General features: G+C 38.1%; 4 protein-coding genes, 2 long non-coding RNA genes and 5 pseudogenes across 9 annotated transcripts; 5 read left to right on the forward strand and 6 right to left on the reverse strand.

Annotated features, from left to right (window-relative positions):
- Window positions 1-3,849: 3,849 nt before the first annotated feature.
- LOC145220105 (uncharacterized) lies at window positions 3,850-6,382 on the reverse strand. The gene has a single exon (XM_080087397.1). It carries the CDS (start codon window positions 5,146-5,148, stop codon window positions 4,216-4,218), a length of 933 nt encoding a protein of 310 aa, XP_079943523.1. The 5' UTR covers window positions 5,149-6,382; the 3' UTR covers window positions 3,850-4,215.
- Window positions 6,383-7,539: 1,157 nt separating this feature from the next.
- On the forward strand, window positions 7,540-11,474 carry LOC145220112 (uncharacterized; annotated as a pseudogene). Its single transcript, XR_013857994.1, has 2 exons — window positions 7,540-11,136; window positions 11,380-11,474. The product of XR_013857994.1 is annotated as an uncharacterized LOC145220112 (transcript).
- Window positions 11,475-12,031: 557 nt separating this feature from the next.
- On the reverse strand, window positions 12,032-14,591 carry LOC145220123 (uncharacterized; annotated as a pseudogene). Its single transcript, XR_013857995.1, has 4 exons — window positions 13,771-14,591; window positions 13,371-13,701; window positions 13,116-13,250; window positions 12,032-13,048 (listed from the first exon to the last, which is right to left on the reverse strand). The product of XR_013857995.1 is annotated as an uncharacterized LOC145220123 (transcript).
- On the forward strand, window positions 14,392-16,144 carry LOC145220134 (uncharacterized). The gene is made up of 2 exons (XR_013858005.1): window positions 14,392-14,511; window positions 14,704-16,144. It is a non-coding gene; the product is annotated as an uncharacterized LOC145220134 (long non-coding RNA).
- A 1,576-nt stretch (window positions 16,145-17,720) lies between these two features.
- Window positions 17,721-19,505, reverse strand: LOC145219505 (protein FAM200C-like). The gene is made up of 2 exons (XM_080086865.1): window positions 18,326-19,505; window positions 17,721-18,205 (listed from the first exon to the last, which is right to left on the reverse strand). Exons 1-2 carry the CDS (start codon window positions 19,503-19,505, stop codon window positions 17,721-17,723), a joined length of 1,665 nt encoding a protein of 554 aa, XP_079942991.1.
- Window positions 19,506-22,470: 2,965 nt separating this feature from the next.
- On the forward strand, window positions 22,471-24,866 carry LOC145220103 (uncharacterized). The gene is made up of 2 exons (XM_080087395.1): window positions 22,471-24,445; window positions 24,636-24,866. Exon 1 carries the CDS (start codon window positions 22,980-22,982, stop codon window positions 24,126-24,128), a length of 1,149 nt encoding a protein of 382 aa, XP_079943521.1. The 5' UTR covers window positions 22,471-22,979; the 3' UTR covers window positions 24,129-24,445; window positions 24,636-24,866.
- Window positions 24,867-25,905: 1,039 nt separating this feature from the next.
- Window positions 25,906-28,148, reverse strand: LOC145220133 (uncharacterized). The gene is made up of 3 exons (XR_013858004.1): window positions 28,048-28,148; window positions 27,389-27,965; window positions 25,906-26,940 (listed from the first exon to the last, which is right to left on the reverse strand). It is a non-coding gene; the product is annotated as an uncharacterized LOC145220133 (long non-coding RNA).
- Window positions 28,149-31,394: 3,246 nt separating this feature from the next.
- On the reverse strand, window positions 31,395-34,139 carry LOC145219506 (uncharacterized; annotated as a pseudogene).
- Window positions 34,140-34,280: 141 nt separating this feature from the next.
- Window positions 34,281-34,772, reverse strand: LOC145219507 (protein FAM200A-like). Its single transcript, XM_080086867.1, has one exon. The coding sequence runs from the start codon at window positions 34,770-34,772 to the stop codon at window positions 34,281-34,283; it is 492 nt and encodes a 163-aa protein (XP_079942993.1).
- A 28,035-nt stretch (window positions 34,773-62,807) lies between these two features.
- On the forward strand, window positions 62,808-70,511 carry LOC145219508 (uncharacterized; annotated as a pseudogene).
- On the forward strand, window positions 66,426-69,669 carry LOC145218022 (sterile alpha motif domain-containing protein 3-like; annotated as a pseudogene). Its single transcript, XR_013857534.1, has 11 exons — window positions 66,426-66,618; window positions 66,820-67,056; window positions 67,145-67,207; window positions 67,316-67,450; window positions 67,515-67,707; window positions 67,768-67,858; window positions 68,046-68,213; window positions 68,273-68,473; window positions 68,627-68,768; window positions 68,882-68,949; window positions 69,324-69,669. The product of XR_013857534.1 is annotated as a sterile alpha motif domain-containing protein 3-like (transcript).
- Window positions 70,512-72,089: the final 1,578 nt, after the last annotated feature.

The following is a 72,089-nucleotide window of genomic DNA, read 5'->3' on the forward strand; positions in this document are numbered from 1 at the left end:
GTGGTACCATTACCACATTAAATTAAACTAGACATCACCACAAACTTACATTTTCTGCATTCTAAAAAACACAATAATGTTAGTAGTGGTACCATTACAACATTAAATTAGACATCAACATAAACTTACCGTTTCTTTTTCTACATTCTATAAAAACACAATAGTGTCATTAGTTGTACCATTACATTATTACATTAAATTAGACATCAACACAAACTTACATTTTCTGCATTCTAAAAAACACAATAATGTTATTAGTGGTACCATTACAACATTAAATTAGACATCAACACAAACTTACAGTTTCTACATTCTATAAAAACACAATAGTGTCATTAGTTGCAGGGGCGGCTCGTGCGAGGGGGCTGCGGAGCTGCAGCACCCCCAGTATTTTTACTTGACATTCCTATTCCAAGTTGTCATACAAAACAATCTTTACATATAGTATTTATGTTTGATCAGTGTATACTAAGAATAACTTTTATGGCATTAATCGCCATTTTATTAAAATAAAATTAATAAAAAATTTGTATTATTTAAAAAAAAATAAAAAAAAAAATAATAAGTTATCTATGGCGGAGCTGCAGCTCCAGTTTCGTGACGTTTCATGACGTTTTCAGTTGTACGCATGCGCACTTGGAAAAGCTACATGCCGGGCGAAATAGGCGAGAGGGGGCTGTGGCTCGCGCAGCCCCTCCCGTGACGTAGCGCTAGTTGTGTTGTCTGCTTCGCGTCAGTGAGCTCCAAAGCCAAACCCGTGTGTTTTTAAGTTCGACAGTGAGTGCAGTTAAATAATTATTTTGCTACCATTAAACTTATTGTTTGACTGTTAGTCGTGACTTTTTAAGATGACTGTAAGTGGGTTTCAGTTTTTACAGTTATCATTGAATTAAATAAGTGTATCTAACACCTTGAAAAAGAAAAAAGGTCATCTAACACCTTTAAAAGTCACAATTAACCTTTATAATAAATAACTGAATAAAAAAGATTTATGAAAGTATGGGACAAAACATCTGCTACTCCAATGTCATGCAGGAATAGGCAACAACAAGAAATACTCAGTTTTAGTTCCTAATGCTACCAAAGAAAAATTAAATTTGTGACTGTGAAGTTAAATGCCTCACTGAAATTCGGGCAATATCAAATGCAGATCAAACAACTGCAAGCAACAGGAATTTTGAAATGAAGACAAAAAACAAGTGAAGACAATTTAAAGTGCGGATTTCTTAACACACCATGTGGACAGTATTTGCAACCAAGTGCAATCATGTGTATTGATATAATGGACATGTACTGTTTGTCTAAACAGTAGCTGCTAAATTGCTTCACAGGAAGTGTTTGAACATTCTACAGACAAGATAGTAGTGACACCAAGCACATCTTATTGTTGACAAAGAAAAGCTAGTTACTCATATGAAAATGTTTCTGTAGATCTGATGTTCATGATTACTTTGAAAATAATTAATCTAGAGATGATGATTTGACAAGTTAAATTACTAGGATGAAAAATCCTTTTTGCTGTTTCCATGATTCCTTCAAAGGCAAAACAGTTCTTTTTAACACTGAAAAAGATCCCAATTTTTCTAAGGAACACCAATATTCCCAAAAGACTTGCACTTGCAGTGCTAGTACTAAGTACAAAAACAGTTTCTTAGTTATCATTTGGGATTAAGGAAGAAGCTATCAATTATCATGCCCAAACTATAACTTCATGATTCATTTTGGTTGGAAAAAGGAAGCACAAGATTTAATAATTTGGTTTAAATTTAAGTGAGAGTGTTGTAAATTTTAAAGCTTGAAGGCGTTTTGCACTTAAAAAAGGAATTATAAGCTATTTGCCAGCAAGCAGCACTTATAGCAGTTAAGAAACTAAAATACAATTAATAGTCTGTACACAAAAATTCAAGAAAGATGTTTAAATGAACAAGTTCTAAAACCAATGTAATGTGGTTGTTAAATTTGTTAGTTATGATACCAATAAAAAGCTGTATGGCTAGTTTTTTTGTGTGACAATAATCTGTGAAGTGTCATAGAATAGGTTGAAAACGCTGACTGTGACTAAATTTACTTAAATGAAACATGACAATTTTTGTTGTCGAACTGAAATACGTTGACCTTTTTCGACTCATTTATATCTATTTTTTCTATTAATTTTTTTTCTGTATTCCTGTTGTGTTTTACCGTGTTTACAACCGCTTCCTTTCGAAGCTGTGCCACGTGTGTTTTTGTTTTTCACATTATTACTGAACGTTATTGTGTTTGGCCCGTCGCAGTGCAAGTAAACAAAATACACAAATGATGCCGTCTTGCTGTTTACACTCGTGTACATTATTGCGTAACAAAAATTACGTCACTATGGAGTTGCTAATTAAGATTTGTATTACTTGTTTTTCTACAGATTCTACACAAAACAAATGGCTGGAAAACTAGAAATGTAGCTTTTCAATATATTGCCAACTTATAACTTATATGTTAAGTAAAGGCTAAAATTTGTGGGGGCAGCACCCCCACAAATTTTAGGCACGAGCCGCCACTGATTAGTTGTCTAACATCACCACAAACTTACATTTTCTGCATTCTAAAAAACACAATAATGTTATTAGTGGTACCATTACAACATTAAATTAGACATCAACACAAACTTACAGTTTCTTTTTCTACATTCTATAAAAACACAATAGTGTCATTAGTTGTACCATTACATTATTACATTAAATTAGACATCAACACAAACTTACAGTTTCTTTTTCTACATTCTATAAAAACACAATAGTGTCATTAGTGGTACAATTACAACATGAAATTAAATTAGACATCACAAAAAACTTAACATTTTTATTTTCTGCATTCTATTAAAACACAATAGTGTCATTAGTGATACCATTACAACATTAAATAAAATTATACATCACCACAAACATTTTCATTAATTTGTTCGAAGTTCTGCAAAAAAACGATAGTGTTACATTAGCTGCAAGTTACTGTACAGTTTAATGTAAGCCCGGTAAGTTTAATGAAGTGTCATTCAAGCGTGACGAAGGAAAATGTAATAAAAGAACGCACACTAGTTTCCTCGTTTTAGGGTTCTTTGCCATAACTGACAGGTGCAAAACCGTCCAGCAAGTTTTGTGCAAACATAAGTACCATATGTTCTGTTGCCTATATTATACTGTGACACCACAGAAATCTTTCGTTTGTGGTGCGCAGCAACATACAAAAACGTTTTAGGTTTTTGGGGCTAGTGGGGTAGCACTGGGGCTATCGAGTTGAACGAACCAAAGGGCACATCTACATGACCATATCTACCACCTGTAAAAGTTTAATCCAAATCCATCAAAGATTTCATGCCAAAAGTGCATGGACAAACTTCACCGGATAAAAAAGAAATAAATAAAAACAGTTAAATCAAGATGTGACCCCTTCAGGGAAGGGGACCGATAAAAAGTCGCGAATGCACAGGATAAAGATTTTGACTGGTCGTAACAACTACTTTTAACTTCGCACAAGGTTGTAAATACGTGTAAAGTTTTAAATCCGATGAGAGCGGTAGTTTTTTTTTTCTCCCATATTTAAAAATATAATTGGTGGGGCCTTAATACCTTCAGGTACCTTCTTGCACAAAAAATACTTTGATCCTGGAAAAAAATAATAAAATTGCAAATTTTGTTTTTCCGTCGGTAACGAACTGAAAGCACAGCGTCCAGCTTGGAACTAGGTAGGCTTTTAGGCTATCTTTTAGCTATCTAAAAGATATTTTTTCGCAAATTAAGCAAGTTTCAAGCGACTTCCCCCTATTATCTCAAACGTCGACTGGGGTTTGAAATACAATTTCTAAATCAATGTCATTAGTTTCGTGATCAGTTAGCTTGTTTATTTTCCTCAGTGGATTCGTCAACAGTCCTCATCAATTTGGTAAAGAAAGGCGAAATCGTAATAAAGGACTCACTACAAAAATCAATGCGTTTTACAGAATTCAATTTGTGGGTGTGTCAAAAGCGCACTTGAATTTTAATGTGGAGCCGTCGATTGCGTTTGGTTATTTACCCAACACTGCACACTTTTTAACTTTCCTTGTAAGTTTTTCTTTATTTCCTTGTAACTTCGTTACTTTTCCTTTTTTATTTAGTATGAATCAACATGTGTTTTTTCAGTTGTTCGCCACGTTAACTGTCTTTTCACAAGTGTCACATCCATGAGTTTTCTCATTTGTGTGCGTCAACATATGTGTCTTTTCACACTTCCATTAAGACCAAATCTTTTGCCACAAGCATTACATTGATGTGGTTTCTCTTTAATGTGAGTCAACATGTGTCTTTTTAATACTGCCATTCGGCTAAATTTTTGTTCGCAAACATTGCATGGATAAAGTTTCTCAACAGTGTGAGTTATCATGTCTGATTTCAAATGTACGCCTTGGCGAAATCTTTTGTTACAAACATTACATTGATGAGGTTTCTCGTTAGTGTGAATCCTCATGTGCATTTTTACGCCTACTCTTTGTCTAAAACTTTTGTTACAAATGTTGCATCGATGAAGTTTATCACCAGTGTGAATCAATATGTGTGCATTCAAATTTCCAACGTTACCAAATCGTTTTTCACAAACTTCACATCGATGTGGTTTCTCTCCAGTGTGAACCAGCATGTGTGTTTTCAAATATCCAGCCCGACAAAACCTTTTTTCACACACATCACATCGATGTGGTTTATCACCAGAGTGAATCAGCATGTGCCTTTTCAAATGTCCAACATTATTGAACCTCTTTTCACAAACATTACATCGATGTGGTTTCTCGCCAGTGTGAATCAGCATGTGTGTTTTTAAATATCCAGCCTGACGAAACCCTTTTTTACAAACATTACATCGATGCGGTTTCTCGCCAGTGTGAATCAACATGTGCCTTTTCAAATGTCCAACATTATTGAACCTCTTTTCACAAACATTACATCGATGTGGTTTCTCGCCAGTGTGAATCAGCATGTGTCTTTTCAAATGTCCAAGTTGAATAAACCTCTTTTCACACACAACGCAGTGATGTGGTTTTTCTCCAGTGTGATTCATCATGTGTAGTTTCAAATATCCAACTCGACTATACCCTTTGTCGCAAACAGCGCATCGGTGTGGTTTCTTTCCAGTGTGATTCATCATGTGACGTTTAAAAGGTAAATTTACGACTGAAGTATTTTCCACATCAGCCGCATTGATAAGGTTGTTCCTTTTAAAAGGTAAGATAAACAAATACTCCGAATCGTCTTTCTTTGCATCCAACTAATCAACTATTAAATAAAATTGTCAATTCAATCAGAATGTCGTTGGTGAGAAAAATGCCGAGAAAACTTAAATAACATTTTATAAAAGCGACAACACAAATCTGAGCTGACAACGGAAGAAACAAGCGTCCAGTTTAAAACACAACTACACGCAAAAAAATTTCTTGATACATATTTGCAATTTAAGTTCCATTATGAATCAATTAAACTAGCAAGTAAAGCGTTGAGCACGTTTCTAATCTCGTCAATTTCAGTCGACATTCTTATAAAATATGCACTTGAGTAAGCTTGTTGCTCTCATAAAGGGATTCATAAACGCAAATGACTTTGTCTTGTCGATTAGCGTGTAGCTGATTCGTATGTGCAAAACATAACCTTTACAGTAAATTCGAAATCTGTAATCCAATTCCTGTCCGGACAGTCTTCTCATTGTTTTTTTGTCGTGCGGACAGTGGGAATTGTTAGGATTCTTATTAAAGGAGCGATAGTTCTGCACAGACCATCAAACATTCTTTGCTAACTTTTCCTCTCATAAAAGCTTATGTTTTTAGATACTTTTGGGATATCACAAAGCTAGTGTTGGTTGCAGCATCCTAATACTTTTGTATCTGAGCTAGCAAACTTCTGATATCTGCACCTTTTCTTTATTAAACCAAATTTATATTTCGTCTTATAATGTCAACTACTCCTTTATTGTGCAGATAACCAAATACTCCGCCGCTTTACCTCCAACTTCAGTAAAAATTGTGCATTACTTAATCTTTCAGCGAAAATTTTGCATTCAGCATCTACCTTTCGTTTTTTTCGCCATCAGCAAACATTGCTCAGGACCAAAAGTCTGATATGCTGTAAAACTTACTTCAGCCACGAAAGTTGTGGCATTAAACATACAATTACTTTTTCCTTTTGAAACGGTCGCGTTACTGGTGAATAGCCAGCTACTACTCGTTGAACACTGTTATGTGTTTAACAAACTTCCACATGCCGCTTGGATAAGTTTGACAGACGCACTATGTCCACAAAGCATGACCCTAGTCGTTTCCGTCATGCGAGTACTGACGAAGCAGCCGGTTTTCCTTTTTTCCTAAGCTCATGACAAATGTTCGCACACAACTAATCCATGGCGATAAGATAAAAAAAAACTAACCTGCTGTGATAAGTTTTTTTAGGTGATCTAGTTTGTTAAACACTCCCTTGTCTACTTCACACAGTGAAACCTGACACGAGCTGTATGACTGCCCTTTTTTCTTTCGGTTACAGGTCAGTGCACTCGTGTTTACTAATGCGTTATCAAGGTAAATTTACGACTGAAGTATCCGGTTTTACTTTTTTCCTAAGCTCATGACAAATGTTCGCACATAACTAATCCATGGCGATAAGATAAAAAAAACTAACCTGCTGTGATAACGTTTTTTTTAGGTGATCTAGTTTGGTAAACACTCCCTTGTCTACTTCACACAGTGAAACCTGACACGAGCTGTAGGACTGCCCTTTTTTCTTTCGGTTACAGGTCAGTGCACTCGTGTTTACTAATGCGTTATCGAATGGCTACACAAGGTTTTCTGGGTTTTCAGACGTCGATATTATAGGCCGAGCACAGTGAATTATATTCAAAACGTATTTCATGTTTTGTTTGGGCGCTAGATTAGGGTTACCATATTGACAACCCTGACAACTTTATTTCAGTTGCGTTAACCTTTTTTGCGATCCGAACACTTCTATTACGGAATAAATTTAGAATATTCGAAAGTCATACGGACGGGCGACACTAGAAAATGTTAGATACGTTATTCCGATCCTTGTCAATTAACTTTCTGCGTAGACTTCTGTTTAGTTGACTATATTAGAATAAGCTCAATACACTCCCTACCCATGAAACTGTAAGCACGTATTTCTGGAGGCGCCAATATTTGCCACTCTAAGAGCCATTTGGACCAATTTCACATAGTAAAAAACACTGGGAGCCACAACGACCTTTTTTTAATTTCAAACAAAATGCCATTGTAAGAACGTTTTAATGTCTCACGCCATGTCTGTTGTTAGTTAGTTCCTTGGCAAACCATTTTCGTCAGCACTGAAAGCAAAGTAAACTTTCCACGTAGCAATGAATGTGTATCGGACCTTGGACTTTTCATGCAAAACACATCAGAGTTTGAACTTTTTAATTTAAAACATTTTAATTAGTGAAATTGTCATGTCATATTGTCCCGGTCAAACTCGGTCAAACCTCACATTTTTTCTACACAAAAGCTTGACCGGCTTTTAAACCTGTTTTCTAATCACCACGTTGGTCATATACTGGCTTAAGGCTATTGTTGTATCGCTTTTAACGTGTTAACAGTAACCCACGTATTACTTGGCCTCCAGCCATGTTATACATAACGTTTTTAAAATCAACCAAAAGAATAATTACGGTTTAGAACTTAGTTAACCTTCTCGGGCGTACGTTTTTACAACTTCGCTTGCATAACAACATTTGACCTGATCGCTATATAAACCGCGTCAATTTAGATTTAAGATCAGTGCATAAGTGACTATAGAAGTGACTAGGTTTTGCATTCGAGTCGATATCTGACTGTTGATTCGGGGCGCGTTATGATATTTGTGTTGCGTGTTTAGCCGCAATTGGCGCTTTCGTGGCATGCTTTATTGAAATATAATGTGGGAACGTTAATTTAGTTTTGCGTCTTTTTAGGTTTAGTTAAGCAGCATTAGTTTGTTTATACAAGGAGTCAGATATACGGCAGTGTTGTTTATTGTCTACCCACTGGGTCAGTACAAATTTGGTGAGCCCGACGTGATGAAATTGATTGTCGCGCATTTAACCTTCTGATAAAATCGCTGTTAAGAACGCCTAAATTAATGATGCTGAAAATTGCTAGTTTCGTTCCCGTTTCTGTAAGCGCCGCGACGCATTGTTATGATACGCCTGTCCAGTCTGCATGGACGTCACCAACGGTATTGTATTACTGAGACTGAGCTCCGCTCAAATTATTCTGTCAAGTTTTCAGATAGAAACCAGGCAGCATCGCCGTTTTTGCCACGTAGCCAGGCACCCAGGCACCGTGTGATGCACAGTATTTTACACCTCGCTATCAAATTAATTCTGCGCAATTTGAAGTTGGTGAACTTAATTTACCTCCAATGTGGACGGATACGGTAAAATTTTGGTTTACAACGGTGGAAAACATTTTCCAAAGCCACCAGGTAACGTCCGACGCTGAGAAATTCTGTTTAATTGTCTCTGTGTTGAACCAGGAACAAGCGCAAAAGGTCAGCCACGTCATTTTAGGTGCTGTTGGTGGTTGTCTTTCGTATGACGATCTAAAACAGGCTCTGATAAAGGCTTTTTGCGTTAACCCTGTTGCTAAGGTAAATGAGTCGCTTCCCGATGTTTCGTTGAAAAGTAAGCGCCCTAGTGTCTCTGTTGATAGTTTGGTTCCCCAGGACGATAACCAAGATCTAGAACCGGTCGCCAAAAAGTCGTTGAACCAGTCGTTTTTGGCGCCTGATTACGGTTTGTCCATTGATGCATTGGCTGAAAACGCGTATGAAATCGCATCGTTTAGCGAACCAACGAACTTTCAGTCTATAAAAGTGACCGAAAAGGACACAATTGTCGCCGGCAATAAAAGTGTCATTGTCGACGCGTGCCGATTTCAACAACTCGTCAGACGAACTGCCGGATTGTTTAGATCCGTGGGCGATCTAAGAATCGGATAGCAGGTGAGTATAATTATTGATTGACTATTGTTTACGGACGAATTTGATTCCCTCACTACGATATTGCCTACTTCCCTTATTTTTAATCTCTACCTTGCGATTGCTAATCTTAAAATGCAGCAACTGTACATGTCATGACTATAATTTTTACTGGGAAATGTCACCTTTATGTTTGATACGGTCTAATAATAATCTACTTGTGTACTTAATTAGAAATCCTCGTCTCTCTCGTACGTGGTTGCGGTAATTGGGGCCGCATGCGCCTAAGGCAGCAATTATTTCATTTTTACTACTTCTCACTACATGTCTGACCCAATAGGTTGTAAGTCCTTGCACCTTAGGAATTGACTGCTTCTCGCCATAGACAAACAAGCGAAAGTTGGTCATTAGGGCATAGAAAGTTTACAGACCGTTATCATTCATAGATAAGCATGTTCTTGTTTGGTTTATTACTAATACTCTTACATGGCAGTTTGTTTGCTCTAAATAGTTAGCGTCGCAATGTTGCAGATTTAATGTTTTGTTTTTTTGAGTGTAGTTTTACAGAAAGATCAATGCTACATGAGGTTCAGACGACTTCTACCGATACTGACGACGACTTGTCAAGCAGTAAGTACATTATCGTCTTTATATGCCAAATCACATTGGCCTCGCTCATGCCAATATAACCAAAAGCGTCTGATAGAAACCTCGTAGATTGTCCGTTCTAACAACTACATTGATATTAAAAGAAAACGATCATAACATTCGTTCTAAGTACCTAATAGGTTGACCCTGTATAAAAATAATTTTAGATTTGACATGACTATAAGTGAAACCAAAACGATAAATATGAAATTGTGTTTAATCAATTAAACGTGCCAAGGAAAAATGCAGGAGAATGATACAGTAATAAAGCGGAAAGATGTAAAAGCAAATGCAAATGGCCTTGACACTATAGCGCCGCCGCGCGCACGCGTTCATTAAACGCCAAGCCACTGGTTCATATTGAACTTTATACTTCAATGAGCTTCGCTCAAAGCAGCACTGCTGCTCAGTCGCTAGGCCAAATACCGCCTATAAAGCAATTGCAACTCAAACGAGATTGATTGCCTAAAAACCTTTACCTTGCCTCGACGGCAGGGCGAAAATATAATAATCCATTACAGATTGGCCTGTCGGGTCGAAATGGCGAGAGTAATGCTACAAAAAGCGACTTACCAACTCACAACCGCAGATTGCTGAAGCACTGCAAAACCCTTACAAGTGGGAGGCTGCAAAGCCAAATTTCACATGTAAAATCAAGTCGCCAGCATAGCTACGCGTCAAACCGTAAAAAAACTTAGCAAAACTCTGAAAAGTACGGCAGCTCGTTTAATTTCTTACAATAATTCGAAACAGAAACACTTGTCAAATGTCAAAACTATTTTTATTTGTATATCACAAACCTACATAGTACTTAGAATTTGCGCCATATTAATCGTATTGTATATATACTTAATTATCATTGTATCCCTTGGAAAAAATGCCCTTATATAATCATTGGTGTGAAAATTTGCCGCGCGAAATGTTAAGTTTAGATTACAGACGTTCGAAAAACAACGTACGAATTTAACTGTTCGAATCCCACCGAGCCAACTGTTCGAAACTCAACAATCAACATTCTGTCACAACTACATTCGTGCATGATCTCGCTCGGAAATATAAGCAACTTCGTCGACGGGAGTTCATCAATAACTATGAACAAGTTATCACCACACAGCGTGATATCCATCAAGCAAGAATATCAAATGGACAAAACATTTCGGCACAATCAACATTTGACTTTGGAGCACGAAGCGTCAAATCGGGAACAATAAACGGACAACAAACTAATTTGGTAAACATCATCCAGGAGAATCTCTTCCGGAAAACATTTCACGGGACGGAGAGTGATGTATCGGACCGCATATTTCCAAAATGTTTCCGAATTCGAACAACAGGGTTTTTTAAGCCAATCACAAGAGCGGAAATCCGCGGGTTGTCGTTACGTCACGTCTAGGTTGCTAAGTGGTTACTTTAACGTCAGTATTTTCAAAAATACAAAGTTTTATGTCAGTTTAGATTTTAAAATACGTTTTGCTGGTCAGAAGAAGATAAAGACTGATGCATTTGGGAACTGAAGGTAATGTTCATTAGGTTATGAATAGCAGTAAATAAAGCAGTCATTTATGATTGATAAATTATACACTTATAATTTTTGTTAAGTCTGATATAGCTTTTGTTCGATATTTTTTCTTTCATTCGTGTAGCATGTCTTTGGTGCAGTATATGCTTTGTGACAGTAAATTGTCTACTACTTTTTTATTAAGTCTGCAATAGCTTTTTTGCCGATTTTTTTTCTCTCAAATGATATGTTTTTGTTTAGGATAACAACATATCCCATTCAATCCACCAACACCAAAATTGTGCTATGTATATGATGAGCACTATACAGCCAGTTTGGATGACATAATCAAAGCGTATTATGCATCATTGTTCTAGGTTTACATTAGTTGTTCATTTGCAACTCTTTATATGGAACAAAACAGTTGTACCTCAATTAAAACATTACATTACTCATTTCAACTGTCCTGCTAAAATTTTGTTTATTATACATGCAGCAACCACAATTAAAAATAATCAGTCAACACAGTTCTATCAAGTAGATCCAAAGGTAATTATCCATTGGTATAACATTCCACGATAGTCGATATGTTACCAGTACAAAAACTTTAGTAGTAGCTAGTTGTCAAGCAAATGCCTTTTAACTCGGAGTGCTTGATGTCTCCAATCTGCCCTGCCTTTTCCTGTAGTACATCCTTTCTCAAGGTTTTATTTGTTTTGGCAGCGCAGAGGCTCTTCCTTGAGATACAGGCATGAGTTCTGGTGGCTTAAGGCACACTAAGCTATTTGTTATCAATGAAACATAGAAAAACTAATTCAAATTGTTAAACAACAAAATTGATTATGTACCCATTTGGGTTCTGGAATAGTTAAAAGCTCAACCTACAGTCCAATAAATTGATGAAAATCCAATTGCCCCAATCTACAAATCAAATTAGATGGTAAAGATAAGTAATTTGATATCTACCAGCTGTAAAAAATTTATCCATTATCATTTACCATATTATACAAAAAAATAAGGAAAAGCTGCAGGGAAAAAAGTAAAACACAAAAGGAAATAAAATAAATTTAATGTTAGTACCAAAAAGCAATAATTTCAATGTCAGTGGCCTGTGGCATTTGGAAGGTTACTGTTAATGTTTGTGGTGAGTTGTCTTTAGCCTTTTTGTTTTTCGACTGAGCTTAGATGGAGGTCAACCTTTTTCAAGTGGGGCTGAAGTCCGACTAATTCCTAATCGGCGGCGCGCAATGGCAGTGGGTCTTATTTGTGCAACAGAACGAGCAGAAGAGATAGAGTTCTTAAACCTTTCTAATACTTCATTAGTTTCCTTTGAATGAAAGTCACTGGAGAGCTTGGTCGTTAAAAGCTCAGAACACTCTTTAACTAAAGAAATGTTCTCCGCAGTGTAGTCTGGACATTCAGTCACTGGTTCATGTGAGGGTCCAGCAATGCTATCAGATAATGGAGTGGGTGGATTGGTTTCCATGGCATTTGAACAGCCACCATGATCTTGTGTAGATGTGGTGGCCAGTTCACCAAAGAATTTCACAGATGGTGCCCGCTCCTGACCCAAAGCAACGCTTGCATACATATGCTTCTGAGGTGCTGATCCCTGATACAGCTGGTCAGAATGGAGATGACCATGGAGAATTACACTTTTTTGGTGTTTGCACATATCTCCGCTGACACCGACAGGACAGGTGCACATGCCACATCAACCACATAAGATAAATTATCATCTCGTTCACTACGGACAGTGAACAGCGTTGGCGTATCTGTTGGACTGATCTTATCCATGTCCAATGGTGGTGTTTCTAATGTGATCTTTTTCTTACGATTAAGAATCACATTTAGAATGCGGTTGACAAAGTAAGTGCTATACACTTCTGTGATGAAATGCAACTACTGACAGGCATTGTAAGCTTTGCACCTGTGAACAAACACAAATTTTTACTTTTTACAAAATATTGTACATTTAAAATGTTCATTTTACCAACCTGTTAAAAACGATGTCTTTAATTATGCGGATGGTTGACTCGCAACAGTTGTTGGTGTTTTGCCCGAGAGTCAATATGCCATTGCGATAAGCAAGACACCATTTCTCCTTTTTAGCCATCCAGTGATCAACATACCTTAATGGCAAATGTGTCGAAACATTTTACATTCCTCACATACACAAAAATGCTATAATGCTTTATAATATAAATGTAGTTAAGCTTCTTTATCATTTGGAAAATGCACTTTTTACATACCTCAAAAACAAATGACACTGTCGACTCTCACATAAATTGACAAGATCTGAATATGCTATTACACAATTTTCCTTTGTTTGGCTGTACAAAATCTTTTGGAATGCCCTCATAAGAATTGGTCTTAAATCTTTGTGAATGGCATTCTTGACAGCAAACAACCATCTCCACACAGCCTGCAAAACATGAAATATACATAAAAGTAGGCTTGAATCTGGCCATACTTCATGAAGAGCATTGGTCTCAGCTGCACAGTCATCGGTCATGAAGACTTTCGGTGAACAGGTGTAGTGAAAGCCAAAATCTCCCAGCATGGTCTTGACCAGTTGAAAGCCTAAAATACATACAATTAAAGTTTACATATACCCAGGCATTGCCCAAAAAGGTATAATAAAAGTTGTACCTCTTGTAAAGCACCGTTGATCTTGCCCACTAGATATTATGGCCCCGAGTGGCAGAGCCCCAATTGGACTACCACACAACAGGACTGTTAGTGAGGCATTAGTCTGATCCAGATTGGATGTAGAATCCACAAACACAATCTCAGAAGATTGTAACATCATTTTATGGATTCTTTCCATGATCGGACTTACAATGGCACAAACATAAGATCCTTCAAATTGCTCAAGGCAGATCTTAGCTTCAGACTCTTCAGCATACTTCTGTATAGCACAAAACAAATTTAAACCACTATATGCCCCAAAGTTACATTTACGCCACTCATCCCAGAGATAGTACACAGAGCGTGGTTTTGGATTAAGGCAGTTGTTAGCGACTGCACTGACAATCCCTGCTGAAAATACAAAAAGAAAATCTGTTTTGTAGATTCACTTGATCTTGAGCTGACCGAGGTTTGTGGTTACCTGTCACACTTACTATACATGGATGGGTTGAAATTAATTTATCTGATCGAATTGTTGCCTTGGTGTTAAGTTTGATCTTAACATCCATAGACACAGGGCACAAAGTGTTGGATTTGCTTGCACCGGTTTCATGTTGGCGGAACTGATTAAGATGGCATTTAAAGGTTTTCCTAACAACATATCTTTTAGGGTTGGGAAATGTTTTGTACACATTCCAGCTAGTGTTAGAAACTACACAAAAAGACTCAAGCCACTCGTCCCATTCTTGTGCTGATTGTAAGGTAAGTCTAAAAATCATTTCTTCATTTTCTCTTGTTACTATTTTTCCACCAAGTTCCACAATTTGCTGCAGGGAATCCATTTTAACGATATATGTTTATTTTAAGAAAGAGTTATTAACTAAACCTTTAAAAAAGATTATTGTTTAGTAATGTAGTTATAAAACCACGCACAACCTTCACTTTCAAATACAGTACCTCATGGAAGATCGACTGGTTAAAAAGTCACATGACCCGGGAAAACTCGCCTTTGTGATTGGCTTAAAAAGCCCCGTTGTTCGAACTCGGAAACATTTTGGAAATATGTTATCGGACCTTGGACTTTTCATGCAAAACATATCGGACTTTGGACTTTTAGTGAATTATAGCATTCCAAAGGTATTTCATGTTTTGTTTGGGCGCTAGATTAGGGTTACCATATTGACAACCCTGACAACTGACAACTTTTTTTGCGATCCGAACACTTCTATTACGGAATAAATTTAGAATATTCGAAAGTCATACGGACGGGCGACACTAGAAAATGTTAGATGCGATATTCCGATCCTTGTCAATTAACTTTCTGCGTAGACTTCTGTTTAGTTGACTATATTAGAATAAGCTCAATACAGTCCCTACCCATGAAACTGTAAGCACGTATTTCTGGACTCGCCAATATTTGCCACTCTAAGAGCCATTTGGACCAATTTCACATAGTAAAAAACATCACTGGGAGCCACAAAGACCTTTTTTTAATTTAAAACAAAATGCCACTGTAAAAACGTTTTAATGTCTCACGCCATGTCTGTTGTTAGTTAGTTCCTTGGCAAACCATTTTCGTCAGCACTGAAAGCAAAGTAAACTTTCCACGTAGCAATGAATGTGTATCGGACCTTGGACTTTTCATGCAAAACATATCGGACTTTGGACTTTTTAATTCAAAACATTTTAATTCGTGAAATTGTCGTGTCAGTCGAACTCGGTCAAACCTCACCTTTTTTCTACTCAAAAGCTTGACCGGCTTTTAAACCTGTTTTCTAATCACCACGCTGGTCATATACTGGCTTAAGGCTATTGTTGTATCGATTTTAACGTGTTAACAGTAACCCACGTATTACTTGGCCTCCAGCCATGTTATATGTTAGAATAAATTGTATGTTCCCTTTAAGTCACCTTACCTTTAATTGCATGCATCAGTAATTTTATTTTATGCATCAGTGATTTAATTTTATGCTTGATTGATTTTGACATGTGGCAGTTTGCCAAGATGTTTAAGTTTAGAGCTTGACCTTGTTAGTGTTTAGTAGTTGAGCTGTTAGTCTGGTGTCAACTTGTTATTGAATTGTTTGCTATGTGTTGTACTTTGTTATTAACTATGTTCTTTATTCTATTTGAATAAGTGTTGAACTTGAATTGTGATTAAATATAAGGGTTTCTGTTGATCCAAAGAAAAGGCTGTTTAACATGACGTTTTTAAAATCAACCAAAAGAATAATTACGGTTTAGAACTACCTTCTCGGGCGTACGTTTTTACAACTTCGCTTGCATAACAACATTTGACCTGATCGCTATATAAACCGCGTCAATTTAGATTTAAGATCAGTGCATAAGTGACTAGGTTTTGCATTCGAGTCGATATCTGACTGTTGATTCGGGGCGCGTTATGATATTTGTTCTGCGTGTTTAGCCGCAATTGGCGCTTTCGTGGCATGCTTTATTGAAATATAATGTGGGAACGTTAATTTAGTTTTGCGTCTTTTTAGGTTTAGTTAAGCAGCATTAGTTTGTTTATACAAGGAGTCAGATATACGGCAGTGTTGTTTATTGTCTACCCACTGGGTCAGTACAAATGCTATGTTTTCGTCAGACGCGGATTTTTATTCGGTATTTCACGTGTATTGTTAGACAACCAATAACAAACAGGTATTCTTACGCGCGCACTTGTCAGTTTGAACCATTGCGAAATACGTAATGTTTGCTGAGTCAAGAAGTTTTGTTGTCGGACAATAGTTGCGAAATTCAGTCAGACATTCGAGAAAAAGACACCATGTGACAAAAAGCAGAAATTTGTAAAGTTTTGTTTAAAATTGCAAAAAGAAATTAGGTTTAAGCTACAAGTTTTTTAAACGCTTATAAAAACTGCACTGTATCAAATCTACAGTTCGTATTTTCTGTCCTTTTACCAGCTTGCAAATTTGTGCCCGTTTTTCGTTGTAGTCTATATTAGTGGTTTGTGAAACACGTACTCTTCGTAATTGGAGTCATGTGCAAATAAGATAACCTGATTAAGTCATGCATGTCGTTGGTTAATTTTCAAATCTGTTTTTTGTTTCAGAGTTGTAAGCCGGGCTGAAATTTTAGGCCCAATTCAAGCCCGAACTCGGCCGTGATAAACCTATGTTTAGTCTTATAAATATCAGCTAGCAGATGAGTATGTACAAAATGTACTCAAAAAGAGCGGCAGACGATCAGCGTCAGTGTAATGTTTTATTTTTGAAAAACAGAAATATTAATTTCGCCTATTTGGGCATCGTCAGTTTCCGTCTAAAGCGATGAAAAACAATGGGGAAGGCCTGCACAAACACCAAAGCTAACGGACTGCTAAAAAAGGGGTGGCAATAAAGGCACCGGTAGCAAGCGAAAAAACTAACACACGTTAGAAGGCAATGACGTCATTAAGTGATAAGGGGTCGTGCGTACAAGGTGTCAGAAAGCTGATTACTTTACCCGTGGCAAAATCATTGGTTGTATGTTTATGGACGCCTTTAGGTCGGTCAACCATTTGTCCTCACAAATATCTAACCGGCTCATAGGCGGCTCTTCAACAAATATTACCGAAAAACAACTTGATATGTCCTGTTTGTTTTTTTGTAGACAGGGATGGGAGATTAGGTAATGTTTTGCCAACGCAATCTTGTCGCTCTTGCTGTCTGTTACGTCCCCTGTTTGCCACGTTGATCTGTGTGCATTCCATCTTGTGCTAAAACGGTTTTTCGTTTGCCCGACGTATTGTTCTTTGCATGTGGTGCAGGTGGCCACGTATATGCCATAATTTTTGCATGTCAGTTGTTGCCTTAGAGCAGTGTTTCTTAACCTTTTTAGCGCTCGTACCCCTTGAAATTTTATGAAATTTTCTCGTACCCCCTGTCTACAAAGGCCGACAGAATTGAATAAAATTGTAATAATAGGAATAACTTAGTGTATTTACAGCACATACACAATCAGTCTATTTACTAATGGCTTTTTTGTTGCTGTTTTTTGTCAATGATCATGGTGTAACGAGGTTTTTTCTTTGAAATGGACACACGCATATCATCTCTTGGGTCCAAGCGATTCCTCGGCTTAGTTTTGATGTTTACAAGAGTTGAGAACCCAGCTTCACATAGGTAGGTTGTCGCAAAAGGCACAAGGATTTCTAGAGCTTTTTTTGCTAACTGAGGAAATGTTATGAGTTGTGCACACCAGAAGGCATCCAACTGCATTGAATCAAACTCCATTTTGATTTTACTACTAGCTTTCATCTCTATAAGATCGTCTTTCCTTTGGTCATTATCATCCATAGAATGCAGGTTGAAAATAAATGGGTCTTGTATCCATCCCTGAGAAACAGAAACCTCTCCATGATGAAAGTATCCCTGGAAAGACTGACTGAGGCCTTGCAAGTGTTCTTTTATTTCAGTCGCAAAATGTTCCGGAAATGAATTTGTTGAATTGAAAACTTTATCAAGATTTGGAAAATTTGCATAGTTTCCACAGGTAATGCGTTGTTTCCAGATTGAAAGTTTGTTAGTAAAGACAGATACCTTTTCTCAGGCAGTGACTATGTTTACCCCTGTACCCTGGATGGAGGTGTTCAAGTCGTTTAAGTGGCTGAATATATCTGCCAAGTAGGCCAGGGACAAAATGAAATTCTTATTTTCAAAGTGCTCTACTATGCCACAACCCTTCTGTCCAAGAAACAGCTCAATTTCTTTGTGCAGTTCGAAAACACGTGTAAGCACTCGGCCACGGGAAAGCCACCTCACCTCGGTGTGGTAAAGAAGTACGTTGTGTTTAGCTCCAAGTTCGTTACAAAAAACTTTAAACAGACGATAATTCGAGGCATTCCCTCTGATGTAATTGACTGCACTCACAGCAATTGATAACACATTTTTAAGTGGTTCTGGTAATGACTTGGCGGCAAGTGCATGCCGATGTAGGAAGCAGTGTGTGACTGTGACGTGAGATACCTCTTTTTTCACAAGGGCAGCGAAGCCTGATTTGTTTCCAAGCATGGCAGGTGCACCATCGGTGCAAAGTGAACCGCACAGGTCAAGAGTCATTTCATGATTGAAAAAGAACTCCTTGACGATATTAAATACGTCAATTGCCTTTGTGGTTGTTGTCAATGGTTCACAAAATAAGAATTCTTCCACTACTTCTTTATCTTTCACATACCGCACAAACACTAATAACTGACTACAGCAACTGACGTCTGTTGACTCATCCAACTGTAGACTCACTTTGATAGGACTGGATTTGATATCGGCAATCACCTGCTGCAAAATATCTTCGCTCATATCACGAATCCTGAAACCGATGATGTCATTTGACAATGGTACTAAACTTAGTTTTTTTTCTGCTTCAGTCCCCAGTACTGTTTTTGCCATTTCCATTGCGCATGGTTTCACTAACTCTTCTGCTTCTGTATGTGGCTTATTATTTTTGGCACACAGAAATGCAACTTGATAAGATGCTAGCAACAATGGTTTTTCAATCGGTAAAAATCCATGCTTTGGTAAGGTACCACTCTGATGAAAACGTGCCCTTATGGTCTTCACAGTATTTAAATCATTTCCTGACTTTTCACCCCCATGCTGATTATTGAAATGCTCATTAAGCCTTGAAGGTTTGAGATTTGCATTTGCGAATACTTTGCTGCATAATATGCACTGCGGTCTCTCAGTTCCATCTTTTTCCGTCGTGCAAGTGAACCCATATTTCACATAGTCTTCATTCCATTTACGTTTTTTAGACATTTTTAGACGTAACTTGCTACACACTCTTTACAATATGATTAAATAGGGCATTTTTTCACACTGCATCTCGTACCCCCTGCTTTGGTGCTTCGTACCCCCAAGGGGTACATGTACCCCTGGTTAAGAACCCCTGCCTTAGAGCTTAGAGGAATAGAGTGGTTGGAAGGGGTGGTGACACAGGAAACGGAGGGAACCATAGCTTTGAACCCCTTTCTACAACCACACAATGCGCATTTGCCGCATAGCCATGAATATCCACCAGCCTGTTGACTCGACATATCCAGTACGTGCTTTTTTGATAGTATTGCGCCCAGTGTTTTGGGACGTTTGAACGTAATGCAAGCCCCGGGTTTCAGCGCTTTTTTATTGCCTGTCAGGTGAAGGATGCTCGGAAAATTTGTAGCCCTTTCTTTTGTGTGGCTTCTGCGGCGTAGTTTTAGGTCCAAACCGTTGTTTCCAGGTGGAAGCTAGTGTGATTATGTCCGAAGTCATTTTCTTAGGAAAGCAAGAAAGTATACATTTTTGCTGCAACCTCTTAAGGCTGTGGATGAAGTCGGCATCATTTTCATTCAGGCGGCGCATGCGTACTGCTTCCGAAAAAACAATTGATTTGAATACGCAAGGAGGATGGTGCGAAAATCCATTTAAAAACGACGGGATACAGCCGTAGGTTTAACGTAATCTTTAGTTGTAAAACCTGTTGCGGTGGTGTCGGACGTTACAAGGAGAACGTCGAGGAACTCCAATTCTTTTCCAGGTGCAGCTGTGCATATCTTTCGAAAGGTGAGGGACAGGCCGAAACTGGCAAAAGTTTTTCTTAATTCGTCCTGTACATTTTTTGCATCATCTGCACTTTTTGAAATCCATATAATGTCGTCAATATATCTTTTAAATACCATCGTGTAATTTTGTATGGTTGAGGCGCATTTATAAATAATGTGGTGTAGAGCTTGTTTGCCACCGAAACCGAGTGATTGTCGCCGGTGATGATGCCGGTCTTTTGTGAATACAAGCTGTTCTCGAATTGGGTGACAACATTTTCCAAACAGTGCATAGTGAGCTTGACTAGCAGGCGTCGGCCTGTGACGCTGTGCTTAGTGTGGTTTTTTAAGGCATGGACCAGTGCTATTTCTGTCAACTTTCGGTCCAGGATTGGATAAAGGGTCTCTACGTCGGCAGCCTCAATAACTAAACTATCCGTGTGGCCGTGTGCTTGGTAATCCATTTTCCACTTTTCAATTTCCAAAAGGTATTCTTTGCTGTCCTTGCAGTATTCGTTCACAGTACTTTTGCAGAAGGCTTGGCTGACCGGTTTGAGAAGGTACTCCAGTAGTGCTGTAATGCGTGACAGAGATGTATTTCCTGCCGCATGTACTAATCTCACCGGGATATCTGAGCACTTGGCAAGCTGCATAGGCCGGTTTGATGTTGCTAAAAAACTTGGCTGAAGGTCCTGAAACATGGTGATAGGTAGAACCCGTCGCTTTTATACCTACGGTGTGGAACAGCATGTCCATGTCTATGACATCGGTCATGTGTAGTTTTTTTACCAATGCTTCGCACTCGAGGTAAATATGCCTTCGGTAGCTGTCGAAGTCCTCAGGGCTTACTGGCAATTTGGAAAACTTCATTAGGCTTTTTCTCATAATAGTGCAGAAGTCGGAGTAGTCTACTACGACGATTTTCCCATCTTTGTCGGTCTCACAAATGACTATGACGTTTTTCGCGACAAGTCGTTTAAGCTTGTGCAGGCTTGAGCGATATTCTAGGTTTAAGTTTTTTCTAGTCCCATGTAAACGGTGTACAGAAGAACCAAGAGTGCGCATTTTCACCCTCACACTTTCTGTATAGGCAAGAGTTTTTTCGTCAAGAAGGCTGGGGTCAGGCCTTGAAAATTTCGGAATTTTTAGTTTGGGTGGCAGCATTGGATGCTCATCTTGTGATAAATCATCTCCAAAAACATTGTCCCATTCTATTCTCCGAATGTGGGATTGTGCATTTAACCATTCCAAATGTTTTTCTTTTTTTGTCCAGTCAGGTGTGGGGGAAAAGTTTAAGCCTTTCAAGAGGAGCAATTTGTCCGTATGTGATAAAATCTCACTAGATTTATTCAGAATACAATCTTCGGCTTGTTGGTTCATAACAGTGGCATTAGCTTTACATTTACGTCGGATGCAGCGGTTTCTGTCGCTTCTGTTCTTCAAACGACGTTTGGTGGAATGTGCGTCCCCTGAAGCGCGGACTTAAAACGCTTGCGGGATTCAGCTTGTTTGAACCATAACCAATTGAATTTGCGCTCATATCTGATTTTGTAGCTGCGATAGCAAGCGCCAAGGTAGGGAGGCAAAACTTGAGGAAGTGTTAGAGTTTTGCACGGAGCTAGTTGTTTAGTAATTTTCCGTCTCTGTTGAATGAGCAGAAGATCGAAATCTACACCCCTTCGTAGGTTTGAGGGGAGTAGGACGTTGTGTTTTAAGCATTTTCGCAAGAAAACAGCTTTGGTGATGATGGTTATCCTTTTCTTTGGTCTTGATAGATCCACCTTGCACAGATCAGGGATTCTAGATTCCATGTCAGATGTAAGTGTAATGTCATAGCAACTACAAGAATCAGCCTGTGTGACAGGGCGGTGACCGACGGATCTGTCTACACTTATCAGATATATACAAAATGTACTCAAAAAGAGCAGCAGACGATCAGCGTCAGTGTAATGTTTTATTTTTGAAAAACAGAAATATTAATTTCGCCTATTTGGGCATCGTCAGTTTCCGTCTAAAAAGAAAAGAACGATAAAAGCACATAAAAGCTAAAACGGTAAAATACAGCCGCAAAATCAGATTAAAGCGATGAAAAACAATGGAGAAGGTCTGCAACAAACACCAAAGCTAACTGACTGCTAAAAAAGGGGTGGCAATAAAGGCGCCGGTAGCAAGCGAAAAAACTAACACACGTTAGAAGGCAATGACGTCTTTAAGTGATAAGGGGCCGTGCGTACAAGGTGTCAGAAAGCTGATTACTTTACCCGTGGCAAAATCATTGGTTGTATGTTTATGGACGCCTTTAGGTCGCTCACAAATATCTAACCGGCGCATAGGCGGCTCTTCAACAAATATTACCGAAAAACACCTTGATATGTCCGGTAATGTTTTGCCAACGCCATCTTGTCGCTCTTGCTGTCTGTTACGTCCCCTGTTCGCCACGTTGATCTGTGTGCATTCCATCTTGTGCTAAAACGGTTTTTCGTTTGCCCGACGTATTATTCTTTGCATGTGGTGCAGGTGGCCACGTATATGCCATAATTTTTGCATGTCAGTTGTTGCCTTAGAGGAATAGAGTGGTTGGAGGGGGTGGTGACACAGGAAACGGAGGGAACCATAGCTTTGAACCCCTTTCTACAACCACACAATGCGCATTTGCCGCATGGTCGTGAATATCCACCAGCCTGTTGACTCGACATATCCAGTACGATAGACGATGGACATCGCGTCATCCAGGATTTTGAACGACCATAGCCTTAAAGACAGAACACCATGGGTCCCGTTGGATATTGTGGACGGTTTGCGGATTTGCTTGGAGCAATCCTTTTTAACATTCAGGGGAAGCTTTTACCAACAGGTTCAAGGCACAGCGATGGGTTCCCCGGTCTCCGTGGTTGTCGCAAACATGACAATGGAAGCGCTTGATGAAAAAGCCTTATCAACATTTGCCAACCCACCAAGATTCTGGCGGCGATATGTTGACGACATTTTTTGTGTCATTGCTAAGAACAAGGTTGAGGCATTTTTACAGCATCTCAACGAGGCGCAACCAGGCATTCAGTTTACCATGGAACTCCAATCGGTAAACTGTCTTCCATTTTTAGACGTTCAAGTCACAAGAACCGATGACGGCGTCTTGTCCTCGAGAGTGTACCACAAGCCAACGAGTACCGGCAGGTATCTCAATTTTCGATCTCATCACCCCACATACCAGAAAAGAGGGGTGGTTCGTTCCCTAAAAGATAAGGCACGACGCTTGTGCACTCATAGCGACGACTGCGAGGCGGAACTGGCTAAGGTTCGCAAAGCCTTGAAATACAACGGCTACCCCAACTGGATTCTCCGTGATGGACGGGCAACGTGTCCCAAACAGGTGACCCATCCAAAAACAGAGGGTTTTGTGACACTTCCGTACATACCGAAATTGACGGATATTCTGCGGCGTATGTTGCGTGACTTCGGCGTAGCGGTTGGCGTTCAACCTGCCAATACTCTCCGCAAGCTACTGAGTCACCCGAAAGATCAAATCGACACCCTTGAACAACGTCGTGTTGTATATTCTATTCCCTGCGCCGAGTGTCCGTTAATATATATCGGGGAGACTGGAAGGTCACTCAACACCCGCCGAAAAGAACATCAGCGGGATGTTGCCAACAGCGACGCAAAGAAGTCGGCCCTGTCCAATCACGCGGTATCACAAGGCCACCGTATTGATTTCAATGTGGCTTCTGTTGTGGCCCGGGAGCCTGACTACAGGAAAAGACTATTTCTTGAGTCATGGAATATTCACCAACGGGTCAACACAATGAACATCAAAACAGACGTGATGCTTCCAGCGTGCTACAGGCACCTGCTTAAAGATTAGAGGGTCAATCATTTGTTATCGCGCGGTGTTTTCGTTGCGTTGTTACGTGCTTGCGTTCTATTCTTTTTTCCTTTGTTTATCGTGCACTGTACTAGTCGCATTCAGTAGTGTTATTTACCCTGATGAAGACGACCTGTATAGGACGTCGAAACGTCGGATTAAAAATCCCGAAGATTTGCCAGAAGAGCTCTTTAAACTTGATACTATGCCTGGCAGCAATAGCTTATATATTTGCAAAGTTAAGTTGTTGAGGTAAAAGTCTATTTTTCGGATACACTTCACGAATATACTTTATTGCCTTATTTGTGTATGAAAAGGTAAGCACTTGTTGCCCTATTAATTTCGTTGTCTCTTAATTTGTACCATAAAATTTTCTATGTTTGCATGTTAGCCAATAGCCATCTTTTTTTGAAGCGAAAGGTGTTTAAACCGTAAACAGTTTCAACAAAATACTGCGCATTTTCATGTTTTGTAAAATCGATTATATCTATTTTATTTTTTGTTTAGCTATCTTCATCGGGCGCACGTCAAACTCAGTTCATCGGGGGAAGTAAAGATGTGAACGATTGACATTTTTCTAAAACCTTAATTAAACTGCAACCGCTGTCTTTTGACAAATTGACGACTGCAGCGCGAATATTGTGCGTCGACGTTGAGCAACAGTTTTTCGTACGTTTGATGTTGATGATTTTCCCTTTTCCGTTCGTACTTGTGGCAATAAAATTAAAATAACAGCAATATGTGAGTCATAGTCCGGACTCATCCGGAAAGCCGATAGAAAAGCTAGCAAGGTGGGTGTTCGGGGCATGTTAGGCAAAGTGTGGCGTAACGACGCAACAAGCCAGGGACTGTCAGCCATGGACCAGGCAAGGGGACCGTTGTATGGCCGTTGGCACGGAACGTACATGGACCAAACGTAATCCTGACGGACGCCCCGTGCATGGGGGTGTTTCAATGTCAACCCTTAGCCATACATTTATATAAGGTTGAGACACGGTTGTCATGTCCGACCCAGACTTGGTTGCACCAGTAAGCCATACTACGAATTTGGACACGGCCCGATCATAAATTTTTGCTTGGGAATGCTTACAAGCGAATGGCAACTCGCCGCTATGGAACAACATATGGTTGTGAAAATCTGAGATAGTTTGAGGAAACCGATACGCTCTTTGTCGCAAAATGATACGCAAGCTAGATAATGACTGGCAATTAAAAGCTTCTCCATTGTTATTTTCAAGTCATACACAAAAGAAGGCAGTGGATGAAAACAAGCAACTGTGTTACATGGCAAACAGGACAATTGTTACCACAACTTTATTTGAAATTTGTTGCGGCTTAATATTAGCGCTGTAAAAGCAATTTTTTACGTTACACTTCACTTTCCAAAAGGTTTATGAATATTTTTAAATGTGGCGTGTAGATGACGGTAATTTTGGTAACAATTAAATAAATAAAATGAGGTCCTTGTGTTTGTCAATAAGCCTTGAAATATTTGGTAGTAGGTGCATTCTTCACATGACAATAATTTTGCGACAGACTTGTTCATCTCTCAAGACACTCCGGTTAAAAAACACGCCGAGCTACGTTGCATGAAAAATATGAAATGTGTATTGTTTGGCGTCCCAATTGCTTCGTAACAAAATCATTCCACACTACGGCAGGGCGTCAGTTACCTGCCAACTGTTTTTGTTTTGGAAAAATTACCACAAGAGCGTAGTGAAATACATTTATAGGTTTGAAAAATTCCGGCGAAATGTTCATAGTTTGCAGATAAGAAACAAATTTGTATTTAGCGATGTTAAACAAGGAAAATCATAATGCACGACGACTATCGTATTACAATACGGAGCCGTGTGTGGGTCATAGAAGAAAAACTTAACCAACGTTAAACTTAAGTATGCCACAAGCTGACAAGGTAGAAACTAGAAACCACTACGTACAAATTTTTGAAACTGGAAATTCTTTACTTGTTTCCTAATCTTCATAATATAGAAATCGACTATTGCTGCCAGGCATTGCCCTTCCAGCAGTTTTATTGTAAACAATCTACGGTTCGACGCCCCATACAGAACGCCTCCATCAGGATAATGACATATCTTGCAGGACAAAATTCCAATAAAGCGATGAAATGCAAAACACACAAAAAAACAGCGATAAGAAGATCGCGCGGTTGCAAACTCGCACCAACGCAGTGATAAAACAAGCTAGGTGGTGTCATAGCGGTCGATAGTTTCTGTTCGTTCATTGAGTTGGCGTGTTAATGGATGTTCCAAGACTCTAGGACAACTCGCTTGTGGTAATCCGTTTCCTTCACCAACACCTGGACAGCGGTTGCATTAATGCTGTGGTGTTAAGTAGTTGCATAGTTTGCCAACGCGGATTGACGGAGACACTTGACTGCCTTACGCGAATTTTGACAGCGGATGATATTCAACTGCAAAGCATAATTTCCAACAGCAACAATACCTTCTCCATTGCATCTTTTTCAGGTAAGTATTCTGTCTTCTTTAGAAATCAACATTTAGCTTCAAATTGCTCTTGTCCTGACTTCAGCAAACATTTCCTACCATGCAAAAACCAGCACTGTCCTGGCGTAAACTGGAACAGCTTGCCTGATTGGCGCACCAATAATGTTTACATGATCCTGAAATAGTTAAATCACTTAACAGTAGTCCAGCTCACATCAGTTGAATGTACTGCTTTTTCTGTGAAAGCGAATTCTGTTTACATGACCTTGGATCCTGATATAGTTGAATCACTTAAGAGTAGCAACAAGGATGTCCAGCACACATCAGTTAAAAACCTGCATTGTCTGTGAAAGTGAAAATACAGAGTCAGACATTACAAAACCAAAAACACCTACCAAGCAAGACATCAAGGAAATAACTGAGATGTTGGAAGAGATCAGAATTTTAATTTATGACGTGCCAACACAGAATGTTCTCTCAGAAACAAAATGTAACTTGCAAAACGTGATTGCACATTTAAAATCAAGCTGAATAGGATTAGGAAACAGAAAACGAAAAAAATCACTTTTACCAAGTGTTTGATACAATTTCCGGAAGAATTCCCCCCCCCCCCCCAAAAAAAAACAAGTTTGCTGCAAGATGTGACAAGTTTGCAAACATGATGAAAACCCCTTACACAAGTTTCTGGCATATCGCTAAACGTTGGCTCTACATTTTCACATCACACATCTGACAGCACCACCAAACCTCCGCGAAATCGGTTTAGGAATAGGACCACACCACATCTCTTACCTTTAAATTCAAGCAATTGAAGTCAACATATCGTACGAAAATAACCTTGGAGTCAATGGACTACCAGTTTCAAAGTGGATGGTTGTATGACGAAATCATCAATGTTTTTTATGGATGCTATGCAACACCTGTATGCATCATCCACCATAGCCTTATAATACGATGTAGCTGCAGCGCGTTGTACCACTATCCACCAATTGTGCCCGACACTTTTTTGCGCTTCATAACGTTTTAACGTTGCTCAGCTATTTCCGGCTTGGTGATTGTTTTGGTGCAATGATGTCGTCACTGCGTTGTCTTTCACCAAGCGAAACAAACTCAACTCAACCAATCACCTTGACAACCCAAATTTTTCATTTCATTCCTTGGAATCCAACTCTACGTCATTAGGTTTTTCTAATTGTAGATATTGTCAATCAGATTCTAATTTATTTAGATCCAAATGAAAGCTATTCAATGACTGCAGATTTAAATGTTTTTTTCTGTCACAGCACACAGCACTAAAACACGCCTTCCAGCCAGATTACACTAGCTGTGGTGTGGATGTTTGCATGTATGCAAAGTGGATCCAGTTCATCTACAGAATACAGAAAATGACTTTTTTAAACCATTTCAGGAAATTTCAAATTTGAACTACAGTAACAAAAGTAACAACTGACCAGATTTCATGCTGTCGCTGTCATCTGCAGTTCCATACTTCTTGCATACACTTCACTCAGTTGCATATAGAATTTGTTTTTCTTTCACATTTACTTTGTGTACATTGTCTGTGGGTATGTGAACAAAATAAATATTCACTGTGTGTTATATCAGGCCTGTCAAACTCGCGGCCCGTGGGCCGCATGCGGCCCACGAAGCCCTCCAATGCGGCCCACGAACAGTCAACAACAATTGCAGTATTTTGTCAGATTTTTATCTAATTACACTAAATTTTTCTTACTTTTCAAGTCAAAAACTATTATTTAAACAGACATTTACCGAAATTTAACTTATACATACAAAGTCATATGTTATGAATAGAAACGATAGTAATTAAACCGTTCCTTAAAGTTTCAGTCAAGGGTGTGTAACCCGCGGCCGTACGGCCACATTTAAATATATGTACTGGCAGGCGTGATGTAATTAAAACTCCTTTGCCAAAACTTTTGATTTTCAAACTGCCCTAAACAGATTTTGTGTTACTGAAAAGAGTATTACCTGCCTAGTAGCCATCTGCGACAGACTTTTTGTAGGCGTATTGTGTGCAAACAATGCGACAGGTGCGAAAAGCGTCACAATATAGATTATGACGTAATAATAGGGTTAAAACTGCTGGTCTGCACGTTGTGGAGCTTATTCTGTACATTAAGTTGGAAATTAATCTGGGCTTTTGGGGCGTCAATAGGTGGTATATATATGATATAAACCTTTTTCTTGTAATTTTTAAACAAAAACCAGCAGATAATTGGCGGCCGTTGGTGAAATAAGGATCTGAGATGCGGTCGTCGTAGCGAAAAGGTTGTTTAAGTGTATACAACTAGATTAAAAATCACATGCGGCCCACGGCATAATTTTCAAACTGCAATGTGGCCCGCGAACCCCACGAGTTTGACACCCCTGTGTTATATAATGTATGTTGTGGTTTAAGACAGGACTTACAAAGTTTCCACTTTATCAAACTAAAAACTTTGACTAACAAAGTTTCCACTTGCTCAAACTTGGCACCAACCATAAAATTTCTAAAACCACAACAATAGCAAAAACTTTTTATGGTAAGTTTATTTCTGTTGATGAAAGGGACCAACTTGTTAATGGAACTTTTATTAAAAAAGGCATCTCAATTGTACAGAGTTGTTGTTTTTTATTTGCTGTTTTCTTGTTTCATGTTTATGTTATTTATACTTGTTCAAAAATACAAAAAAAGTTAATGCGATGTGTCATTTTATACCATATAATTAGCTACACCATACAAGACCTACTTCGGGGTGCGGCCCTCCAAGGGTATTTGTGCGGCCCGCGAAGTAACTTTTAATGTGTTTTACTCAAGCGAAATACCTTGTCGAACCAGTGAGTTTACACAATATAGTCATTCTCTAGTAGTGGTACATACGTTTGAATGGCATGATCGAAATACCACATCTTTGAAATCAGCAATTGCATTTGTTGTGTCACTGTATGGCATTTTTCCACACAAAGCAATAAAAGCACAGTTGACTCTTTCACTTTGTTGCACTGTATATTAGTTTGCTATTTACTACAACATTGTTTTTTAACAAAGCTAATGGCATCAGTGAAAATTTCCTGTGGTAATAAGTTTGTTGACATTACACTGTAACAAATGTTTCGATAGTTCGGCCCTCGGCTTATTTGTTTTTGCCCCCAAAGCAGTTTGAGATTGCTGACCTACATGTATGTACCTTCATGCACCTGATCAAAAAATATGGCTATCTGCGAAGGTCCTGGTAAAAAAAGTTGTGTATATGTACTGCGACTGTGTTTATTAATGATCTCAGTTTATGTTTCTATTTGAATAAGCATTACAATAAGTAGACTATAAGAAAAAAAACCTGGCGTTACTTTCAAAACCGAGGCAAGCAACACGATACAATTCACAACCTGTGTGGGTTTCGGAATTGTTTTTGATATCTGAAGAAGGCCAAGGCTCTGGAGGACACAACACAAACTACCACATGATGCATCCCACCATGCATGGGTTGCCCACGGTACACAACCCCCGTTTACCGATGAGGCCCATTCAAATGGCAGTTTCACATACGATTCAGCCTCGCAGACTCAATCGTGTTTACATCCGCAATACAAGAGATTGGGCAGCTCCCATATGGCAACGTTTGAAGTCTGTTCACTAACATACCGTTAGATTTTATTTTCAAGCTCATTCTCGACACAGTTTTTAAAGGTTCAAATAGGTCTCGCCTCACATGGGCTTGCAAAACAAGATATTAAATAAAGGTTAATTGAAATGCCCACTTGACGCCCCAAGTTGTTCAGATAACGATGAAATAGCAAGTTACACAGATTTTAGACTTTAATGACAAGGAATGAAGACAAAATTGCTTGTTAACTGTTGGTGAAGTCAATGGAGACCAAATGATGACAGTAAACTGAGTGAGGTAAACAACTTTCTGAACAAAACTTGTACACACTTTTCGATGCATTTTAAAAGCAACCAGTTTGTGATTGTTACAAATGCTGGGGAAAGAGGCTAAAGTTGACTACTAAGGCCAAGCCAAGCTTGACTGATGATGCACCGAATGGTTAACCAAGCCTGTAGAGCAGTGGTTCTCAAACTTTTTACAGTCTAAGCTAGGGTTGCCATATTTTATGATACACAACCCCTGACAAACTTATCTCAGTTGCGTTGACCTTTTTTTGCGATCCAAACCACATGCTGCGAACGTAAAATATGACGTCACGCACGCGTATGCAACCACAAGACAAACTCAGAACCCAATTAACTTCCAATAGAATGCAACGTTTGCCAAAATCTTAGAAAAGAGAATTTTTGAAATAATATTTATTCAAAACACTTTGCTGTCACGTTGTTGTTTCTTTGTATTACCTAAAATAACCGTTTGTTACAATACAATTGCATTTTCACAATAATGGCTAAACATTGACTGGCAACAATTGTGTGTTTGGCGTCATAAACAAGGTAATAACCTAAACAGGTTAGAGTTTTAAGCCATGTTTTGTTGTTTTTACGCATCACGCTTGTTTGAAAGCAAAATCGTTACTGATTTTCTTCTTACCCATACCGCAACAAACAAACCTAAATATCCACGGTGGCCGCCAACGTGCTTGACAAACCCAACAAAGCCTCCCCGCCACCGCCTATAATCCACACACTTTTATTACGGAATAAATTTAGAGTATTCGGAAGTACGTTGTTAAACATTAACTTTTATTAAAACGAAAGGTATCAGAGAACTACTGCAACATTTTTCAACGGAAATTAGAAGAGGACTAATGTAGCCTACATATAAATCACTTTTTAAACAAAACTCTCTTAATCATATTTGTCCGAAGATCTGATCTTCTTTAACAAGCTCTTGTTGGACTTCAAAAACACATAAAACTCCCCGCATGACATGGTTTTGAAGTTGTATTGAAGTGTTAAAATTCCTTTCATTGCATCAACAGTCATCTTATTTCTTTCTTTTGTCCACTGACTCTGCATTAGTGAAAAAATTCGCTCAACATTTGCGTTGTGTGGCTCCACTGCAAAAAAAAACTGTGCAATCCTTAGCAGTTCTGAGTAACATGCAGGATTTTTGGACAGTTGAAAGTACTTGCACCATTTCTCATGTGCTGGCAGTGCAGTAAATTCGTCATCGCTGATGCAACTTTGAACAAATGACTTTTAATTGCAAACTTGGTCAAAACATTTCGCATCGTCTACCTGTATTCCTTTCCCTGTCAGGTATTCTACACAAATTTCAACAGTGTTCCAACTTGGTATCTCATTTAAGGACATCCATATGAAACAGTTAAACTCTTCTAATGGCTTCATCCACTTGTTCAAATACTCCAAACAATTTTCATAAAGATTAGCAACTTCGAAAAGGAAGTGTTTACCTTCAGTTCCGTATCCATCAGTGCGTTTTTGAGAAAGAAGCCCTTTAACTTTAAGGCACATAAAGCTTTGATTCTTTCTTTCTTCAAGAATTTTTTGAATCGAATCCAAACATGTCAGCACTTCTACAACTGAGTTGCTTGCTCTTTCCACTGATTGAATATGTGTGTGAAAGACAGACATTAGTGAGTGCATATGCCATATGTATATCTCACTCATTTCATTCTTAAAGAATTGTTTGATGATTGTAGGTGGACGTTCTTGGGACAAAAAGATGGATTTCAATGGTATAAACATATCTATCAATCTTGTGATTCCAGGAAATAAAGAGAGCCAGCGAGTCTTGCTATGAGAAAGAAGTTTTTTGTATTCAACTTCTGCAAATTCATAGAATTCTTTCAGTTGTTCTGTTCTAACTGTGTAGATAGAAAAATATTGATATATTTTGTTGATCATATTTTCAATGTCGATGCTCATTCTTTCAGCTCCATAATGGATACAGTTGTTTAAAATATGGGCTGGACAGCCTACCCCAACCAACGATGTGCGTAACATTTTCTTTAACTTTGCAAACACATTGTTACCAAGTTCATTACGCCTCAATCCTCCAAACATTGTATTGCAATTGTCCCCTGTGAACGCCACACACTTTTCTGAGAGACCAGTTTTTTCCAATGTTTCTTTTACGTATCAATTGTATCAGCGGTCTCATTAGGCTTGTAAATTCGATCAGTTTAGACTGCATACCACCATTCTTCCAGTCAAAATACTGCACAAGTACTGGAAACAACTTTAATCCATCATGATTGCTGCCGTCTGTTGCAATAGAACAATAAGCAATATCATTTTCTTCAAAACTTTTCAAGGCAGAATCGACCGAATACGGAGCAAGCACAGATGAAACAATGGCTTCCGTCTTTGTGCGGGCACAGGAAAACTTCTGTGCCAGTTCAGAATCAGGGAACGTTTGTTTTAGCAAAGACGACGTACAATTCATTGACAAAAAACTGTTGTGGTGTTTAACTGTGTGGAAAGCATATGTACCTTCGGCAGCACTAACTTGATCTTCCGTTTTACTCCCTGTTGTGGCAAAATAGCTTGTTACTTCAGTTGATGCAGAAGCTCCTCTTACTGCTGTGCTATGTTCAAAAGAACTGAGATGTGATTTTAAATCTGCACCACCTTTGTGTGAAACTGAGATAAATGTTCCTGGCCTGCAAACGAAACACTCTGCTTCCCATTCATTTCTACCTTTTTTGAAACAGGTGTATTTTGCTCTCATCTCATCCGTAAATTTACACTTTCGCTTAGCCATTTTTAACACTGCAACAGTACGATAAACCAATAACAAACTTGGCATTTTAGCACTAAACAAGTTCTCGTAAAATTTTTGCCGACGTATTTATTAACGGCTGGCGCTTTGTACGTATCACACGGATGGCGACACGAGAAAACGTTAGATACGATACTCTGATCCTTGTTAATTAACTTTCTGCACAGCTTCTGTTTAGTAGACAATATTAGGCTAAACTTACTATTCTCACTATTCTTAAAACAACAAGCACATATATCAGGGGTCCTCAACCTTAACTACTCTTAAGAGCCATTTGGAGTCCGAATTTCGGACCAATTTCACATGGTAAAAAACACTGGGAGCCACAAAGACCTTCTTAAATTTGAAATCAAATGCCACGATAAAAACGTTTTTATGTCTCACGATATTCGACTTTTCATTGTTAGTTAGTTTTTTGCATATTACACTTGGAAAACTATTTTCGTCAGCAGTGAAAGCAAATGAAACTTACACGTTTCCAAGTAGCATTGAATGTTTTGTTTTCTTCAGATGCGGATTTTTATTTCTGTAACTCTTTGTTAGACAACTAGTAACCAAGAGGTATTGTTACGCACGCACACACACACACAACAAAAAAGTAACCTTGTGCGTCAACCTGCGCCCCGCCAGTTTCCCTTTTCGTTGCCCGGTATAAACGCGGTTGCAGCTAACTACTAGAAACGGGTGCCCTCATTTTTCTGCAATGGAGTTTTGACTTTTGTGTTGGACATAATTGTATATATATTGTGTATTTTTTTTTTCTTAAATTCCGGACTTTTAAGTACATTTTAGCATTTCTCCCTGACGCAGATTTAAACAGTGAATTCCCGGACATGTCAGGGAAAATCCGGACGTATGGCAACCCTAGTCTAAGCGCACTTACAATACTACAAATAATTCTGGGCACACTTTATATAAAAATGCACTAAAATGTCATAATTAAGTCAAATAAATAAAACTCAAAAAAAAAAGAAATTATCTTTTTATTAATGGGAAACATGTGCTTGATGAGCCTGTGAGATTTTCTCAATGTTCGGTCTTATGTTTGAGAGGCAAACTCTCATTTCCTCATCGATGCATTCCTGAGTTCCTCTCTTTTTACACTTAATTGTGGCGAGGGTAGAAAAGCCAAGTTCACATAAATATGACGTTGAAAATTGCAATAAAACAGTCAGTGCTTTTTTAGATATCGCGACATGTTCTTTTCTGATAGAAATCCAAAAAGCTTCAAGAGACCACTCTTTGTATTTCATCATCAATCCACGATCTGTGGACACAGCTGCCAGTTCTTCTTCTTCTGTCAGTGTTAAACTATATTCAGAGGTACTTTCTAAAAAAGGATTTCTAATCCAGTCATATTGCGCAGTGTTAATAAGTGATGGAAAGTAAAAATTCATTTTTTCTTCTAAAGTTGATAAATGTTCAATTACAAGTGGAAGGATTTCAGTTTTGCAAGTATTAGTTACCAATGGGAACATTTCTAAACTACCTTTAATCGCTGCACTTTTCCAAACGTGTAATTTTTTCTGAAACGCTTTTATCTTGTCAGTGGATGTAAGAACGTTTTTCCCTTTTCCTTGTATACTGGTGTTCAAAATATTGAGATGCTGAAATATATCTGCCAATCCAAAATTTACACTGCAAGAGGTCACAAAAATGTGACGGCTTCATTGCTTCAAAAAATACAAGAAGTCCTTGTCTTAACTCGTGTACACGAGTAAGCACTTTGCCTCTTGATAGCCACCTCACCTCGGTATGTAAAAGTAATCGTTTGTGTTGAGATTCCATATTGGTACAGATTTTTTCAAATAGCCGCGATTTTGCAGGTCTTACTTTTATAAAGTTTACCATCTTAACAACTTCATCTAAGACCTCTCTTAAATTCTCTCCTAAGGTTTTTGACATCAAGGCCTCTCTATGCAGAAAGCAGTGAGTTACAATAACATTCTCGTTTTTCTTCTTTATAAAAGATACAAGTCCCTTGATACAACCTACCATAGAAGGTGCTCCATCTGTGCAAATGCCTACACACGATTTCCACGATAACTGCCACTTATCAAGGTAGTCATTCAGAATGTTAAAAACTTCCTCACCTTTAGTAGTCACACTTAATTCTTTGCAAAAAAGAAACTGTTTTGTTATTTCGTTTTCGTTAATAAAACGAACGAATGCTATGAGTTGTGCCTTGTTGGTAATGTCGGTAGTTTCATCAACTTGCAGAGCAAAATCTGAAGAGTGGAGTTTATTACCACTTACATTTTTCTCAATATCAGAAGACATTTCCAGAATACGCCTGCGAACAGTATCGTCTGTCAGAGGTATCTTGCTTATTTTTAATGCTGCTTCGTTTCCTAACATCGTACTGACAATCTTTTTGCAAGCAGGCAAAAAATAATTGACTCACCTAAAGTATGAGCTTTCATATTTTGAGCAATCAGTTCAGAGACTTGGTAAGAAGCAATTTGAGCTTTATCAGAAACAGTCACTATACTCTTAAAGGAACTTGCTGTTTTTTGTTGTTGCTCAGACATTCTCTGAAAATATCTTATGGGTTTATCTTGTAGATAAAAGTGTTTATTTTTAAAATGTTTAGCAAGTTTACTAGGGACCATTGATTCATTGGCCATCTTCATTCCGCAAACTAAACATACAGGCAAAGGATTATCATGACTTCCGATCCAGGAAAACCCAAAACTTAGATAGCTATCATCATATTTACGAGTCGGTCGTGGTTTTGCTTTCTTACTAGTACATTTTTTTACGCTTAAATTTTGGTCACTTTCGGCGTCAACTTCATCAATGTCACGCTTTCTCTTGAGAAACTGATCCATATGTAAGAGTAAATTTTTCTAAAAAAAAGATATTTACATCAACGAAATTTATTCTTAACTATAAAATCCGCATTACAGTTATTTACTACTATACTTCATTAATGACTACCTACAGTACACTACTATTAACACCTCTACCACCTTTTCTATGAACACTAACTCAGCAACTAGCAATTTCTTTCTGCTTTACAATTACATTCTGAATCTACTCCGACGGCAAAAAACACACATAGACAATTGCTATTGTGAGCAACAATAGAAATACAAGTTTTACCGAATGTCTGCGACCGTGCCTGAAATTATCGTAATGATGATGTTAAACGGAAGGAGCAGATAAGAAAATTGATCTAATATGGTAACTATTCTTTTTGTTTTTCTTATTAGAATACTTTTTTAGGAATGCTGTTGGGCACACCTAGATAACCTCTGGGGCGCACCGTTTGAGAACCACTGCTGTAGAGAAACAAACGAAGCAAATCAAAAATTTTGCCACTGGAGTAAAGAGGTATATAAGTCGATTAAACGAATCCTCTTTTTGTTTTCAAATTAAATAATATTTGCCTTCAAAGATGAATATTTAGGAATCATTCACCACCTGCTTCTATCCTACTTAACCCTATGCAGAAGATTCTGCCTTTGGCCATGACTCCTGGCATATGACATCAAGCAAGAGTGGAATGGAATAAAATTGCATAATGCCCACCCAAGTACAAGGAAGAAAAGCTGTCCACTTCTCGGTAAAGTACAGGAATTTTGACTACGATGTTGGTCTACTCCAGTGCTCTTCAACCTTTTTTGGTGTGGTGAACCCTTAAAGTTGTTCTGACGAACTTATGCACCCTGTTTACTTAAAAGATAAACTGAGATATAAAGCGATATAAAAATCGTTATGCATATCATCTTGTCAATTACTCCAAGCATACGTTCGCGAATTTTCTGTAAAAACATCGGCGAAAAAACAACAACACTCGATATCCTAACATAACCCGAAGGTATCACAGACACTTTTAAACTAGACACCGGGATAAACCATTGAAAAAGCATACTTGGGTTATGCAGAAGTTGAAACCTACATCTTTTTCTAATATCTTGAAAGTCAAATATTAATGGTTCATAAAAAGTTTGTGATGCACCCTTGTATACCTTTTCATATTGGTGCACCCCATGCATATTTTGGTGCACACTAGGGTGCACCGTGCACACCGGTTGAAGAGCACAGGTCTACTCTAAATCAATATATTGACCCCAGCCTTCCAAAGTAACAATTGTTCAACTGACCAATTCATGTGTTGTGTTTTATGTTAAACGGCCTCAGCACCAAATGGAAACAAGACCAAACTTTTGTGTAAATGTGTTTCACAGCATACTATTTGACCGTAAATACAGTAGATGGAAAAATGTAATGGGCTGTCGCTAAAAACTTGATTTTAATTTTAAGTAAGATTGGCATGTCAGGCAGGGCAATTGTTAGTGGTATGGCAGTGTGAAACAGGGTATGTGAACAGCAGCTGGTATGTAGAAGGTAGGAATTTTAACGAAATGTGATGGGTAAAAAGTGATAATGCAGCAAAAACATTTAAAAAATGCAGATAAATTTTCATTAACCATGTGCCACATCCAATTGATGGAAAAAAAACTCTACTCCATCACAACAGCCTGCTTAATCACGAAATTGTAATGCCGGAGTTTGTTGTAAGAAAGTACTCTGTCCTTATTGCTAAGGTTGTGACAGTTTGAATGTCAAACAATCAGTGTTATGTCAAATCCGAAGTAACATTTAGGTTTCAATATTTTGGATTAAAAAACTGGTAAAGGAACAAGAAAATAAGGGACTAAAGTCGGCGCACTGTTTCCAAAGTCTATTGCCAAACGTGACCAAATCAATGAGGTCTAATCAAATTTCATTAGATTTTTTATAAATCAGATACAATATGGTCTGGCATGCATTACAGGATGGGCAGTTCGACAAGAACTGAAAAAGAAGAAGATTGCAGCAGTACATGTTTTTGCAGTTTGTAAACGTAAATTGCAATTACCCCTTGCTACAAAAAAACATATACATCAGTAAAGCTTCTGTCATCTTCACACACTAATTTTTGATGAGCTCCGAGCGAATAGGTTATAAAAACAGCCTAAAATCAGCAGAATTAACTTTCCGCTTTTGCTGAATTTAAAAAATTAAGTAAACCTGGCAATGTAAAGCGATACTTAAAACTGCGCCTGCAAGGTAGAGCTAAACATGTTTCACTTCAAGTACAAGAAAAACAGTCATATGCCGTCAAAAGTGCTGCCAGGTCAAATATTGTGTAAATTGTTAACGTGTACTGTTTAACTTATGCAGTCCTTGATATTAGAAAAAAAACAGTGCATTTCAACTCAAAATATAGTCTCGTGTATGATCGTTATTCTGGAGAAATGGCCATGCAAAACACGCTATAATGACGTCATACTTAGCCTCAACTGAATTTACGTACTCCGAAAATTACCACCAAAAGCCCAAAGCCAAGTTGAGTGTTATGTACACCAAATGCATTTAGGAAAATTGTTTGCGGGTAATAATATTTCCTTCCAAATTAAACACCTTAAAACTGTTCGAAATATTACATTTTAGAATCGGCTTCATAAGACGCAATGCAAAATACCCAACGTACGTGTTTCACAAAAAAAAATCGTTGCTCGACCTCTTAATAAAAATGCAGAATGTTCAAAGCTGTTTTCACAAAATTACAGCACTTCAAAATGAAATTGAAATGCTAACACTTTCGATATAGAGTCCGAAAGCCCAGAGAGTCGGTAAACAACACGATATCATGCAGGCCTATCAAAAGTTGGTGAAACAAGGATTACGGACGAGTACTATACTGTCTAAAAAAAGTTTCAAAACAAACAACCGAACTCAATGCTATTAAGCAGGCAATGATGGGTGAGATAAACAACTCAACTGTACCTTCGCCATAACTGTTTGTAAGAAGTGCAATCTTTTGCCGAAAGTCCAGCAAAAAGAAGCAGAATTCAAAAACGCACGGGAACACAGGATATTTGTACACAATCCACAAGTATTAAAACGAATTCGTTTTTTGTTATGCAAATGTATGCTTCACTTTGTTCATTATATTATATTTCACCTATTTTACACTATTTTTCATTTTATGAAAATATTATGTTTAATACATAGGACAACTTTGCCATGGAGCTAAAACATGTGTTCGACAAAATGTACTCTCGACAGAAAGATACAGCTATCGCGTTCTCGCGGCCGGACAACCATTTGTTCCGAGGCGGACACCAGACTGCCACGGACGAAACGCAGGGATTCCCCTTAATGGCATAATTTCTATGCCGATAAAATGTTTGAGAAGATTTGTAGGCATGGGCGTCCGCACATAGGGGCAAATGGGGTCAGCTGACCCCCCCTGGAAAATTGTTGGATGAAAAATGATTATTTCTGTTTAATTTCTTTAGTTTTTTGACAAATGCAGCTATATGGTGATTTTGTGGTTTCCCGTTGCCTAAACTACGACTCAATTGTCCCGAGCACTTTAACCCGAAGGTACAAGACCGAAACCTAATCCAACTTCCGACTTTGGCGGTTTCTCTATCCGTCCAATTGACAGAAATAACAAATAATTTTCGCGACAGCTTTGTAGTTTCCTGATTTCGCCGCTGCCATCTAGCTTACCCAGCAAAACTGCAGCTGCAAGATAAGCGATAAGCGTAAGGTAATCGAAATCGTTGCTTAAAACACGTGAACAGATTCTCAAGGACTAAACGCCTTTCTAAAGCGATAATGCTACCGTTAAGTTGCACAATGTCAAGAATGCGCTAAAGTTGGTAACTGTAGAAGGCATAAATTCAATAAACATCAATCTAATGTTCGTTCCAAACCATTACGTGTTTGGCGGGTCGAAACAATACAACATTAAACGTTTTTATCCATTTTTTACTCATTTTACATTTTCAAAATGATTGATACGTTGCATTAAGTGCAGTTAACAACCAGCGTCCCAGCCGGAATGTAACTTTCCGATTGTTAGCGCATAAAACTCCTTATCCAACCCTTGTTACGTCACAATTGGCGTTAGATGACAAGCGAATGCAAGAGATTAAAACCTCGCCGCTTTAAGATAACGACTCCCAATTATCTTGTAGCGGTAAACAAAACGATTTGAGCCTATTTAATTTATGCACAACTTTTTAAAAAGGGGGGTCCGGAAAGGGCAGAGTGAACCCACCTTGACCCCCCCCCCCCCCCCCCCCCTAACCGAAAACCTGCGGACGCCCTTGTTTGTAGGGTTTTAAGTCCAGCAGATATGGCAAGACGGACCATGAAAGCATTTGAAGCTAACTGTGTTTGGTCCGAGCTTGGCTTCAAAGGAATAAGTGGAAGCCGGCATTTAGCCACCTTGTTCTGTGTGTACAGTTATAATAAGTAAAGGCCGGTGCACACACGATGCGATTTTTTGTCGCAAAAATCGCAAAATTCAACTGCTGTCTACAAAATCGCGGTCATTGCCGAGGTCACTGCGATTTCGAGTCCAGGATCTTTTTTGTGTTGTAGGTAAACAACGAGTTTTTGTTTCAAAGCTGTAGTAATTTTGGTATGGTTTTGTGCACAGAAAAATTAAGAAATGATATCATTTAATGAAAAGTTAATTATTCTAGTAAGGGTACACCCTGTGCTATACGACAGTAGTCAGAACAACTATAATTTAGGCAAAACGTTTGGGCAAAAATAGCAGATGAGTTGGAAGAAAAGGTTATTTTCAAACTAGTATAGGATTATTGTGTCTGTTTGTTAGTCTTATTTCCTTGTGTTACGTTTGTGAGGATGATTGACAAAATTTAGGTACACAAGATACGGACTTAAATAGTAGCTTTAGTGTAAAACAAGTTGCCAGCGAAGTGAAAGAAAACGTATTCATTTATTGAGCAGACAAATGTTTATTGATGATGACAAATGTGTTTGTCGAAAGGTCCGCTCAATAAAATGAATAATACGTTTTATTCCACTTCGCTGGCAATTTGTTTTATAGTAAATATTGACAAAATGTTATTTTCTCATTTTGCTACAGAAGGAAGATATATTTTGTCGAAACGTCTGCTCAATAAAATGAATAATACGTTTTATTCCACTTCGCTGGCAATTTGTTTTGTAGTAAATATTGACAAAATGTTATTTTCTCATTTTGCTGCAGAAGGAAGTTACATGTTGCTGTTTGTTAAAAAATGGATGATTTTTTTTTGTTTTCGGAAGTTGAATTTTAATATTTCGACCCACAAAATTGTGTTAGAACAATTTGGTGTTTGTTTTAGAGGTGGCTTTAGGTCAACAACTCTCTTTACATTGTTTTCATTATACGACAGGTTGAGGAAGTTTTGTTATAGTTAGTTGCGAATTCCCTTGCTTGTAAGCACATTTAATTTTTATAGAAAATTTTCTTTTTTTTAGTTGACACATGCAAAAAAAGTGGCGAAGTTTGAGGACCAGGTATGAAAGAAATTTAAAAACTGCACAGAAAGCAGTTGGTTCTGCTAGCAGTTTTAAAAAAAAAGATGGGGGTGGATGTATAGTTTTTCATTCCTTTCAGATCATATGAGACACCGCCAGTAACCTTCTGGTTTCTTTAGCTATGTTTTACTTTGTAAAGTATGAAAGATGAGAAATTTCCAACATGTTTAGATGAGTATGCTTTTTTAATTAAATTATGTTGTTGTACACAGTGTTTTTTATGTTAAAATATTGATTTTTGTACCCAGTGCAATTATAACACATATTTAGGTAGATATCAATTTTTAGTTAGTTCCTGAAAAAACACCTATTCATTATCTTCCAAAAGAGAAAGATATCTAATGACAAGGAGTATAAGTAGGCCTCTTTTTGATAAAAAGTAACTTGTCCTCCGAGGACGTTAAAAATAGCCCAAATGTCCTCCTTTTTACATTTATATTTACGTGATGTATTTTAGAAGTTATCAACCTTTACTTTAGGCAATAAACAGTAAAACTACATGATTTATCATAAAAAAAGCTTTATCATAAAAAAGGGTTGATTGTCAACAAAGTTTATTGTGACGTCGCAGTTAAATGCATTGTAATTGTGTTTCACGATATATACCAGAAAGTAACTGTAGAGAGCTGGTAGCGGAGTAAGAAGTTAAGAGGGTTTAGGTTTGTGTCAAATCGACATCGGTTATGCCGAAGAGAAAGACTCAATTTACCGAAGAGCTACAGACAAAATATTCATTTTTTAGAAAAGGACGAAATGATTGTGAAGCAGAATGTATGACTTGTGGATATGGCACGTTTGTTTCAGTAGCCAACAAAGGGAAGCTTAGCTTAGATATGCACGTTGATAGTACGAAGCATAAAAAGCCGTTAGAGGAGAAACGTCGTCTGCAAAAGTTACAGACTATTTTTGTAAGCCTGGTACACAAACTGAAGATGATGTTGCAGTTGCTGAAGCCACCATGGCATTTCACAGCGTCAAGCATCATTACAGTTACCGATCTAACGATTGTACATCAGTTCTGATGAGAAAAGTATTTCCAGATTCAAAAATATGCAGAAAGTATGCGTGTGCTCGAACCAAAGTCGAAGCTATTGTAAATAATGTTCTTGCCCCTATGAGTGTTCAATATGTGCTAAACAGTATGGAAGAAAATGAAATAATGTACATTGGAGTAGCAACGGATGGCAGTAACCATAAATCAACCAAGCTTTCCCGATTGTGATTCAATATTTGCCTTCAGTCGAAATTACTTGAAGTTAAACCTACTACAAACGAAACTTCTTTGACGATTGCGAATGAAGTTAAAGAAACTTTGACAAAAATGGGATTGTTTAAAAAATGCATTTCTTTCACTGGTGACAATTGTAACACCAACTTTGGTGGTTTGGCCCGTAAAAATAGCAACAACGTTTACTCTCGTTTGCAGCAGGACGTGCCCACATTGGTTGGCGTTGGTTGCACGGCACACATTTTAAATAATTGTGTCCATCATGGAACTAACCAGATGAGCACCGACATTGAGAGTATTCTCTACAAAACTTTTCAGTATTTTTCAATTTATTGTGTGCGGACAGAGGAGTTAAAGGAATATTGTACTTTTGTGGACATAGAGTATAAAAAACTTCTTTCTCATAGTGTAACCAGATGGCTTTCGCTGTATCCTAGCTTATCAAGAACGCTTCAATTGTATTCAGCCTTACAATCATATTTCATTTCTGTTGAAAAACCACCTACCGTATTTGCTCGATTGTAAGCCGCGGCTTATATTGTTTTTTAGCTGCCGTTTGTGCGGCTTATAATCGAGGGCAGCTTATATTTTAATTTTATATCGAAATCATGTCTACACTCCAACATTTTAAATTATTTGGGGTTCAAAAGATGTATGCGTGTCCAGATTATACGTCGATATACGTTCTGTTGGGTACAGTTATCAACGTAACTAACAGATATGGGCAAATAGTCATACCATATTTCTACAGAAAGATGTATTAAGAAACAATCGTATCTAAAATTCCAGCGTGCGGCTTACAATCGAGGGCGGCTTACATTATTTTATTAACACCTCAACATGCGGCTTACAATCGAGGGCGGCTTATAAACGAGGGCGGCTTACAATCGAGCAAATACGGTATTATGTTGAAACAATTTTATGAAAATGATTTGAGTGTTCTTTACTTGCAACATTTGCAATCGTTTGTTGCAGTTTTCAAACAAGTTCAGAACATCGAGCGTTCAAAAGCATCTATTATGGAAGTCGTGGCTTGTCTTGAGAGTGTAAAATCCACGATTCAAGAAAGGCAAAAGCAGGTGTTCGTAACAACCAATATAAAGTCAAAGCTGCAAAGTCTCAGAGAGGGAGAGATCGTAAATGTGACGTTTTTATGTCAGATGTTAGAGTATTGTACGAATCTTGCGTTGAATATCTGGACAAATGGACTGGCCTATTTCGTGAATTTAAATGCTTCGAATGGATGCTACTTTTGCAAACAACTAAATGGCAAGATATTGAACCATGTGTGCAGTATCTGCTTGAAAAAAATGTTGTTATTGATGAAGCCAAGTTTTTTGACCAATGCCAGAACCTCTCTAAATTCATGGGAAAACAGCTTGAAACAAACAAAGTTATGTTTCACCAAATGATGGCACATGAAAGTTGGACAAACTATTTTGAAACTTGCAGCACTAGTGAATCTTTCAGCGAATTGTTAAAAGTTGCACAGTTTTACTTCAGCCTTATGGCGCATAATGCCAATGTAGAACGAATTTTCTCCCTGATGCAGCCACAATGGTCAAAAGAAAGAGATTGTTTTTTAGTTGATTCAATTTCAAGCATATTAACGCTTATGTACAATTTTAGTGATATTTCTTGCAATCAGTTTTATGATATTGTAAAAAGTGATTCAACTTTATTAAAGAAAATTAAGGGAACGGAGAAATATGCGTGGGCTGCGCAAAAATAAATGAAAATTTGGTTTTAGTTGTGTGCATTAACATAATTAATCTGCTGGAATACACTGATTTACTGCTCAAAACCTTTGCTTGCTTCGAATGCACAGGAAAAACAGCTGCTAATGATCTGACAGCAACGTGTCCTCCTTTTCAGTGATGAAAATATGGTAGCCCTAAGTATAAGCAACTACTTTCAATTTAAAAAACAAGTCAAGACTCCATTATAAAACGCAATGAAAACCAAACAACCAAATGATGAGTTTGTTAATTTTGGGAATAAGGTGGTGGCCAAGTTGAGAAACTCATTAATTTCGCTTCTTTCTTGCATCACTTTTTTGCATTTACTTTTTGTTGTTGTTTTCATATATTTTAATAAAGAGGTGTTGGTGTTTGTTTTCAAGATAAAACAGGAAGTTTTAAAACAAAACATAATGGTGCATAATTGTTTTTGTCACATTGCGTCTATTTTTCACATGTCTGACTGTTTTTGGAGTTGAGTTTGTATTGCCTTATTGATTATATATATTGTGGGGCAAAAGTTGTGAAAGTGATGCTATTTGTTTTCGTTGGTTTTTTAACAGACTCGCCGTAAAATTGTTCTATCCGGAGAGTCCTTCTTCAAGAGCCATCTCGACCTGCGACATTAGATGTATGACAAGATGTAAACTTACACACAGCTTCGTCCAGCGGCTATGATAAAAAAAACCTCAGGCTGGTGCCAAGACCCCCCGGGTCTTACCACTGCTAAGACAATGGAAACAACAGCACAAAATATTTTAATAAATTACGTGAAGAATTTTCCGGGTTTATGAAACATCGAGCGTATAAAATATGTAGTAACAATAGTTCATGGCCATGCAAAACGTGTTATTCAACTATTTGTAATTTCCAAAGGCGAATGTGCCTCGAAACTAAAATTGAAGTTTACATTTAACAAATTTTTGAAATATGGGAAATTGCGTTGTAAAATAAAATTTACCTTCATTGTGTTGCACATTGCTTGGCTTTAAACTTGGCCTGCATTTTATGGCATTTGCATTATAAGCAAATTCAAAAAGTGATGGATTTGTATCTCTTTTACCTAAGAGCTTAAGTAATTAAAGGGCGTTTGTGGTAAATGGGCATTAATCTTCACCAGTAAAAATACATTGTATGCAACGAAGTGTAATGAGATATCCAGTTCCATTTTCTAAAGCCTGTGTAATTATTTCAGCGATTGATTTTGATGTCTTAATCAATCCCTCCTTTCTCGACAACAGCATTGATTCATGAAAGTCAGACCACCGGTTTCATCAGGTTTTCTTAAATTTTTAATGAATTCTTCAACCACTATTACTCAATCTGCAAACTCTGTGTGTGAAATGACAAACAATTTTGGTACATGGAAATGTTGTTGCTGGTAATGTTATCCCGTTGTCCTCATCATTTGTATAAGGTTTTAAGTTTTCTTTAAGCTTTTTAAGGAAATGACTAATTCTTTAACCATGATACTTTTATTGCTGCAATGCAAAAAAATAACCAAACTTAAGTATAAAAGGTAAGTGAAAGTAGAAACGAGAGCCAGAATGCAGTTAAAGTCAACAAGGAACCTAGCGACAGGTGGAATAACTATACCAGGGCACCCTCACTGTGGACCAGGAAATCAAATTGGAGAAGAAGTAACTTCAGAATTGGATGCTGAGTGTAGAAAACACGACCAAGAATACGACAGACTCGGTTCCTCTGCTTACTGGAAGTACAACTCTGCAGACGATAGTCTACTTAGAAATATCGATAATCATACTGGCGTTGCTGCTTCAATTGTTCGCTCTGCTTTTTTTATCTAAAAAAGCGTTATTCCCCAGTATGCCCCCTACAAAAAAGAACTGGGCACGTATTACGAAGATCAACAGCAATTGAAAATCTAAGCAATCTTCTGGTGGGGAACGGGCTTCCATCTCCCAGGTACCACGAGACAGTAATATGAAGAGGATTCATACCAAACAGTCCACCAACAAATCAGCTAGACGAAATGCAAATAGAAGATGGGGCAGAATATGATGAAGATGACGACTTCGGGGAGCCCGCTGCTAAACAATCGAGAATGGGGGACGGCGGTAGTGGAAACTCCGGAGGCGGAAGATCACTATCAAAGACAGTACCAATCCCACATTTGGCACCCTGCCCAAACATCGCAAAATTCACATTCGTCACAAAGGGACTACTATGGTTCTATAAAGGGAACTTACAGACCAGCATCGCACCGTGGTGCAACTGGACTTCGCAAACTGCTACAGAGGATGTTACCTTGCCTCCGATCGGACGATCAGTAATAGTACATTCAGATGTAATATCACGACAACTATGCCTCGGAAAATCAAGAGGAACAGATGGAGGCAGAAGATGGCAAGTCTATGGACCAAGAGGATTGGACTCCAGCATAAGCGCACTGAGCCAAATCATAGTAGCAAACAGTCAATACGAAATGTACAAGGCAGCAAACTGGAATATAGACCTATGGCCATGTGGAGCACATAACAGACAAGAAGACAGCGGAAGAACACAGCCAATCATATACCTAGACATCGCCTGGGACAAAGATACGATGGCTTACGCTGACAACTTCGATGTAGGAAATACTGAACATTGGGCATTCAACAGTGACCTCTCTGATTCCCGCTGACATCCAACCGAAGCATGACGAGGTACCAATTGGGAGAAGACATAACATCAATACCAATCATGTTCGTGCAAAGAGACACACATACAACGTCAGCAATAGGAGGAAGTACCTTAAACACAACAGTCAAAAATAGATACGAAACAGACTGGTGGGACGTAACAACAGGAACAACACCTTCCGGAAAACTGATGCTGACGCAATTGCACGTCTACGAGGAGTCCATAAAAAAATCCTTAACCGCAACAGCATACAACCATTCACACGCCAGCTACGCAACGAAAACAAACAACTGGATCGTCATACCCTATACAATGAACGCTGACTTCATACTGGCTAACCCGCGTTAACACAGACACAGCACCGACTTGTGATTTTTTTGCTGTGTCTGTGTCAGTTGTGTTATTAAATTGTATATATGTTGAGTTACTTGCGTTTGTATTCATTGTAATAAAAATGTCTAACGATCACTTTCCTCTGCCAACAGCTGTAAGGTGTATAGTTGAAAACTATAGGAAACCTGACAATACTTTAACTAAAGCTAAAAATTCTGCTAAAGAAGCATTACTTTACGAAGAACTAGTGGAAGTATATCACGATGAATGGAATACAAGAAGAGAGCAACGACTTCCGATGCCGCAAATGGGCATTCACATCGACCAATGCAAGAAGCGGCATCTTTCTGACACCACACGGTGTAATATACGTCGGCGACGAAGAAATAGGTACCAGTGCGATTCCCCACCGTCATGGAGTATACATTTCAACGAGTCCAGATGGGAATCGCACTGGGAATGCTATCAAAAAGAAAGGTGTGCTGCGAATATTACAATCACTAGGGATCGATGCCAGCTACAGAGGAGCGGTGAAGGACATGGCGGCTTACAGCCGTTATATGTTCAAGGCGACTCAAGAAATTCCCCAGTCACTTCTCGACAAAGTAGTCCAAACAGATCGGAAAAACACATGCGCGTACCAAAAAAGCAGATGGGCAACAGTGGCGGAAAAAGTCGCCCAAAAATTCGATGGGAAGCCAAGCATGAATACATTCAAGGAAGCATTGTTTAACGAAGATTTTGCTTACCCTGAACTATTAGCAAAAAGAGCGTATAACACCGTGCAATTCGGTTCGATCAACAGGAAAATGAAGAAAGCATTCAGGCGTGCTAACAGAAAAAAGAACGCAGCGTGGACAGTAACTGAGGCATGCAAAATAATCAACGACATCATAAAAGAGGCATCTAAAATCCAATGGAATAATGTGGAGCTCAATAATTTCGAACTCAAAGTGGCACTAATAGCAGCAGCATTGGAAGCCAGAAACTCAGAACAGGACGGAATCGAAGTCTCTCCGCATTTCTGCTTACATGGAGCAGCCGCTGGTAAGGGTAAGACGCTATTCGGTCAATTCCTGTTCCCAATGGAATATGCGTCTACCCTTACCAACGACAGTCAAGGCGTTGGTCAAATGGCGCTACGCCATAAGCATAAGATACTAAAGATTGATGACGCGTTAATCGCGTCCTTAAAATTCATGTACCATAGCAACTGGTCGGCGAAAACACACGGGGATCGCCAAGACAACAAGGCAACATGCGCATTCCTCACAACGAATACGAAAAATCCCATAATCAAAATGGCTAGTCTTGGCGATCTCCAACCCATGAAACGACGCTTCATGGAAGCTTACTGGGATAAGGAATCGAAATCACCGGACACTGGATCACAAAAAGAAATTAAAGGATCTACCACTGATCAAATTGTTATGGTTTTAGCTCAAGAAATCATGGATGAATTATTAAAGAAGGAAAGTCCGGTGGATCCAGACATATGCGCGATGGCGGATTACATTAACAACATCGTGGACGAATTCAACGCAACAGATAGCGAGGAAGATAGCGAAGAAGAAGAAATGGAGCAAGAAAGAAAGGGCTGAAAAAAGACATAGCCCAAGACGTGACGACGACGAAGCACAGACACAGCAAAAAAATTAAAATCACTAACACAGCACAGCAAAAAGAAAAAACTGCTGTGTCTGTGTCAGAAGAAGAAGAGTACGTCAACAGATTTGGTGAGCCCATAAATATTATGAGGGATACAATAGACCCAAGGGTCCCATTTAAGACAAGAAAACAATACGAACAAGATCAACAAGAAATCAACAACTTAACAGAAGAAGAAAAAAATCAAAAACTACTAGAAAACATAGTCATGCCAGCTCAATGGCAGGGTGACAATAGAAGATGCATTCATAAAGGATGTGATGCACAGTGTATGTGCGAAATCGAAAACACAACAGAAGTAGATATATCAGAAACTCAGGCATCACATGACATTCTCTTAAACGCAATGGAACAAGCGGGAATTAACTTGGAAGAATTAGTACAGCTAAACTAAAATGTAAAAAGTGCTGTGTATGTGTTACTTGTGTTATGTTCATGTATATATGTTTAGTTCGTTTTACACTGCTAACTGGTATTGGGTTGAAAAAAAAATAAAAAAATGTGAAAACAAAAAAATAAGGTACAACACCCAAAAAGTGAAAGAAGAGAGCCTATTAGGCTGAACTGCTGTTTGTACTGGATTAACTATCAAAAGTAAATGCTGTAAAACTCGCAGCATAAAGTAGGTTGTAAAATTTTCTAATGAATGAAGATGAGATCTAGCTCGATCTTTCGTCCTGACATCGTTCGAATCTTCACGCAGCAGGGATTCAAGCCAGTTCAGCACAGCTTCATAATTTTGCAAAAAGATATCAATAGCAGGAAGTCTCAAAACCCGTCTTGTTGGACACAAGAGGCCGCAGCGAATGACTGCAAGACGTGTCTTCAAGACTAAATTATTCAAAACTTGACAAGCGTTTGGGTGATGACAACGATTGCTTCCCTTTTTTTGTGGACTGAAAAGCCTCTTGTACCACAAGGTTAATACGGTGACCGACACAATGAACCTAAAGCATTTTCGGAAACTCATGTTGAAATGTTGCCTGAACACCAGAAATTTTGCCGCTCATATTGGCGGCTCCATCATATGCCTGACCACGACAATTACCCATATCTAAGCCATAAGAATTAACATTTTCACTTATCAGATGTTTTAAAGTCAACTCATCCGCTTTGGGACATTCTGTCATGCCAAGACAAACTTCATGGACACTATACGCAATATCTACATAACGGACGCATATACTCATTTGTTGTTTTGTCGTAATATCCGTTGTCTCATCAACCATGATACTAAACCATTTGGAAGACTTAATGGTGTCAATCAATTTTTTTAGGATTGCGCCTGACGTTACTGACAATATTTCATTCTGAATATCGTGACCCAACCATTTTTGTGACTTTCGTTGTATCCATTCCTCAACTGTTTTGTTATACTTACCCAACAGTCGCAGTACCTGAACCAAGTTTGAAGAAGTGTCGTCATGCCCACGCAACGCAAGGCCCTGGCGCCCAAGATACAAAATACTGTCAAAAAAAAGCATGCAAAGCTCTTCGGTTTTCCTGTACGGTTTTCGTCGTTTTATCTGCTAGCAGTCGTGAAGCAGATTCCTTATGACTTGACGCGGCTTTCAAGGCAACACACTCCTTATGGACCAGCCCGTCATTGTGTTTTCTGATCGACACCACACCTTTCCTCCAATTACAAAATCCGATTGAGGACCACACAGAACCGCCACGAGAATTATTAAAACGTTTTGCTTTAATGCTTATGCAACCATTTTCTGTCGCCCATTTACAAATAAAGCAAAACGCAGCATCAAGCAAACTGTCATATTCAAGCCACTCAAATTCTTCTTCCCAAGCTGTTTGGTACGATCTACCTGCATCATTTTGTATGTATTTTGTACATAACGTTGATGATGAAGCACCTTCAAGGACAGGGTTTGATCTAACAGTAGTGTTATAGTTGTCACAACTGGGGCGGCATTACGAACACATCTCGCTAAGTTTAGCGAGCTCGGTATTGACGCACGACCTCGTTAAGTTGAGATTTGGTATTACGAACCCCCGTCTCGCTAACCGGACCTCGCTAAACTCCTCGCTAACTAACGAGGACCTCAGACCACTCGCTAACGCCAAATTGTTGTTGACAAAGTCACACAGTCACGTCGGAAATCAATTGTGGCTACATATTTTGTTGGTAAATGTTTGTACAAACGAATAAAAAAATCGTAAATGTCGGTTTTAATTTAATTTTTAAATGGCGTTTGCGAAGAATAACTGTATTGGATTGATGCCATCAAATCACGAGGATTTACACATTTTCCAGTTAAAATAAATTGCAAAAAATCCGGTAAAAAGTGTCTGATGCTGGAAGAACAAGAAACATTTAAGCCATTGTACCAACCGTCTGTGTGGTAGTGACTCAAAATTGTTTACACCCTCCATATTTTCTTCCAACACTCTAGCTATAAGATGAACGTGTCAAGATAGGTTGTTTTTACTGCTCACAGTAGTTATTTTGTGTTAAATTTATAACATTGTCAAGTATTTTTTATTTTTTTAAGTACTTGTCCGTTTTGTAATGTGTCTCAAATCTATACCTCAAACACAATAAATGCAATGATCTGCATGACAATATTGCCAGATACTGAAGTGATTCCATTTTAATAACATGATTATTCAAACAGCATGTACTTGTGTTTATTAGAAACAAAAAGTGACAGTGTAGCATTACATGAATAAAATTGAAATGAGAAAACAAATAAAACACAAAAATTTTGAACAAATTGACAAATGAGTTGTTCTAATATACCATGCAAGGTAGGTAATACACAGAAACACCAATGCACATAATACAAACACCATGTACAGTATTAACACTGAATAAAAATGTAGTTTTTAAGTGCCTAAGGCTGATTGTACTTTATTCAGCTTTACAGCAGTCAAATTTGACCTGTAATTTTGGTCACAATGCTCCAATTTGGACTTATTTTGTGTGTGTGTCCAGCAAGCCTCTTTCTGCATCATGGTTTTGGTCTGTCTCTTTGTAATGAGGACACTGGTTCCTATTTTGTTTTAAATCTGTAATTGAAAAATTAATATGTGATATTGGGATGGTTAATTGAAGATGCAAACCATAAAACCGTATAAAATAAGTTGTACAAAACATGTGTTTAGGTATAACAAAGTTGTCATTGGTTTAAACATAAATGAAAATCACCCTAAAGTCACCAGTTAGAAATTGTAAATCATTTTATAAAGTGCAAATTTACGTTAATCACAGATCTTACCGTATTGTTATGAAGCTCCAACGTTTTCTTTTCACAAAAAATATACCAAAAGATGTTTTGCACCTTTTCTATGATACGAAACTTTCATTTCAACTGTTGTCCACGTTTCAATAAATTCTTGCAATGTTTCTTGATGTTCTTATGCAACTTTATCAAATAAACAACTTCCAAACTCTCCGTAAATTAGGTAATCCAAACATTTTGAGGTTACATTGCAAATTTACATTAAAAACAGAATAAATGACAGGCTAAAATTGTTTGTCGCAAGGTGTCGCATAGCGTGGCGTGACGATTTCGCTGAGTCAGACGTCTTTTTTCTTACGATTTTGACGCATTCTCTCGTTTTTGCGTCAGGCTTTAGCGAGGCGTTTGCGAGGACACTTCGTAATACCAAATACTTTACCGAGTTCCTTTACCGAGCTCGGAAGTGTTCATAATGCCGCCCCTGGTCCCAGATATTAGATCGGTTGTTTGATCACTGGGTTTGGATTTCACAAAAAAACTTTCGATTGAAATTTGTTTTTGCGATAACTTCATTCGTTTAGACATACTGCTGCATAAAATTCTAACTGGCTCGTTGCAAAAACGTGATGTAGCTATTAGCCGTTTTACATTTGTAATGAATGCGAACAATTAGTTGATTGTGAGACAATAAACGCGATTCAATTCAAGAGTTTCTGTGACGCATTGGTCAGAGTATTTTCCAAAAAGCATATAACGCATGACTAACGCAAAAAGCATATAACACATGACTGACGCCTGTTTCTCGGGTATGCCGAATACCCGAGGTTTTCGCCCGGGTATGCCAGGCATACCCGTGTTCGGCGCCTATGGGCTAATGAGTACGACACTTTCTAACGCTTCCGTTTATTAAATTTTTGCTAATGCATGTTTTTCAATTATATTTTGGTTTAGTGACGCGTCCAATGCTAACGAGTGTCGACTCGGCGTTTATCGGGAATGTTTTTTTTTATTTAACATGGCAAAAAAACACAGTCGTGGAGTAAACAAAGGAATATACTGGAACGTGACAATGACAAACGAATGTGAGCACGAAAAAACACAAAAAAGTAAGCACAATTTATAAGTATAATTCATTTTAGAAGGCCTGGACATTCTGGTGTCTGTTCTGAGGCGATTGAATATCGCTGTTATTTCCTTCTTAAAGTCAAACATGGTTTGGTTTAACAGTTCTTGACCATGTTCCATTTCGTCAATGGCAGCCTGGTGTTCGCCTCGCCACTAATGGTTGTCCGCCCGCAAGAATGCCATGGCTGAATCTTTTTGTCGCGAGTACATTTTATCAAACACAAATGTGGTCCTATGTAGCTATTAAACATCTACTTTCCTGAAAAATAAAAACACAATTTCAAAACGTGAAAACGAATATAATAAACAAAGTGAAGCATACATTTCACACTGCGAGTAACATGAGAAAAAGGTTCCTTTAATTAGTTTTGCATCGTTTGGCGGGACTTTGGGTAAATGATTGCACTTCTTTAAAAAAAAAAATCTGACAGGGTATCGTTGAGTTGTTTGTTATTCCATCCACTGTCTGCTTAATTCCATTGATTTCAGCCGTATGTTTTGTAAGTTCTTCCGTCAGTTTAAAAAATTCGTCCATAATTTTTCTTTCGCTAATTTTGCACTCTACAACCATTTTTTTCTAGGCCCGCATGACATCCGAGTTTTTTACAGGCTTTCTGGGTTTTTGAACTCTGTATCGAAGTGTAAACATTTCAATATCATTTTGAAGTGCTTTAATTTTGTCGAAACAGCTCTGGTCATTCTGCATTTTTATTAAGAGGTCGACCAACGCTTATTTGTAAAACAAAGATACTGCCTAAAACACCTATAAAACATAAAATTATTCCGTTACGTGTATCGCATGCGTGTTCCCTCAACGATTTCTAATTTGAACTGGCAATTGCCTGTGCCGGTCTCTACGTTTTGCTGACACTGCGTTAGTGTGATGAGCATTTCTTTCTCTCTTCTCTGTTGTATGGTGGCCGACAGCTGCCACTCAAAAAATAAAAATAATTAACAAAAAAACAAAAATAATTACAAAATTTTATTAAATAAAAAGTATTTCAAAAATAAAAGCAAAAAAAAATAAAAGAAGTGTTCTCAAAAAAAAAGTAAAAGCAACAAAAAAGTTCTGTGCAACCCGTGGCCGAGAACTGCCATTGGCTTTTAAATGCATTGCGCGGACAATGGCTGCCACCATAAGCCCGTGGCCGAGAACTGCCATTGCCTATGAAATGCATTGTGCCGGCCGATGGCTGCGTTTTTTCAGCCCAATTGGGCTGGTTTTTGACATTGAATGGCGGTTTGGGCTAGTTTTGGCAATTAGAGTGGCGGTTTTGAAAATTTGACCTGACTAGTGGCTACACCGCCTTTCATTTGCCCCACATAGTTACTGTCTAATTCCAAGCCCACACCACGCCCGCACGTCACATTATGTATTACACTTTCTGGTGTTAAGAAAACAAAATACATCTGCACAATTTGAAACATCAATCTGCACTGGATTCGGAATTACTGATGCACATTTAAGTCTGAATTCCTCTGACAAATAGTCTATTTGACCATCAAGAGCTCCAGACACTTCTAGAGCCTTTTTAAGTTGTTCAGTCAACACAACCAAACCTATACCACTGAAAAAAACAAACGTTATTTCTACTTGTTTCGGGACAAACAAATTGTAGTGTCAGTTAGTCTAACTATAAAATCCAAGTGATAAATTAACAAAAAACAGAAAATGCAAGCAGTGATTTTGATCAATAAACTCAAATTAGCAACCATGTCGATTAGACTTAAAATGCAGTATCACATTACTTCTTATCATATTCCTAAGTCCATATTTGTCTGGAAAATTGTATATATGGTTTGGCACACCAGAAGGAAGTTGTACAGTTTTCTGCTCTCAAATTTGATGAGTATTCCACACCACACTAACAAAAATATCCAGTTGGTTTTGAATTATTGGCACCACCATCAAATATGACAACTACATTCTGCAATAACCAAAAAATAGAAACGGTTTTCAAACACAACTTTGTTTTTCCTGGATAATGTGCACCTGTAATCAATGTTGTTTGGATCATAATGTTGTTCAGCCTCCAGTTTGCATAACTGGATTTTAAAATACTGTTCTAATCTTTCATGGAACTCTTTCCACCAATCATTTTTATTTCATTGAGATGTTCCCAGTAAAATCTAGCAATCAGTTTTGGATTTTATTATCTGACCAATGCTTTCATGATCAAATTGAACGTTGGCAGTAGGAGCTCCATAAAAGACTGGAAAGGTATTTCAAAATCCAGTTATGCAAACTGGAGGTTGTAAGGAAGATTCGGTTGTTGTGGAATTGACATCGGTATGCCATGAACTTCTTTTTAATTTCATTTAGAAACCGGCCATATATTTCAGCATACTTGTTTGTTTTTTACTTGGGTAATTGATCCAATATCTGTGTGCTGTGTCGAAGGGTTTTTTCTTTTGTACTGTTTTTAGACGTATACCACTTAAATTTGGTGCAGATTTGAAACTGGCAATAACATTTTGCGCATTCAGTTTTATATCTCTAAGACCAAGCTTTTCATTTCTTCCAAGATTTCAGTTGCCTGATGTCTTTCTTGGTAGGTGACTTCGGTTTAACTCTGTATTATCTTTAACTGTATTTTCTCATTTTGTCGCTTTTTTGAAGTGTGTTTAAGCTTAAAAGCTAAGGTTGTGTTTGCCAACTTCATATCATGAAGTAGTTTATGATTCAAATGTTCAAAGTCTAACACATAGTCATTCATGGACATGCATAAATAAACACAACAAAGTAAATATAATTGGGGAACGAATTTCACAGATGGCAGTGTTAAGTTTTTATTTACCAGCAAGTTCATGATGATGAATGACAAAGAATACAAAGAGGATGTAAGATACAGCTCAGTAGTTCACCTGTGGAAGAAATAGGAATACATTCATAACAAGTAGTAGGTGCAACCAAGAGCATAGGCCTGAAACAGGCGTAATCAAAGTGTGATGGTGTTTCGGAAATTGTAGATGAATAGAATTAAGTTGCCCTGAAACAATAGCATTGTATGAAATTCTCGAGTTTATTTTACAATTTTGTATGAAGTCGTAACGTTGCTTAAGTACAATTATGGACTGGGGTATGTCGATGGGGTAAAAACAACTGATGACAAAGATGTGCTTGTGACAGCGATAGAGTGAGAATCCGGCCTCACAAATCTTTTTCAATTGTAATTCAGCAAACCACTTTCTAGTTTGAAAAAATGTATGAAATTCTCCGAAAGCGATAATAGTCAAAAGCTTTCAAGCTTAGCGCGATCGGTTGCTCTTTAGTGTCACGATGCGCAAGCAGATGTATTTAGGCTATTGCTAATGGTCGCACCTTTCCAAATGGAGTAGAGATTTTGTGTGACTGTTCTCGCGAAAGCTAGCCTCCGACTGATTTCTGCAGAGCCACTTCCAAAATCACTTTCCGATCAATGCAGAATAGGATAAACTCCCCGTTCATTCTTTTAAATTTTCTTTTACAGTCGCACTACCAGCTCTTAATATCATTGGTATGGAATCCGTTAGGAGACACGAATAGTTGACAAGAGTGGTGTGTATACTATGTAGTCATTATAATCAGACGTGTATCAGGAATACAGAAGCTTCCTTACGTGACAAGTTATTGTATGCTGCCCACTCATCAGACCAAATATCGGTTTGGGATACTCTCTGAGCTATCGCGTCCTCGGTAGTTGCTCGGTCCCTGAGACCGGGAAGCGTTCTCTAAAAAAAACAATTAGGACTACTAATTCAACATTCTATAATACCTTGTTCTATCAATGCCCCCAAAAACCCATTGCACGCGAACGAGTCTGGCCTGAGCGTTAGAGCCGCTTTTTCTTCCCGCCACTATAGTTTCATCTATGGCCACAATATGGCCGGCGCCACCGATTACGTGTGGCCTTGCAAATAGAGTTTGGTGTAATTTAAAGGTAGTCATTTAGAAACGTAAAAAAATACAAACTCTCCTACCTCTCGCAGAAAATTACACCAATCGATGCAAACGTTGTTGGATATTTCGCATTCTAGCATTAACATGTCTTGAGTGACGTCACGTGTCCAAAAGTATAGGAATGTTATGAACTGACATACCGTCAGCTGACTTGTTTGAAAAACGATCCCTTTTGTAGAATTTTTCTACAACTCCAAAAAATCACTCCAACACTTAAAGAGAAAAAACTAAGAAATTGCGTACCACAGAAAGACGTCCATCAAGCTTGTTTGCATCCCATCTCTTTTCGAGGTCTGTGCTTACGACAAAAAGCAATAATGGCCTTTTGCCGATCATGAAGCACACCCATTTCAGTCATTTTCATAACATTAATGCGATTTAAAGACATTTTGTGCACTACTCTCTCAGTTATAAACTCATAAAGCGCAACGAGTGCGCGGCAAACTATACGATATATTCAGCCTAAAGCACAAACGACCATTGTCTGGACAAAAATCCCACGGTTTACCATTGTGCCAACTAACTCCTAATCGTTGGGTGGCGCACATACGAACTATCAAAAAGTATTGAAGTATAGTCAGGGTAGCCATCGACATGGACCCCAAAATAATAGCCAATTTTTTCATGATTTTTTTCTAAGATGTCACGAAATCTCGGTGCAAAAACATTTTTGGAGTCTTGAAAATGGCAAAAAATATATAAAGGGACGAAACTACAAAAATCTTTTCTTTTCAGAAAAACGAAAAGTTGATTGCAGGAATTTAGCTAGTTATGCAAAATTGCGCTTGGCAATGATCCAAATCTGAAATCACAGACAAGACAAAGCATTACAATTGTGCGCGAACAATTGCAATTTTGTTGCTTGTTATGCAATACAGCCTATTGTTTAGCAATAGAGACGGCCGATCCTCATTTTCACTTTGACTTAAACTTATTCAGTTGCGCAAACTGACGCCAAATATAAATATAGAATTACTTCCACCTCTTCGCGGTTCCCGCAAAATACCCTAAAGCAGGGGTCGTCAACTTTTTTTGCACTGTGAACCGGTTTGAAACTAAAATTCACAGACCGGCCTTTAAAAGCCACAAATAAGTACTGAAAACTAATGACAATTATTGCAACTTTGTGAACCTTGAGCAAGTTTTATGCGTTCCGGTAACAAACTCCTCACGGACCGGCACCGGGCCGCGGACCAGTTGTTGCCGACCACTGCCCTAAAGGACGCGCGGATCCCAGTTTGAGAACCGCCGCGTTAACCATTTTTGCGATCCAAACACTCCTATTCCGGAATAAATTTGGAATATTCGGAAGTCCACGGACGGCGACTCGAGAAAACGTTAGATACGTTGCTTTGATCCTTGTCAATTAACTTTTGGCGTAGGCTTCCGACTAGGTAAGTTCATTAAGCTAAGCTCACTATTCTTACTATCTTTGAAACAATAAGCACATATATCAGGGGTCTCCAACCCACTTTAAAAGCTATTCGGAGCAATTTTACAGAGAAAACAAAAACTAACAACGGGAACCACAATAACCGTTTTAAATTTGAAATAAAATGCCCCTGAAAACACGTTTTTATGTCTCGTCATTCGACTTTTCGTTGTTAGTTAGGGTACTGTAGTTAGACAGCTAGCAACAAACAGGTGCACAAACAATGCAAAACGAAACAGTAACTTTGTACGTTAACTTGCACGCCGCCTGTTTACCTCTTTACGTTTCATGGCGTAGACGCGGTTGTAGCTAAATTATTTTTTTTTCTTGGAACGAGACCTGTATAACTGCGCGAACACCCTGCATATAGAGCAAACGTAAAAGTGATTATTGAAACCTCTATAACATTCACAATATTTACTGTAGTGATTTCTACACGACTTTAAAACTACCAATCATTGTGTAATTGTGCAGCCCAGACAACTGGTTACACTTTTGTACATCTAGAAAGATTTTTTTTTACACCAAAGCATACAAACAAACCAGCGTATCAGGATTGTGACTCAACAATCACCTGACCATCGCAGCGTAATTTCCGGGTTCTGTATCTGCCGTCGTGTAACGCTGGAATGTATTGGAAAAACCACCTATCAGTTTGTATTTCCACAGTAAGGTGTGTGGTTTATTGTAGTGGGGATGCTGGAACTATATGTTATCAGGAGTAACTATGCAAATGCATGTAATGACTGAAAACCAATCTTTAATTAATTGTAGTGTTGTGTGCCGTCGTTCTTTAGTTAAGAAATGTGCATAAATGATATTGAGGTTGTTTGCATTTTTTTCGTGTTTTTTTTTCAGGAAAATAACAGATGTGTTAAACATAAGAATCCGGTATACATTATCACACCTAGTACAGCTTATACATTTTTACAACGTAAACACTAAAAATGTTTGTGGAACACACTGATTGCAATCAGTTATGTGTCATTATTCTATAAATGCTTTATTTTTCGCCAATGCTCATGTCATCATTAGTGATTTGAATGATCACATCAGCTATATAAACAAATCAAAAAATCAATTAAGAAGGTGGTAAGCAAGCGTCGCGTCAATAGGATAGATAAAAAAGGTGCACAGCAGTGAATGTTGCGTGATTTAATTAATACCTGAAAACTGCAGGATTTGAACCCACAACCTTGTGAACAAAACTGAGGGATTTTTATCCACGCCATATAATGCATCACATGTTTGTTTGTTTATAGGTACCGGCATATTGTGTGCAAACCATGAGTTTCAATGCCATACAGATCGTTGCGCCTCAATTGAGGCAATGTGTGCTCATGCCGTCTGTGATAACTCAGCAGTAAATAGCAATGGTGAGTTTGAATCAGTTTTAAGCGGTCTAATCTTGGGTTGCCATATTTTATGAAACACAATCCCTGACAAAATTTATCTCGGTTGCATGAACCCAGTTTTTCTCAAACTTTAAGTCTAAATGTGTTGACGTATAAGTCTGAGTGTGTATTTCAGAAAAAAACGAAAGTTGATTGCAGGATTTTAGCTACTTAAGCAAAATTGCGCATAACAATGATCCAAATCTGACATCACAGACAGGACAAAAAAGCATTACAATTGTGCGCGAACAATTGCATTTTGTTAGTTGTCATGCAATAAAGCTTATTGTTTAACAATGGAGACGGTCGATTCTCACTTGAACTTTGATTTCAACTTATCCAGTTGCACAAACTGACGCCAAATAAGGTTATAGAATTACCTCCACCTTTTCGAGGTCCCCACAAAATGCCCTAAAGGACCGCGGACCCCAGTCTGAGGACCGCTGCGTTGATCATTTTTTGCGATCCAAACACTTCTGTTCCGGAATAAATTAAAATATTGAGGAGTCACACGGACAGCGACACGAGAAAACGTTACAAACGATACTCTGATCCTTGTTAAGTTCTTTTTTAACCAAAAAAATTAAACGATGGTAGTCACAAGAAGCTTTTTAAATTTGAAGAAAAATGTCACTGCAAAAATGTTCCACTGTAAAAATGACTTTTAGTTGTTAGTTAGTTCCACAGTTAAATGAAATCTTCCACGTTCTCCTGTAGCTTCGAATGCCGTTTTTTCTTGATACGCGGATTTTTATTTGTGTTTTTAACGCATATTGTTAAACATCTAGTAACAAACAGGTATTGTTACGCGCGCACACACATCAAACAGTTACAGGTACGTTAACCTGCGCGCCGCCAGTTTACCTCTTATCGTTTCATTGTATAGACGCGGTTGTAGCTATCTACTAGAAACGTTCTCCGTTGGTACATTAATTTTATAATATATACAAATATTTTTTCTTGAATTCCGGACTTTTAGATACATTTTGACATTTCTCCCTGACGCACATTTAAACACTAAATTCCCGGACATGTCAGGGAAAATCCGGACGAATGGCAACCCTATACAACTGCTATATACCTAACAAGTTTTGTGTATCTGAAACAAATATCAAGAAGTTCAGAATCTGACTCGCATGAAGATGTCATATCTTAGCTGCTGAAGGAATACTGTTAAAAGATAATATTAGAACAGTTTCTTTACTTGTGGCAAAAAAATAATTTTGACGCACAGGGCAAAGCCAGCAGTTTAAAGTGTGGTGATATATTCTTAATCAGTTTGACATATTTTGACAAGCTAAGCAACAACTGGCACGCACCTCCCTCGCGATCATTCCCAACACCCGTATTCTAACTTTCCCATTGAATGCAATGGAATCAGAGATATTTTGTCGCACAAAGATTCTAGCATCGCTTCCAAAACGACAGCCAGACCACACGGTGCATGCGATGTATAAGTGTTCGGTGCGAAACTTCTTTTAAATGTGTTGGTTATCTGTTGAATGAACGGTTAACCATAGTATATACTCGATTATAAAAATATGACAATAAAATGACTTAAAGTTAATTTGACTAAAATAATTAGTAGTGAAGTTGATGCACCGTTTACGAATGTGTCCTTATGAATCTAGAATAATGTGTACCATTTTAATCCCATAACCAATTCTCTCTGGTGTATGGCAGCCCGTTTGTTTTTGTTTGCGTAATCAATCATGACAGTATGTGAAATGGTGTGCAAATCAGCAGATAGGTTTCAAGCACTGAGACTGTCCTCCCCCAACGCCAGCTACGGTGACAACTGGGCCTGACGTGGGGAATTTGCCGATAAAAATACGAATGCTTCAGGGACCTGAAACCAGCAGTCGTCCAATGGTTCTTCATGTGATAAATCGGAATAGAACCCCAGTGGCGCCAGGACGCATCATTCGTGTGATGTCGGCCCCAACTTAAAGTAATACGTAATTTTTTTCTATTTTGGTAAAACAGCAGGGCACAAATGTTTAGCAGCGTATAAATAATGCAACAATTTTTGTTAGAACAGAACGTTTAGCAACGTACGAATAATGTAACAAAACAGCAGAAAGATAAAGGGACGTGTGAGTTTCACGTTAAGATATCCTAACAGAATTTATGTCTTACAAGAGTGCCATGGAAGCGCTTACGTTAAGCTACATTTGAAGACAGAAAACAATGTTTTCGCTTATCATGTGCCCTCCATTTCAGACAGACTGGTCGGAATTAAGGTGCGTTGCACAACACGGGACGCAATGCGGCACGCCGCGCAAGTGTCCACTGTCCCGGTAACAATTGCGCGTGACTTGCATATTGCAAGATTATTAGTTGTTTATTGTCGCACAAGAAGCATTGTCATTAGAAAACAGTTATAGTTCTTTTTACTGACACAAGAGACAAACACATATTTGTATCATGGTTAGTACAAAAAATATAAACGTAGCCTTGTAGCTAGGAGAATGGCTCTAAAGAAACGACGGGCTCGTCGTGGACGAGTCCATCCGATTTTGCAGCGAGGGACCGAACTTGGTAAGTTAAGAAACGTTTCATACAGAAAAAACAGTTTTGATTTTTTTAGCTAATCATACTTTCTTTAGGTGAATTTTCTCGTTTAATTTTGGGGTTACGCCTCTTATTTTCGAATGACCCCAGAAGCGTTTGATTTTTAGCGCATAAAATTGGACGTAAGATAAAGAAACAAAACAACTCATTTAAGAACATGCATTTCCGTTGAAGAACAACACCTTTGCACTGACGCTTCGGTCGGCTTTAAAAAATTACAATCAGCCTGCGATTATAAAGCCGTTCTGCTGTTTTGTAGTTTTTTTAGCCAATGGCGATTCTTTTGCCGCATCCTTCCGAACATCAAAATCGACAATATGCCATGCTGTACCGGAAACATGTGCTGCTATATGGGAGACATTGCAAAACGAGGTCATGTCTATTCCATCAAGGCAAGATTGGTAAAAAATTGCTAAAGATTTCGACCAGTTTTGGCAACTTCAAAACTGCGTAGTAAGTGTTGGTGGCAAACACATTGTCCTCCAGGTACTACACTGTAAATCAGGGGTCGTTTTTGGGGTGGTATTTCGATACCCCAAGGATGGAAATTTCACAAAGGATGGATTTTTCCATTATTTTAGTTTTTCTTGGTTCGAAATCCATCCTTGAGGGTGAGAAATACCATGGTTCCGAGAAGGGAGTTTTCAAATTTTTCCATCATTCCGTATTGCTAAGTACTACGTGGGAAAAAACACGTTTGAGGGTGGAAGTAAAATGTTCGAAATGACCGCCTTTGAGATCCGGATTTTATTTTTGCACCTCTACCACAAACGTTTAGCATTTTAGTTTTTCTTTTCCTAGTTACAAAATCCATTTGTTCGGGATGTGGTTTATTAGGTTTAACAGCGGATATACAACGTAAAAATATAGTTTCTAAGGTAGATCGTTAAATGTATGCACGTAATTTGTACAGACTTGTAACTAAGTAAAAAACTATGGACGTTAAGTTAAAAAAAAACGGCGACAGTGTCGCGGCCATCAAAGCTTTACACGCATTCAGTAATTTGCCGCCAATTACTGTGCCTCCCGTCGCGCACTGTGACAGACGCCTCCCGCTGCGCATCGTGACATATTCCAGCCATGCTTTAACGTTCACATTTTTTTCTTTTTTAACGGCGCGCATATTGAAACTTTGGACGATATCAGTTCTGATTGGCTGATACTATCCACTGACACATTGAATGAAGTTTTAGAACATTATGACGTAATAATGTCTTATTCAGCATGAGAACAAATTGTGAAGCTGATGTTTTATTAAAAATGGTAAAATGGCGGTTGTCTTGATTGAAGGTAGATGGTAGGATAATGGAGTTAGGACAGTTGGCCATGACTTTAAAGCACAGGAATATTTGCTGGAAAAGGTACATAGGTTAATCTGAATTGTAGCATTCGAATTTTGTCTAGGTGCTGTGTGTGTTTTAAATGTAACACGTTTCTAGTTTTAAATTCAAATTTTAAATTGGTTTTCATTGTCAAGAACGTCAATGGACATTCCTTGTCCTTTGCCCGGCTGCCAAGTTAAAGCTAAAAAAAGGCTGTTGCTGCATCACCTAAGACATGAACATGTTAGTTATCAAATGTACACATGTAAGCTGGAACCTTGTCACCACAGTTACTCCAGTATTCGAAGTTATGAGAAACATTTGCAAAGAGACCATTCAGATGAATTATGTGTGTGGTATGCTCAAAGTCAAAGTTGTAGCAATGGTGATGATAATTTTGAAAATGAAGATCATGAGGACATGTCTGCTTCTTCTCATGTCTTTGACTCTGATATGGCTGAGTGTGTTGATTCTACACCCGGTTATAAACAAATTTTAGTCAAACATTGTTTAAAGTTAAAAGAAAAATATGTTTTGTCACATGCAACATATTTGAACATAATGGATGACACAATAGGGTTGTTTACTTCCATCCAGGGTGATATTCTGTCTTCTCTGGAGAGCAAAATTAAAGATGAACATATAGATCTTAATGACATACCCACTCTTCAGAGAGACTTTTTAATAAACATCTGGAGTGATTTGCGAAATCCAGAGGTATTTGCTCGTCATTGCAATGACCTTGGAATGGTACAACCCAAAACAATTTATTTGAGTGATTACTCTTCATTTCAATATGTGCCAATACTTGATACACTAAAGCATTTCTTTTCCCATCGTGATGTCTGGATGGCCATGGCAGAAAACAATGTTGCAGAGAAAACAGGAATTTCGGACATCACTGGAGGTAAATATTTTCAAGAACATGCTTATTTTCAGGGAAATAGGGCTTTAATCAGACTTCATCTTTATTTTGATGAGTTGGAAGTGTGTAACCCTTTGGGTTCTTCCAAATCAAAAAACAAGCTAGCATGCTTTTATTTTAATGTGGGAAATATTGGTCCAAGACATCGTTCAAGTTTGAAAAATATATTTGTAGCTTTGGTGGTAAAGGCGGAAACTATCAAAAAACATTGTTTAAATGAAATTTTAGCACCACTTATCAAAGACATTCAAACATTCCAAACAGAAGGCATTGTAGTTAAAAATCATGTCAGGATGACAGGAGATAATCACATTTTTGGATCAGTTGCCACCATCTCAGCTGACAACCTTGGTGCACACCAACTTGGTGGCCTACGTATGTGCTTTAGCAGTGGCCGTATATGCAGATTTTGTATGTGCATGTATAGTGATATTAAAAACAAGTGTAAAGAAGCAGATTTTGTGTTGCGGACTCCTGCTGTTCATAGTATGCATGTTAAAGCAGTGGCTCAAGATGGATCACTTACAGCTTCCTATGGGGTTGCAAGAGACTGTGTGTTTAATGTATTACCAGGCTTTTCAACTGTGACTGCTTTTCCACCTGACCTTATGCATGATTGCTTAGAAGGAGTTGTTCCGAAGTTCCTCCAGTCCATATTTAGATATTTGCACATTGAGGGAATCTGTTCTATTGCCTTGATAAACGAAAGGTTAAAAAAGTTCAAGTTTGGAAAAACTGAACAGAGAAATAAGCCACGACCTCTTCCAGGAAATGTTGTTCTGTCCTCTGGTAAAGTTTCACTTTCAGCAAGCGAAACCCTGTGTTTATTCAGAGTTTTACCTTTTGTTATTGGAGATATTGTCCCTACATGTGATGAGGCCTGGAGATTGTATGTTCTGATGTCAAATATTATGGAGATCATTTTGGCGCCATCACTCCATGCTGATGTTCTTGACAAATTAAAGATTTTAATTGAGGAATTTTATTCCAAGTTTACCAAGTTCGCTCCTGATTTGATAAAACCAAAGCTTCATTTTCTTTTGCATTATCCTCGACTTATACAGATGTATGGGCCATTAAGGCACCTGTGGTGCATGCGTTTCGAATCATTTCATAGGAAAATAAAGTCCATAGCACGGAATTGCCAAATTTTTTAAAATATTTGTTTGACTGTCACAAAACGTATTCAGGCTTTAAAGTGTTATGAACAGTGCAACGAAAGTTGTTTAACTGATGATTTTGCAAGCTTTATAAGCAAACCAACGAAAATGAATCTATTGCCCCGTGAAGTTGAAGAGTATTTGCAGTGTGACATGGGAATCGATGCTGATGCAAATCTTCTCCTTGTATCGCAACTTGTTGAAAATGGTGTGACATATGGTGTCGATGACATTTTTCTCTTAAATTTTTTTGATGACAAGCCAATGTTTGTAAAAATTGTTGACATTGTTATGTCAGGATGTAAAATATTTATTTATGGTAACTTGTTGAAATCATTGTATTTTGATTCACACTTTTGTAGTTATGTAATAGACATTACTTACGAACTTATAACGTTTAGGCCTGGGTCAGAAGTCTGTCATCTTCCACATGAAATGTACAGTTGTAATAGCAGTGATTTGATTAGACTCCACCATAAAATTTGTGTTTAAATTTGTAATACTTGTTACAGGTTTGTGTACAGAGAAAAAATGAGTTGCATTTATCTCGTAACTTTTAATGATTCAAAAAAAGTAGTGCACTGTGAAAAGTGCGACCTTTATGATAAAGTGGCAGCAGAATTTAACATTACAAAGTCAATGAAACTCTGTCAATGGAATAGTGACTTTGATGAATGGATTGATGTGGGGAATCTGGAAAATCTGCCAAACAAAACAAAGTTAACTGTTAAACTCACAGGTAACCAGACCTAAGATTGTTGAAAGTAGTCCTGCTAAATGTGCATTATATATGTATATGAATATATATATATGCGTTTGTTTTTCAGAGGAATCACACTGCAGTACCATCACCAGTGGAACTCATACAGAACCACATTTTCCAATTGAAAGTATGTTATGTAGTTTTTTATTTTATTTTTAAATGGTGCACATAAGTTATTATTTTTGTCTTCAAATAGTTACGATTAACTTGCAAAATAACTATGGTTTTAATGTAGGTGCATCAAGTTCAAGTTCAGTGACTACTGTGCCACTTGATTCAGATGAAGATGAAGATTCCCAAACTGCAGAAGACATGACCAGTTTAGCTAATTCCCACAACACTGACCCATGGATTCCTCCTCTTATAAGAAGTAAGTATTGATTATGCAGTTTTATTGTAACAACAATAGAAACAGTGCAATGTTTTATTTTTAGCAGAGCCAAAGGCTTTAATATCCAGCAGAGTTCGGAGCAATAAAAACTGGATGGTTGATTACAATTTGTCAAAAGTTCCAGTGCATGTTTTGCTAGGCATTGAGGCTTGCAAGGAAGACATTGTTAATATCACTTCTTCAACCAAAAGGGGAATAAACCAATGGCTTTTTAATGACCTCAGTTCACATGCATTGTAAGTAATAAAAAAAGCATAGTACGTGTTTATTGTTCCCTTAAACATGAATTTACTTAGGTACCCATCATCAGCAGAGTATAACACAGTGGTGATGGCATTCCTGAGGAAATTTCCCTTTTTAGCAGACAAAAACAATAAAAACCCAATGGTATGTATATACTTGCAAAGTATTACAAGGCTTTTTTTTTATCCTGCTTTTTTGTCCCATTTTCCTTATATATCCTTTGTTTTAAATTTAAACATACTGTGCATGAGACCAATTTTATTGCAGTTGCAAACAACAAAAATCAAGTTGCCAGATGAACTTTTAATCCATCAAATACTGCTAATTTCAGGGAACTTGGCTAGAAGGTATAAGACAAAAATTTCGGGATGCAAGACGGTCCATGGCTCATGTGCCGGAAGTTATGGCAATGAAAAAAAAATATGGAACTAAAACCCAGCGGCCACCATTAGTAGAGACAGAAATAACTCCAGCAAAACGCATTTGAATTATGACACAGGTTTGTGTAGATGTAAAAAAATTAGAGAGCAAGTTATGATAACATGTTATTGTTTGCAGAATATTGCTGAAGATGAGCATAGCATTGCTGCTTATGTCAAAGAAATGATGAAGGAGTGCAAGAAAAATGTGAAAAACATGGACCTCATCAAAGATCGGATGCAAAGAACATTTGTATATCGACAAGAAGAAGCTAAAAATGGTTCTCTAACAATCACCGACATAATTGAAAAATATCCAGCTTACCAGTTTCCTGCTGTGGTGAGTAATACACTCTTCTGTACTTTTTAAACAATTTAGTAGTAAACAAAAAACATGGGAAAGTGTTGCATGTAGCTTGGAATAAACAACTAAATAAAAGGGTAGTTTAGCCTGCATTATTCTAGTTTGTTGATGGTAGAACTTTAATTTTAGATATTCGACGAAGCAAAAAGATTGTTCAAAGTAGACCTCCAAGAAGAATTAAAAAATGCCATCTTGCCAAAATTAAAGAAGATGTTGGAGCCAAAACTGAAATCAGTGCCAGAAGCATTGCTTCATATTTTGAAAGAAAATGGTATGTAGAGCCTTTGAATTAATTAATCTATGATGTAGGGATAACATTGTAACTTTGTAGTAGATAGTATAAACTTAATATTGCTTTTGTTTGAAGTTACGTTTTTATTTCAGAAGTGCTGTGTTGCATTCCATTGCTTTTTACCAACAAGTTGGATATGTTCATTCAATATTCTGACCAGGTATGATAATTTTTTTGTGTCTTTATTGCATTTGGTTTAGAAGTTTGGAACTATTTTTCTACTTTTTTTCTTCGTAAGTATAGGCCAAGCATATATACCGGTAACCTTTTGCTGCCAGGCATAAGATCAAGTTTGTAAAGCTGTTCTGGCAAATGACGTCATTTGCCAGAACAGCTCTATCAACTTGATAGGCCAAGCAAGTTTAAAAAGAGTAGAGTAAAACTGTCAACAAAAAAGCGCATAGTCGGCGGCGAGCTTTGATCACTTGACAGAGGGCAGGGAGGGGTTCACTCATGCTCAGCGGCTCACCGCTGCCCTTTCATAATTCCTACACTGCGTTGCACTTATATTACATTAGTTATTTACTTTTTTAGGAGAACTCAGATGTAACAACGCCTTATCCATGTATCTTGGTAACTGAACATGCCGACCCTGCTGTATACGTGCAAAAACGTTGGCTATGCAATTGCTCAACGTTTGGCGAAGCTTTAATTGTGTTAATCACGTCATATTGGATATTCGATGTGAGGTTTCCGAAGGCCCTTACGTGCACGCTGCAGCTTCTATCGTTCGTTCTCAAAATATCGGAAACTATTCAAAACCCAACAGTGCAAAAAATTATTAATTCGCTTTAAGATTGAGCCAAATTACTTGTTCGTTAATGTTTCATGTTTCTTTTCTGCATGATCTTCAAGCGTTAATAAATGTAAAGGGACATTACTATGTCGTGTGTATTATGTAACCATGGTACACACCATGGTTCGTCAGGCATGGATGGGCATTCCCACCAATAAACTTGAAAAACGTTTAGGATGGAAAATACCATCATAAATTTTTCCATCCTCAGGGATGTGAAACTCCATGGTAGGATGGAAAATTCCATCCAATTGTGGACCACCCTAGGGGTAAGCAAATTCCACCCTCTGGGTGGGATCCCGATTTACAGTGTAAGTAACTAGTAACTCAGGGTCGTCGTATAATTACTAACATTCACAAAGCATTGTTTTGCTCGCGATAGCTGACTCGCAATTCCGATTAACATGTGTGGATGTGGGGGCTTTCGGTGAGCAATCAGTGTATTTGCCAATTCTGCGTTCGGAAAAAAAGTTGGAAGCGATCGACATGCGTGGAAAATCAAGTTGCTCCTTATGTTTTTGTTGGTGATGAAGCATTCGGTTTAAAAGCCAATTTCATGAGGCCGTTTTCAGGAAGAAACCTTGGAGAAGAATGAGTCTTCAATAGACTCTAGTCTAGAGCGAGACGAACTGTTGAAAATACTTTTGGCATACTGTCTGCCAAATGGCGGGTTCTCGAGGGCCTACCACTTTCTCCGTGTAGAGCTGGTGCTGCAGTAAAAGCATGCTGTGCTCTTCACAATTATTTAAGGTAATCCTACTGTGATTTTGACCGGGAAGACCAACAGGGTCACATTACTGATGGCAGTTCGCGAAGGGGGACAAGGAGTTCAAAATACACAAAGGCAAGGAAGAAGACATTCTGATTCTCCCACGGAAGTGGAGGAAATCTTACATTTTGCGCTTTTTATATTATTGCGAAACTAAAATTACGTCATGGAGTTGCTAATTAAGATTTGTATTACTTGTTTTTCTGCACAAAACAATGGCTAGAAATGTAGCTTTTCTATATATTGCCAACTTACATATGTTCAGTTCAGTTAAAATTAGGAACAGCACACCCACAAATTTTGGGCACGAGCCGCCTTTGGTATGTGTTATAGTTAATTTGGAGTTTTACAGGTAGTGTAAAAATTTCTACAAACGTTAAATTATTATATTCATAGATTTTTGCAGGACTCCCTTAAGCGAAAAAGCAACTTGACAATGTTGCAGTTGCTTACTACCATTAAGCAGGAAAGTCGGCGAACGATGCAATATGCAAGGAACATTGGTGTGGCTTTCTCAGTGAAGTAAAAGTTGCTTACAGGTTACAACCTCTTTTCTTTCGTTTTTAGAGTGTACAGAACTACGGAGACGTCCACCATAAGACATTTTGTAGCTACCGACGAATCGCTGGTGGCCCGGTGGAAGCCAAGCTGAAATGCTCAGGCGCGACCGACCCCTCAACAGTGGGTTTTTGGTCGAATTGACACCGAAACAAAGTATGATTAGTTTGTTAGCATGACAATATATCATTACGCTATAATGCATTTTTTGCCCCTTCCTAGTGCAGTGGCAACATTTGCTTAGGGGATGGGAACAATAAAGGGAGGAAAAGTAATATTAAGTTGATGTGTTTGTTGCAGGTGCAAAATCATTTCAATGCAAGAAAAAAAAACGGTAAATTCAATTGTAAAAACAAATTGTTTTCTATGTACGTCATGGTTTGACAAACATAAATTAGTTGAATAATATAGAACTTACGGTTTCTTAGGCTACAAGATGGCATAACTGATATTTTGGCAACTATATAATGGATTGGCAGAAGGCTATTAAAGAATTTTTGAAGGCTTTTTTACCATTTTTTGTAATATATGTAGATTAAAATGTTGTAACAGTACAACTAATGACACCACTGTGTTTTTAGAAATCTGAACATACTTTTGTAAGCACGCGCACAAACGAATTGCCAATCTTTTGTTTCTAAAACTGAACCGTTTCTGTGCTTCGCAGAAAAAATAAATACAAATTTGGATGTGTAACTGAGAATGGAAAGCATTTTCCAAGATACGAACTCTGTCAATGGATTCAATGGAATATATATATTTCGCCTAATGGCATCATCAGTTCCTTATTCAAATAGAAATTTGGATGTGGTTTATGATTTTCTAAACGATTTTTGCAATTCCTCTTAAACTTAAACTATTGTGAGAATTCAAACACCCAGGAAGCTCACATTTATGGACGTTTGGCATTTTTCGTCTCTAACAGTCTCAGAAAAAAAATGGAGTCGCATTTTTATTTTTCTAGCAAGGATTTTGATAAAAAATATCCGCTTGGATCAAACGAACTGGGTAGAAGGTTCAAGCAATTGCCAAAAGAGTTGATGTAGCAGCAATCAATTTTCAAAGCACAAACCAACAAAGCAGCAGCAGCAGCAAGTGTTTGTTCAGATATTGTTTCTGGGAAATCGCCAACAGGTGGGTGCGCAACCTGTTTTGGTTAGTGCTTTGTTTATGACGT

Source organism: Phallusia mammillata, chromosome 3, assembly GCF_965637545.1.
Source record: "Phallusia mammillata chromosome 3, kaPhaMamm4.hap1.1, whole genome shotgun sequence".
Lineage (NCBI taxonomy): Eukaryota > Metazoa > Chordata > Ascidiacea > Phlebobranchia > Ascidiidae > Phallusia > Phallusia mammillata.

Coding starts and splice junctions, on each gene's coding strand:
- LOC145220105 (XM_080087397.1), bottom strand. CDS start 5,148: ATGATGAATCACACTGGAAAGAAACCACACCGATGCGCTGTTTGCGAC.
- LOC145219505 (XM_080086865.1), bottom strand. CDS start 19,505: ATGTCTAAAAAACGTAAATGGAATGAAGACTATGTGAAATATGGGTTC. Junction 18,206..18,325: donor CTTGAACACCTCCATCCAGG/GTACAGGGGTAA, acceptor ATCTTGATAAAG/TTTTCAATTCAACAAATTCA.
- LOC145220103 (XM_080087395.1), top strand. CDS start 22,980: ATGGACATCGCGTCATCCAGGATTTTGAACGACCATAGCCTTAAAGAC.
- LOC145219507 (XM_080086867.1), bottom strand. CDS start 34,772: ATGTTCCCATTGGTAACTAATACTTGCAAAACTGAAATCCTTCCACTT.